This window comes from Urtica dioica, chromosome 2, assembly GCF_054948205.1.
Source record: "Urtica dioica subsp. dioica isolate 48M chromosome 2, U.dioica_male_clone48M_v1_H2, whole genome shotgun sequence".
In the NCBI taxonomy this organism is placed as follows: Eukaryota; Viridiplantae; Streptophyta; class Magnoliopsida; order Rosales; family Urticaceae; genus Urtica; species Urtica dioica.
The window spans coordinates 40,602,449-40,672,091 of NC_142757.1; the positions used below are offsets into that span (position 1 = coordinate 40,602,449).

General features: G+C 42.3%; 6 protein-coding genes and 1 long non-coding RNA gene across 9 annotated transcripts; 2 read left to right on the forward strand and 5 right to left on the reverse strand.

Annotated features, from left to right (window-relative positions):
* Positions 1 to 16,342: 16,342 nt before the first annotated feature.
* Positions 16,343 to 19,023, reverse strand: LOC149404739 (binding partner of ACD11 1-like). Its single transcript, XM_089605335.1, has 5 exons — positions 18,835 to 19,023; positions 17,825 to 17,934; positions 17,634 to 17,709; positions 17,173 to 17,253; positions 16,343 to 17,080 (listed from the first exon to the last, which is right to left on the reverse strand). The coding sequence occupies exons 1-5, from the start codon at positions 18,838 to 18,840 to the stop codon at positions 16,496 to 16,498; spliced, it is 858 nt and encodes a 285-aa protein (XP_089461461.1). The 5' UTR covers positions 18,841 to 19,023; the 3' UTR covers positions 16,343 to 16,495.
* A 3,589-nt stretch (positions 19,024 to 22,612) lies between these two features.
* Positions 22,613 to 23,441, forward strand: LOC149404740 (uncharacterized). Its single transcript, XR_016293844.1, has 3 exons — positions 22,613 to 22,753; positions 22,852 to 22,918; positions 23,165 to 23,441. It is a non-coding gene; the product is annotated as an uncharacterized LOC149404740 (long non-coding RNA).
* A 4,204-nt stretch (positions 23,442 to 27,645) lies between these two features.
* On the forward strand, positions 27,646 to 30,672 carry LOC149404741 (syntaxin-22-like). The gene is made up of 7 exons (XM_089605128.1): positions 27,646 to 28,072; positions 28,398 to 28,491; positions 28,913 to 29,052; positions 29,269 to 29,343; positions 29,659 to 29,816; positions 29,918 to 30,018; positions 30,141 to 30,672. Exons 1-7 carry the CDS (start codon positions 27,882 to 27,884, stop codon positions 30,204 to 30,206), a joined length of 825 nt encoding a protein of 274 aa, XP_089461254.1. The 5' UTR covers positions 27,646 to 27,881; the 3' UTR covers positions 30,207 to 30,672.
* A 662-nt stretch (positions 30,673 to 31,334) lies between these two features.
* Positions 31,335 to 34,383, reverse strand: LOC149404742 (phosphatidylinositol-glycan biosynthesis class X-like protein). 3 transcript variants are annotated; one of them, XM_089606813.1, is made up of 6 exons: positions 33,938 to 34,383; positions 33,692 to 33,796; positions 33,368 to 33,509; positions 32,500 to 32,893; positions 32,221 to 32,384; positions 31,335 to 31,824 (listed from the first exon to the last, which is right to left on the reverse strand). In XM_089606813.1, exons 3-6 carry the CDS (start codon positions 33,488 to 33,490, stop codon positions 31,555 to 31,557), a joined length of 951 nt encoding a protein of 316 aa, XP_089462939.1. In that variant the 5' UTR covers positions 33,491 to 33,509; positions 33,692 to 33,796; positions 33,938 to 34,383; the 3' UTR covers positions 31,335 to 31,554. The 3 variants fall into 3 exon arrangements, with proteins under 3 accessions (XP_089462939.1, XP_089462938.1, XP_089462937.1); XM_089606812.1 differs by having other exon boundaries at positions 33,616 to 33,796; XM_089606811.1 differs by having other exon boundaries at positions 33,368 to 33,512; positions 33,616 to 33,796.
* A 9,695-nt stretch (positions 34,384 to 44,078) lies between these two features.
* Positions 44,079 to 46,323, reverse strand: LOC149404743 (uncharacterized). Its single transcript, XM_089607657.1, has 3 exons — positions 45,535 to 46,323; positions 44,284 to 45,279; positions 44,079 to 44,171 (listed from the first exon to the last, which is right to left on the reverse strand). Exons 1-3 carry the CDS (start codon positions 46,321 to 46,323, stop codon positions 44,079 to 44,081), a joined length of 1,878 nt encoding a protein of 625 aa, XP_089463783.1.
* A 104-nt stretch (positions 46,324 to 46,427) lies between these two features.
* On the reverse strand, positions 46,428 to 52,914 carry LOC149404744 (uncharacterized). Its single transcript, XM_089607658.1, has 2 exons — positions 52,778 to 52,914; positions 46,428 to 47,424 (listed from the first exon to the last, which is right to left on the reverse strand). Exons 1-2 carry the CDS (start codon positions 52,912 to 52,914, stop codon positions 46,428 to 46,430), a joined length of 1,134 nt encoding a protein of 377 aa, XP_089463784.1.
* Positions 52,915 to 53,652: 738 nt separating this feature from the next.
* On the reverse strand, positions 53,653 to 54,036 carry LOC149404745 (uncharacterized). Its single transcript, XM_089607659.1, has one exon. The coding sequence runs from the start codon at positions 54,034 to 54,036 to the stop codon at positions 53,653 to 53,655; it is 384 nt and encodes a 127-aa protein (XP_089463785.1).
* Positions 54,037 to 69,643: the final 15,607 nt, after the last annotated feature.

Genomic DNA, 69,643 nt, shown 5'->3' on the forward strand with positions numbered 1-69,643 from the left:
CAGGCTAGGACTCCTGTTAGGGACCATATGATGCTGATCATTAGTTACCTAAATGAAATGGAAATCCTAGGATCTGAGATTGATGGGAAGAATATCATAGATATGATCTTAGAAACTCTCCCCGAGTCTCTTGATACCTTCATGCTGAACTACTCCATTACAAAGCTAAAGTACACTGTTACCAAGCTTATGAAGGAGCTTCACACTGCTGTAGGTCTCAATAAGAGAAAGAGGAATCAAGGAGAGGCACATGCTACTGAGCAAAAAGCCTCCGCCTCTGGAACTGTGAAGAGACCTCACAAGGCCGATAAAAAGAACTGTCCTGCCAATCTCAAAGCAAAGGAACATAGTATTGTACTAGTTACCAAAGCATGCTTAGTAGCTGATAATGTATCAACGTGGATTCTTGACTCCGCTGCTACTAACCACATTTGTTGTTCCTTGAATGGTTTCAAGAAAACCAAAAGCTTAGAGGAAGGCGAGTTCTGTTTCAAATGGGGTGATGGGAGCCTGGTGTCTGCAAAGGCTGTGGGATCCGTGACGCTATCTTTTGAAGACCGCACTTTAAACTTGAATAATGTTTATTTTGTTCCTACCTTTGGGAAGAACTTAATATCCGTTGCTCGTCTTTTTGAGCAAGATTATTGTTTAAAGTTCATTAAGAATGGAATTCGTATTTCGTTTCCTGATAATTCTTTTGTCACTGATGCATGTATGAAGAATGCTCTTTTCTACATCTATCCCACTAAACCTTCTCTTTTAGACACCGAAATAGATAACGATCTAATTAGGGAGCCAAAGAGGATCAAACTTTCTGAATCCTCCGATCTAACAAAATCAACATACCTATGGCACTTAAGACTTGGTCATATCAGTCTAGATAGGATTAAGAGACTTGTGAGGGACGGTCCACTCCAAGCCTCTGCAATAGGTTCACTACCTACTTGTGAATCCTGCATAGAAGAAAAAATGACTAAGCGACCTTTCTCTGATAAGGGTCGAAGAGCCACTGAGTTGCTGGAACTGATACATTCTGATGTATGTGGTCTGCTCAGCCAACAGGCACGTGGAGGATACGAATACTTCGTTACCTTCACTGATGAATACTCGCGATATGGGTTTGTCTATTTGCTTAAACACAAATCCGAGACCTTTAACGTATTTAAGGTCTTTAGGGCTTTAGTGGAAAAGCAAACTGGCAAAGTGATCAAAACCCTTCGATCTGATCGAGGTGGTGAGTATATGTCTGGAGAGTTCGATGACTTTCTTAAAGAAGAAGGTATCGCTTCTCAGCTTACCGCACCTGGCACACCTCAACAAAACGGAGTGTCAGAGAGAAGAAACCGAACTCTTATGGAGATGGTTAGATCAATGATGAGTTACTCATCACTCCCGCTTTCCTTTTGGGGATATGCCCTCGAAACAGCCGCTTACATTCTGAACCAAGTTCCGTCTAAAACGGTTCCTGGTACTGCTTATGAAAGATGGACTGGCCGTAAAGTGAATCTTGGCCGCATCCGAATTTGGGGTTGCCCTGCACACGTGCTGAGGCAAAAGACTAGCAAGTTGGCTAGTAGGTCAGAATTGTGCCTGTTTGTAGGATATCCGAAGGAAACCAAAGGTTTTACTTTCTATAGTCTCGAGGACGATAAGACTTTTGTTAGCACGAATGCTCGTTTCCTTGAGGAGGACTTTATGAAGGATGCGAAACCTAGAAGCAAAATTGTGCTTGAAGAAAAGTTGGGTGAGGAAGCTTCTACCTCATCTGTAAGAACTGTTCTTACCCCAACTGAAACACAACCTAACTCATCAGAATCTCGTCAAGTAGTACTTCGACGTAGTGGGAGGGCTGTTCAACAGCCTGACAGGTACATGTCTTATGGAGACTCTCTCGTAGCCGTCTCCGACATGGATGACCCTGTTTCCTATAGCCAAGCGATGGCTTGTTCTGAATCAAACCTTTGGCTTGACGCCATGAAAGTTGAAATGCACTCGATGTATGTCAACAAAGTCTGGAAACTTGTAGACCTTCCTGAAGGGATTAAACCCGTAGGGTGTAAGTGGATATACAAGAAGAAAAGGGGTCCTGATGGGAACGTCGAGACGTTCAAAGCACGACTTGTGGCGAAGGGTTATACCCAACAAGAAGGGATTGACTATGAAGAAACCTTCTCGCCAGTCGCGATGCTTAAATCCATCCGCATACTCCTATCCATAGCTGCAGCTCTCGACTATGAGATCTGGCAAATGGATGTCAAGACAGCCTTTCTGAATGGCAATCTTGACGAGCGCATTTACATGGCTCAACCAGACGGTTTCGTGGATAAAGGTCAAGAGACCAAGGTTTGCGAGTTGCTTAAATCCATTTATGGACTAAAGCAAGCATCTAGGTCATGGAATATTAGATTCGATGAAACTGTAAAGAGCTTTGGCTTTGAACAGTCAATAGATGAGCCTTGTGTTTACAAGTTAATACACGAAGGCAAGGTTGTGTTTCTGGTACTATATGTCGATGATATACTACTCATTGGTAATGACGTGGGTAAGTTATCTGAGGTTAAGGTCTGGCTGGCAAAGCAATTCGATATGAAGGATCTAGGAGAAGCCGCATACATTCTGGGAATCCAAATCTTTCGAGATAGGAAAAACCGGACCCTGTCGCTCTCTCAAGCATCTTATATTGATAAGGTGATGGATCGCTTCTCGATGCAAGACTGCAAGAGGGGTCAAACACCCTTTAGGCATGGAGTTTCACTCTCTAAGGACCAGTCTCCCAAGACTGCACAAGAGATTGAAGACATGAGGAAGATTCCTTACGCCTCTGCCGTAGGAAGCCTCATGTATGCTATGCTTTGCACTAGACCTGACATCTGTTTCGCCGTTGGCGTAGTTAGTCGTTTCCAATCCAACCCTGGACCCGAGCACTGGATTGCTGTTAAACATGTTCTTAAGTATCTTCGAAGAACTAGGAATTTGATGCTTACATACTCAGGTACTGACCTGACTATGACGGGATATACCGACTCCGATTTTCAAGCGGATAAGGATTCCAGGAAATCCACTTCGGGATCTATGTTCATCCTTAATGGTGGAGCTGTTGTGTGGAGAAGTATTAAGCAATCTTGCATTGCTGACTCCACAATGGAAGCAGAATATGTGGCTGCTTGTGAAGCATCCAAAGAGGCTGTATGGCTTAGAAAATTCCTTAAGTATTTGGAAGTTGTTCCGAACGTCGACGAGCCCATGACCCTTTATTGTGATAATAGTGGGGCTGTCGCTAACTCAAAGGAACCTCGAAGCCATAAGCGCTCTACACATATTGAGAGGAAATACCATTTGATTCGAGAGATCGCGCAACGCGGAGACGTGGAGGTGAAGTAGATCTCTGGCAGATCTATTCACCAAGGCCCTAGCGAACATGGTCTTCGACCAACTTCCAGAGGGATTAGGCATGTAGGACTACTCACATCTTCTTTGAGTCAAGTGGGAGTTTGTTGTCAATGGTGCCCACAAGAAGAGTAGTAGTTTCTATTTATGTACATTTGATGTCATATAGTCTTACGAAGACTCTTGCTTGTAATTGCTTATTCATTAATAATAAAGTTGAAACGTTCATTCATTCTTTCTTTGTTTGAAGCTTTATGATAAAACCCTAGTCTTTTAGTCCATAAACAAACTTAACAACTTACGAAGAGACAAATGTAGATTTGCATGAACAAACTCTTCGTAGTTTGCTTAAAACGATATATTCGCAATCTTAGGGTCAAAGGACTATTGACCTCAGTATGATTGTTAGAAGAATCTATGATGTCTGGTTATGAGGCATTGAGAGTTGGAGACTCTATAGTTCTTCTAGGTATCTTCCGAAGGTACTGAATTGACCAGTGCACTTCTAGAGACAAGATAAGAACAAACCATTTAACCTCTTATGTCTCGAAGTCACTATGTATGAATTGCATCATGCTTACCTTAATCCTGAAATGAGACATGCCATTTCACACCTTAGTATTCTCATTTGAGAAAGTCAAAGTTCGGACTCACTATGTGATTCCGAACAAGGCCTATTGGTGAAGTACTAAGTTGTGAGTCTGTCATGAGTAACTTTGTGAAGTTCTCATAGATATGGAATTCATGTACAAGATTGCTGAAATGCAATGTATGTCACCTCATGCTTTGTTCCTTGGAGTGTGAATAAATGAACTGGCCAGTGTCCAAATTGAGTCCTGACTCTTTTGGATGAAACAATGTGACTTGTTAGCTCCTCGTCAATACATTGTTTCTAACTTATTCACAAGCGACAAAGGAGTTGAGGAAATAACAGCTAGAAGGGTAAAATGGTAACTTAGTAAATCCCGACTAGCTGATGACATTCATGAAGGGTAAACATAGATAATATTCAGTGGATCCGCTCATCATAATTAGGTCGAATTCTTGAGTAGAAAATAAATTCATTTGAACCGAGAGATTTTCAGTGTCAGCTCTTTAGTGGAGTCAGTTGGCATTAAGCTAAACTTGGAAAAGGTTTGTGAACTTTTGAGTCCAAGTGTTTAGCTCAAGCTTTGTTCATTTGGGTCCATGAGGTCACTGTCACGAATCACATCGATAGGAATAGTTAAACTGGAAGCTAAGTCAAAACAAGAACGAAAATTATCAAAAGGGTATTTTTGTCTTTTGAGACATAGGATGAAATGAATGTCAATAAATTTTTTGACAAGTTCATTTGATGACTTAATGTCACTCGGCCATGACTTGATTATTGGGCCTTGTGACTTAATTTCATTTCATAAGAATTTTATTGAAAATTCTTAATGGGTTTTTCTCATGTTGTCATGAACAAATGAAGAAGCTTCTAGAAGCTCCTTCTAGATGAGAGATGGGCGCCCAAAATACCCAAGAGAAAGAGAATATTTTGTGCATAAATGTATCAAGATACTTGCCAAAAGAAAAAGAGGAAACAAATTTGCATATGGATGCACATGGGATTTCGGCCAAACAAGCCAAGAGAAAGTCAAAGGCATGGAATAAAAGAGGAAACTAATCCCTTGTGGATGTGCATGAGGTGGGCGCCTATGTTGATAGGAATGGGTAATAAAAGATTGCTCATAAAGGCTTGGAAAATAAGAGGAAACTACTTCTTTCCAAGGCCAACCCCTCTCCTATAAATAGGACCCTCATTCCTCTCATTCTAGACATTCATCCAAGTTTAAGAGATTTGAGAGACTCTCTCTCTAGAACTTGTGGCCGAAAATCCTCTCTCTCTCTCTCTAGTTTATTTTCGATTTTTTCTTGTCTTGGCACCTAGGTGCTCACTCGACCTAGTGTTTAGCTCTGCGACTTCAAGACTTGTTCTTAAGTCGTAGTGTTTAAAAGTGCCCACTCACTGATTCCTTTATTTCGAGTGATTTAGTGATAGAAACTTTCGTGGTTGCTCGAGGTGCCGAGGAAAGAAAGAGAGACGTGCTGCGAGGGGAGACGAGCGTTGCGAACTTTCCAAAAGCTTCTTCAAAGTTCAAGCTTCAAGAAAGGTTAGTAAACTCTTAGCTCATATTGATTTTTAATTACATGTACTTGCTTCTTTGTCTAGGTTAGTAAAAACTGTTTTTACTTGAAAAGAAATTTTTTAAAATTCCGCCGCTTCCCGAAGCGTTTAATCTTTTTCTTAAACCCTAGATCAATTCCAACACTCACCTCTCGCTCGTTTCTCTCAAGTCTCGGCCCCTAAATACTTAAACCCTCTATTCTCCAACTCAATCCCTCTAATGTTGAGCGCCGGAGAGGTAAACAGAGGCACCTCCTCTGTTTTCCCTTCTTAGCTCACGGTTCTCTCATCCTTTCCAGGTACCCCGGCGAGCTCAAACACCATCGACAGCCAAGGGAAGATCTGGGCAACCAGGTCCGACACGCTCGAGCCCAGGCGAGGCCACTCGGTCCGGCCTTGGGTCTAACCGCCCGTGGCTCCTAAATCGTTGTCCGAAAAACGGCGACAGCAGCATATTCAAACAAAGATTACCTGGTCAAACCCAAGAGTCTCTAGTCCGATATTATTCTGATTGTTGGAACTCTACTCAACAAAATTATTCTACTATAAAAAAAAGGAGCTACTAGCCATTGTGTTATGTATTAAAAAATTTGAAGATTATTTATACATGAAAAGATTTTTATTAAGAATTGATTGCAAAGCGGTCAAAGATTAATTAAAAAGAGGGTCCAGTGGCTTCGTAAATCTATTTACGCTATCAAAACGCAGAGTAAATTTATAGTCAATATGACTATCTACGAAACATTTACAAAAGTTTTTGGGTATTTACGAAAAATTTACAAAACATTGGCTAAAACGCAAACGCTTATGTTTATGTGGCTTATATTACTAATTAAAAAAAACAGATATTAAAAATTTAGTTTCTAAACAATATTTTGATAGATGGCAAGCTCCATTAAGCAATTTTGATGTTGATGTAGAACATATCAAAGGAAGTACTAATTATCTCCCTGATATTTTTCTCACGAGTATTTCTGCAGGGAAAATAATAGATTCAATGGCTGATTCAAGAAAGAAAGATTCAAAAAAGAAATTTATTAAAAAAGATGCACCGGTCAAAATGACGAAAGAATCTCATTCAAATGCACTTGCTACACAAAATAGCTTCAGTGTACTCAAAGATTTTCCTACTCCATCATTTTCTTCCTCAAGCCATCTTCCTCCAAATCTCCTTCTACTTTTATCAAAACAGATAAAATCCATCCTTCTATGTATTTCAACAAACCTATTAATCAAACCATTATTACTCTAGAACCTGAGTTTGGAGGTATACAAAATATAAATTTTCCAAATATTTTAAGAAAAGTTTTTCCTCCCCAATGTCTCTTTATATCAAGTTATCCCCTCAAAGATAGAAAATTGTATGAACAAATTCTCATAGATTCAAACTCGATAGAAATTAATCATTGTTTTGATCCTAATGATTCTAAAAAAGATAAATTATTCAAAATCCTCAAAGTCCTCACCCCTTCTTATTGGAATCAAAATATTTATACCCCAACATATTTCTCATGTCCTGCAATGAAATCTTACAACTATTTAGATTATCAAAGGGCTTGGTACAATGTTTTATTTATTCGAGCCTTTTCTCACTCTTGGTTTATTCAATTTTCAAGACAAGTCACCGAACCCTTTGCTTTGTGGTTTCAAGAATGGTGGTCATATTTTGGACTACTCTCAAGCATTCTTCATTCTCCCATTCAAGAAGGATCTGATCTTTACTCTAAAAAAAATCTTGTGCTAATAAATTATTATCTTTCTCTTCAAAATTTGGTGTTCCATGGATCCTTGCCTGGACATTTCAAATTATTAATCAAGAAACAAAAATTCCTTTATTAGTTAGACTATGCAGAATCAAATGGTGGGACACTTTCAATGTCTCCCAAGCCAACAAAGAAGCGATTCAAAATTTTCTTTCTTCAAAAGTTGGGTATCCTTCTACTCATTCACATCATCTAGAATTCTTTACTCAAAAGAGCAAGGTTCAAACCTTATTAGCAGCGGCCTCAACAAAACAAGATTTTCAAAACCTCCTAGAAGATGTTCAATCTCAACTATCCAGTGATGACAAAGACAGTCTGCCAGAGGTGGACGAAGAAGAAGAAGGTTTAGATCCAAGTGATTTTCTATTTGAGCAATATTTATTTACGTACTATTTATATCTTCATCAATGGTTTCAACAAAGTCATTTGAAGTAGAAGGATTGGTAGACTCGAAGATTTTGAGGATTCTATTCATATTGTTTATGGGTATTAGGTTTTATTAAGAGGGTTAAGGGAACACTTGTGTAACCATCTAAACGCCTATTTTGGTAAAACACGGTTGACCAACACAATTTTGGTTTACCAACACAACTTCTCAACATAAACTAAAACTTTAAATAATATAAGTAGAAAACTTGCAAAATTCTCCGAGAGAATCAATCTTAAACTTCAAAAACTATGATAAAATCAACGGTGAATAGTGATTTTTTTTTAAACGGTAACTTCATTATATATATTTGAAAAGGCGAAAGCCACTTTACACAAAAGGTGGGACGTTTATAGCTAGCTCCCCGAATCCAACGCCAGTCGAGCACGCGAACCCAGGCTGAGCCAACCATAAAAACGAGACCACTATCAAAAGCTGGCCCTATAGGCCTTTACACAGAGGAAAAGTGAATGAGGCAAAAGCCACTTTACAAAAAGATGAGACATTTCTTCCTGACCCCCGGGACCAAAAGAAAGACCCAAAAACGGAGCAGACGGAAACGAAAAAACATCGACCAAAACATACCACTTAGGTCATGTACAAGAGGGGAAATTATAAATAGATATTAATAGAAGCCCCGAGCCTCCCACAACTGACCAGGAGGTCGGACACAAAAAAGAGAAAACTGGGCTCCCCACACCCTGAAACAGACTATCCCTTAGCCAATCCCGTTGAAGGTCCGCCAAAGAGTAGAACTTGAACTCCTTACACGAACAGTGTAGCCACAAAGCCAAGTTGAAATTGAAGGCCTCTTGTAATTCATCGTGGCTCCAAGCAGCTCCCTCGAAAATACATTTGTTTCTTCGTATCCATAGTCCAGCCAGTACTCCCGTCTTGACAACCGCCTTCCATTTACAATTTTTCCCTGGGACATCGTGTTGGATAAAGAAATCAGCTAGGATCACAACCGAAGAGGCGTTAATCCCAACTTCCCCAAAAAACCATCTCCACAATCCGGATGCGGCCGAACAGTCAACGAAAATGTGGTGGATATCCTCGGCCGCGCTACGACAGAAAACACAGCAACTCGGTGACAGCGCCCAGTGAGGATTTTGTCTTTGTAGGACGTCTGTTGTGTTAATCCTTTTTAGAGCCACTCTCCAACCAAAAATTTGAACTTTTTTTGGAGCAGCGGACTTCCACATAGCCTCGAAAAAAGGTACCGAGGAGGCTGAACCTGCGTCTGCGAGAGAGGCGTTCATGGATTTAACCGTGAAGTCTTCTGAGTCGTCCAACCAAACTCTTCTATCCTCAACTCCTTCGTCGAGGGAAATCGGTTCTAGTGAAACCATCAGCCGTGTAAACTCCTCCGCTTCTTTATCTGTAAGGCTCCTTGGAAACTTAAAGGACCACTCAATATCGCTCGAATTTGGTGGCCTAAAAGCGAATCGAGCAATATGAACCTTTTTCAACGGACATAATCGGAAGAGCGAGGTAAATCGAGTTTCCAAGCACTCTTCCCCACATCAGACATCCTCCCAAAATCTTATTTTTGAGCCATCTCGAACCACCCACTTACACCGCTTAAAAAAGTCTTCCTCGACCGAGAAAATTGATTTCCAAGGACTACGGAGAGTGCGTCCTGACGCGTCCCCGGGGTCCCATCCGTTTCCTTGAAGCTCGTATATGGCTGCGACCACCTTGTGCCAGAGCTCGTTGGGCTCGAGCGGGAATCTCCATAGCCACTTTGCTAGCAGAGCTCGATTTTTCTCAATTAAACCCCCGATTCCCAAACCTTCTTTCTCTTTCGATCTATAGCAGACTTCCCATGCAACCGCCGCCTTACCTTTTTTCTCATCAAAACCTTCCCCAAAAAAATTTCTCATGATCCACTCCAAATCCACAGCCACACCAATAAGCATTTTGAAAACCGACATAAAATATGTCGAAAGAGCAGACAGCACAGATTGAATTAACGTCAACTTGCCTCCTTTTGAGAGGAAGCCACATTTCCATCCAGCCAAACGCTTGGCGACCTTAGATAGAACGGGGTCCCAAAAAGATTTACTTCTCGGGTTATCTCCAAGTGGCATGCCGATATAGGAGATTGGCCATTCGGCTTTCTGACACCCTAGAGAAACCGCAAGTCTCTCACAATCCTCAGAGTTACAATTGATTCCCACCAAACTATTTTTCTCAATATTAATTTTGAGGCCCGAGTCTCCGCAAAACTGCTTGATGATGTCCATGAGATTCGCCCAATTGTGACTCTCAAAAACCCCGAAAATAAGAGTATCGTCCGCAAACTGAAGATGAGAAATAGGCAGCGCCGGAGATCCCACCGAAAGTGCTCGAAAAGATTCTTCCTCCACGCCTCACTGAATACGTCGGGACATCGCATCCGCCACTAGTATAAAGAGAAAGGGCGATAAAGGGTCTCCTTGTCGGATTCCTCTCGAGCTCGAGAAGTGCTTCCGCTCTTTACCGTTAATTATGACTGAAAAAGACACTGATGAAAGACATCCCTTCACCCACTTTCTCCACCTAGTATCAAAACCTTTCTTTTCCATTACAAAGTCTAGAAAATTCCAGTCCAACATGTCGTAAGCCTTCTCGAAGTCGATTTTGAGCACCGTTCCTTTCCTTTTTTAGCGTTTAGTTTCTTCAACGACCTCGTTTACAATTAGTATCAAGTCCAAAATTTCTCTTCCTTTGACAAAAGCACCTTGGAAAATAGAGATTGTTTGATCCTTTCCGCTAAAACCTTAGCTAGTATCTTGTACGCCCCGTCACCAAACTGGTCGGTCTAAAATCCTTTGCTTTGCATGCGTTAATTTTCTTGGGAATAAGACAGATGAAAGTTTCGTTAACACTTTTATTAATGATGCCCGATTCCCAAAAATCCCGAAAAAATTGGAGAATATCAACTTTAATGGTATCCCAAAAATCTTCGAAGAACGCCAAGGAGAAACCGTCCGGACCAGGAGATTTGTTTCTATCACATCCGAAGACTGCCCCTTTAATCTCCTCTATTTCAAAAGGCCGCGACAAGTCTTCCGCATCACTTGTGTTGATGTTCTGCCAGTCAATGCCATTCCATTCTCCTCTAGGAGAAGGGTTGGCACGGTATAGCCTTTTGAAGAAGCGGTTTATCTCTTCAACGATTTCCTCTTCCTTAACCGTCACTGACTCATCTTCTTTTTCCAACTTCTAAATGGAGTTCTTTGCTTTCCTATCACTAAGCAAAGAATGGAAAAGACTAGTGTTACCGTCTCCGTGTTTGGCCCATCCAATTTTCGACTTCAACCTTGCTGCCCTCTCCTCGTCAGCAAGGATACCATCGAGTTGACCTTTCAAGAAAGCCCTCTCGAATCTCTTTTCATCCGACCAATTTGAGCCCTCCTCTAATCTGTCCAGTCTTGAGATCTATTTCTCAATTCGACATTTTTGGCCCAGTTTCCTTTCTCTTTCAACTGCTGACCAATCTTTAATTTTGCTTTTCAGGTTGTGAAGCTTTCTCATGAAAAGATGGCATGTCCAACCCACCGGAACCGGTTCGGACCAAGAAGAGACTACCAGAGCCTTGAAATCGGGATGCTCCAACCAATTGTTACCCAGTCTGAAAGGACTCTGACCCCATTTAACTGGCTCTGTGTTTATCGTGAAGGTAAAATGGTCTGAAAACCCCGTAATTGAACCTCTTGATGACAATATGAAAATAAACCCCTCCATCCGGTGGTGAAAAGAAACCTATCTAACCGTGAACAAGTAGGGCTTTCTCGAAAATTTGACCAGGTATATTTACCATTTGATAGAGGCGGATCAATTAAAGCTAACTCGGCAATCAATTCATTGAAGCTTCTCATGCTTCGTCTAGCCCGAACTGGCTTATTTTTCTCTTCAGCGAATCTGACTACGTTGAAATCACCTCTGATGCACCAAATAGACTCACAAATCTCTACGAGGCCAGCAATCTCATCCCAAAACCTTTCTCTCCCATGCGGTCGGCATGGCCCATAAGCCCCTGTGAACCACCACGAGGCGTCGCCATAGGCTATTTCGATTGAAACTGTGAAATCCCCTAACATACTATCCAAAACCGATACTCTCCTCACATCCCAAACAATGACAATTCCACCTGAAGCCCCATTAGCGGGCAAAGTAACCCATTCTTTGAATCGTGAACTCCAAATACTTCCGACGAACCTTCTATCGATTTTAAATCTTTTTGTTTCATGTAGCACTAAAATGTCCGGATTTGCCTTACAAACAAGTGACTTGATTCCCCTCCGTTTTTCGGGGTGTCCCGTACCCCTTACATTCCAGGATAATATCTTCATCTAATACCTCTCTTCCTCCCTTTGGATTCTGATTTTCCGAAGCTCATATCAAAATCCAGGTTCCGTAGTTCACGTGTCTTCTCTTTTGACCTCTTAGAGGGTTTGGAAGATCGAACCGGGCTACGTGTATGGATCAGTTTCTCTCTCTTCCTGCGGCGGGCAGAAGACCTTCCTAATCTAGGCGTAAAATTTGGAGACAATTTAGCCTGATAGTTTACCTCTTGTCCAGTTAGCTTCTTTACCCCTTCCTCACCAGAAGAGAGACTTGTCCCAATCATGGCGGCGATACCTTCCAAGCACTCCGAGGAGTCTTCCTCATTTTCCCCGGAAGAGTAGAAAGTCTCTTCAGAAGAGCCATCTGCCGGTTTAGAAGCATCTTGAGATCTAAGCAGGCCATCTTGAAAGGGTTCTAGCTTATCATCTTCGTCTAAACCTCCAGAGGGAGGACGGAACGCAGAATCCACCTCTTGATCACCAAGCCACCATCTCTGCAAGTACGTTTTGTTGAAAGCGTTCTTTTTCCGACCACCCAGCTCGGAGTCACTGGCATAATCTGCTACAACCTTCCTAATAACCGGAGAAAACTTTTGGTTGGCAACAAAATCATCGTTCAATAATGCCCTTCCAGAAAACACATCGTGATTTTGGGATTCGTAGCTTAGGAGGACGACCTTCACTGTTGAATGTTGTAGGTGCGTTTTCACGTTGTCTAGGCCCAAAAACAGAGTGGACTTTGCTCGGGGCCTCCGGAGAGACGACACAGATTTTAACTATGGTAGCACTCACCCTAGACTCACAATCGATCGAGTGTATATGGGCAATCTGATCAGCGAGCCTAGAAACCACAACCATATTCTCAAGGCCCTTTTTAGGGCCCATTAAATTAAACGAGTAGTCATCCATCAATTTAATAGGCGCTTGTGAGATTGTGCGACTCTCAGATACCGCCTTTTTCCCTGATATGGAGTCTTCTACCATCCTCGAGCCGTAAGGAGTGTCAGGGACACAAGAAATGTTTGAAAACTCTTCCTCACTGTCCCAACAAGGACTCCCCGTCTCCACCGTAGGTTCAACGATAGGAGTCCTTTTTGGACCGAGGTCTGCCCCACAATTCCGTATTCCTTCTTTTTCGGAGGAGCAGCCGACACTTCTCACGTCATCTTGAACTTGTTTTCCTTTACCTTTGGAACTTGTCGATTCCAAGTTAAAACCCGCTGGAGGTGAGGGCTTCTGAACAGAGGAAGTCACTTGAGGGTGGGAGTCAATTGTAGCGTCTTGGAAAAAAGGACCCTTGGGTGTTTCTTCGATATTGAAGAGACCAACCGAGATCGAACGGTCCCCATAAGGGAGTTCGAGCATTTGCGTCAAAAGGCCCCACTTTGGTCCCTTGACCTTAATTTTAGCATATCTTATGTCTGAGAGCTCCAAAGTTTCTTTTGACACCTGGATGATCCCTCCACACTTCATTCCTATCGTTCTCAGTGCGTGAACATTCCAAAGATCAAAAGGGAGCCCTTCAATACTAATCCACTCATTTTTAACTTTCAGCAAGTTTCCTTCCCATTGCTCGACAGCTTCCCAATCTTTCAACGTGGCCACGTTCTTCCTATTGATGAAAACCTAGCTGCTCTTCAGAATTAGTCCCTTCGATTTCTCATCCCTACACCACAAGATTTCTTTGTTTCCAGAAAAAGGAGACCATAAAACCTCCGAAGTTGCCATCCTCTGAATTTCACGAATAATTTCTTCCCAAGAGGACAGACCATTTAGTCTCTAGACCACAATCGCCAGATTCATCTTTTTCTCAAAAATCGGTTCTTGGATATGGGTCGTGTGTGAGGATTGTGAGACTTCCGCTACCTTTCCGCGCTTCTTAAATTCTGAACCACATCAGAGTATCAAACCTCATTGGATACCTTGGTCCCCCTTACCATCTGCGAGGGTTCTGTCCTTCTCGCGAAGCTTTTCTGATTGAGTAGCCATATCGGTTAAGAATCAGGCCTAGAATACTCGAAAAGCAATTCCATCCGATCCTTTTCGGTCCTTCGGGGACAAGGATCATTCTGCCATCTCCTTGAGCCACTTTCAGAATTCTTAGGCACGAGCCTCTCTTGTTTGACATCACATCCACAATAACCAAAAAGCCGTTCCCCACGTATCTCCTCCAAAATCTGTCGGAATCGAAAGACTCGGAGCATTCCTCCACGATGTCCACCAGCCATCCTGCCACCTCTCTGTTCAGAAAAAGAGTAAAGGAATTATTCCTGCAAATTTCCAGAACGCGAACAATGCCTCCGTCTCTTCCGAGGGACACCGAGAAACGCTTGTCTTCTACCACACAGTGATCTACAAAGACATTATCTCTTAAGACCACCATGGTCAGTAAGGATCATAGTAAAGTGAAGAGAAATGTTTTGCTTCTCAACCCCGAGCTGGTACAGAGACAACAAATATGCAAGCGAATGAAGAGAGGCCTCTATTCTGAAACGGAAGAGCATGACGAGGGCGCAGATCACTTGAAAGTGTCGGAAAATCATGGCCGAAAATCTTGGAGTCGGGAGAATCGGGAAAAAAACGCCGGAGGGACGCGCGTGAGACACACGCGCGGCGGAAGGTGTAGGCGCGTGGTGTGCGTGTAGAGGCGTGTGGGAAGCACTCCGTGGCCAGATTTGGGACAGTCCCAACCGGAAAAGTGTTTTCGGAGGATCTATGGGGGTGGTGAGATGTAAAAACCATCATCTCCAACCATTTTGTGAGATATTCGAAAAAATAGGAGAAAAACCAAAAAATAGAATTTTTTTTTTGTAGGAGAGAGAAAGGAGAGAAAGCTCAACGGCTCTTTTTTTTAGAAGCTAGGAGAATAGCAATCTTCGCAGCAATTATTTCCTGGGTGAATAGTGATTTTGAATAGTGACTTTTTGAATAGTGCTTTCTTTGGCGCTTTTTGAGTAATGGTTTGGCTTTGATACCATTTTTTTTTTACTGAATATTGATATTGAGGATAGCTTGCTTATGTAATAGAGAGATTTTTCTATAACCTGAGGATAAAGAGAAGATGAGGATTTGAGTACGTAGGCTCGGAGTGGTTATGCTCAGAATAAGTTTGTTGAGAGAAGGGATAGGTAAGAACTTCGGAGAGGATCTTGAATTAGGCTTTCTAGTCATTCAAGAGAGAGAGAGACGGAGAGAGATATATACTTCTTTTTCAAAACTTGATTCTAAACTGAAAACAAACCTTCTTAAATAAGAAAGCTTCCGGACTTGAAAGAGTTTCAAATCCGAGATAGATGAGTTTTATCATCGTCACACAACGGTACACCTTAGACTTGATACAAAACAAAAGAAAATTATCAATTATTACATTTTTCTAAAGAGAGTTGAGAAAAGAAATCATCTGGACCTAAACCTTCTTTATATATATATATATATATATATATATATATATATATCCTCTAATTCAAAATATACAACGTGCATCCCTTATGTAATGGTCGATACGTAGATGGACAAGCAATCAAACATTGATTTGTGTCACGTCCGTATACTTTTTTTTTGTTTAACTTTCCATGGCTACTTAATCTCCTTTAATAATATATAATTTGAAATTCCCAACCCCAAATGATTTGTGTCACGTCCGTATACTTTTTTTTTGTTTAACTTTCCATGGCTACTTAATCTCCTTTAATAATATATAATTTGAAATTCCCAACCCCAAATGATTTGTGTCACGTCCGTATACTTTTTTTTTTGTTTAACTTTCCATGGCTACTTAATCTCCTTTAATAATATATAATTTGAAATTCCCAACCCCAAATGATACCAGTCTACCAATGTTTTCTAAACAAGCTTTGAATTAAGATATAAAAAGTTACCACATATTTCTTGTAAAGTAATCAATCTATATATGTATGTATGTTGTTAAATAGTGGAAAACATGGATCACAGCCGTAGTTGAACCCCTAAGAAGCATATCCAAAAGATTCCTCATACGTATTTCTTGCCAAAAATAAACAAACAAATATATTCCTTACGCGCCTCTCTCAACCGGAGTAGTTATGTAAATGCAATACAATACGGATTTCATTGACTAACTAAGAAATATATTGAAAACGAAGATGTACGCAAAGAAAGAGCACCCACAACAGAAGCTTCAACAGACTTCTCAGCATTAAAATAAGTATTACCTCACAAAAATTTGTTGTTTCCATAGAGACCAAATGACATAGAGACCAAATTAGTAAACAACGACATGAGAGGGACAAAGCAAGCTTGGTAACCCCACAAAAGTTTTTCTTATTGAGATTTTATAGAATAAAAAACAAAGTCCAACTAGAAAAATGTAAACCTATCGAAACACCAACATTTAACAATCCAAATGCTCAAAAACGAATTTACAGAACAAAAAACAAAAATTGACCGACCGTTTTCAAAGTATCAGACCATGCGCGGGCTCGGGCTTCGATTTGGCCGGCTCGCTCGGCGGCGGCGCCGATGCTCTCGGAGGAGATTCCGAGAGATGAACTTGTGCATAGTCATCGACGACTTTCCTCTTCTGCTCATCTTCGACCATGCCAACTTTCTCCTTCGTCATCGTTCCGACTTCTCCGGCGGCTTTCGCGACCTTGCTGAAAGCTCCGGAGACCCACGCGGCGCTCGTGAACACGTAGCGGTTTTTCATTATGGCGGACCCCGCGTCGCTCACTTTCTGCTCGGCAACCGCGAGGGCCGACTTGGTCTTCTCCGAGACCTGAAACTTCTGGTCAACTTCCCGGACTTTGTCCCCCACCAGAGAAGTCCCCGCCGTGATCTTGTCGGTGAGACCGATCTTCTTGTCGAGAGAGATGACTTTTGCCGAGGCCGTCGATGTGATCTGAAGCTTCTCGTCAAAGCTCTTGGCCTTGTTCACAGCGTCTTTTCCCAATATGAATCCCTTTGCGAGCATGCCTGTCACCACGTCCTCTGCTTTGCGGAGCGCCGATTCGTCTCCCTCGCGAGCCTTATTTTCCGTCACCTAAAGAAACAAAACAAAGCCAGTCACTTAATGGGCCAAATTTAGAGACTCGTATTATTATTTTATTTTATTTTCGGTACATAAATACGTACAGGAGGCGCTAAAGCTTCTGGTGGCAGCTCGTAATCCGGAGAGAGAGTGATTGTCACGGACATGTCTACAATCGTTGCTCCCTGAAAATTAATACACACTTCAAAGGTGAGCGTGTTTCCAAAACTAGCCACGGAAATTTAGGGACAATCAATATAGTACGCGGTTTCTAAATATTACACTCTTTGCTATTGATTGGATGCTCATGTCCCCTTTCTAAAGAAGAAGTCGGTTTTCAAAACTCATGTCCACTACCTCCGTTATCATAGTTTTTCATGTTGGGTTGGGTTTTCTTTTCAAAAAAAAAAAAAAGACGGGTACAATCTATATTTCCCCCCGTAAAATTGTTGGCTATAATCATCAATACAGGGCTAAAGCTCCCATTAAAAGAAAAAAAGAAGAAGCAGTAACACAATGTGGTATCAGCTTCGGATTATTGTTATAATAAAGAAGGCCTGATTACCGAAAGAAGGACAGCAGTCTCGGCTCCTTGTGAATCCTTGAAGGTAACATATGCAACTTGGGACCGCTCTGTATCGCTGCAAAAGAAATAGTAGAGGTTTAGAGTCATGTAGGGAAATCAAACCATCAAAAAAATTGATATAAAAAACAAACCAAAAGAAAAAAAAAAAAAAAAAAAAAAAAAAAAAAAACCTCATCATTTCAACATATTCGATATCACCCGAGAAAGAGAAAAACTCCTGTAAGTCTCTCTCATTTGCTCCTAGGGAAACGTTGCTGACCTTGACAGATTTTACCTGAGCCTGAAGCACAATGTTTGTTCAAGTTAATTCTGCAGAAGGAAGCTAAAATTTGCAGAACTCTGACATTTCTAATGCACAGAAAAGAAAGGTTTTCACATACACATAAAATTGTTGCTCTATCAGTAACGAGTCTAAACGTCATTGGAAAATCATTACAAGATTGTGATTTTTCCGCGTGAAGGATTTAAAAAAATGAATTAGTGAAATATATAAAAATATAAACAATTACTAGATTTTTTTTTTACTTCACTTATGACGAATCCGTATTTAAAAACCCAAGATTTTCATAAATACACTTCCATTGCATTGAATCTTTGTCCATCTTTTGCAGTTTTAATCTCTTCTGTAATAATTTATTTTCACCTAATCATATAAGTAAATCCTGAAAATATATCGATTATTTTTTTCTTTTAAATAAAAATACATTAATGAAATTACCCAGCTGATCAAGATCCAGCATCTTAACTAATTAAAAAAGAAAGCACGACTATCGTCAACGAATGATGAAGTCGATGAATAAAAACTGCCTTTCCCTATAACGGTTGGCCAAGAAAAAGCCTTTACATCAAATTCTAGATCAGCCAAGATAATTCCTCACTAGATCTTAGAGAATACAATACAGCCTTTAATATTCAATAATTAGGCTTCATAAATTTCTGCGAGTTTACAAATTTTCTTTACCTTCAATATAAGTTTATTTCCCGAAAATTCAAAAACCGAGAAAACAAGTTAAATAACCTCATTGTCATGTCACAACAAACTTTCGAACATAAGCCCAAAAATAGATCTTGTGAAAGTTCGAATCGCAGAATCCATTTCAAAAACAGAAAACTAGAGAGCTAGAAAACCCTACCCAAAATTAAAAGAAAAATAACCAAAGCATAAAAAAGAAATACTAACCGACATAGTGAACCGATAGGATTAGGCGAAATATTATGAGAACTAATCGACGAGAACAACGAACAAGTCGCCTGGGAAATTCAAAGTCTTCTCAAGTTCCTTTTTTTTTTTCCTCAGGAAATGAGAAAAAATGTTTTGTTTGGCGTGAAGTTGAAAAAAGAGAAAAACAAAAATGGGAGATATATTTATGCGAACAAGAAAAGCTTGGGAAGCAGAGATCATGTGAGGTACGTGCGAGAGAAAGAAGTCACACGTGCGAAGATCCCTATCAAAACGCAGTGTTTTATTCGACTTACCGCTTTAAATATCACGCGCCTTTAGCACGAGTGTATTATATAAGGCGTTGATCGAGTGCGTTGTTTTCATCGAACGGTGCATATTTGGCCATATGAAAGATGAACGAGTGGAAGTGTGGTGGTAATAGTTTGGGCACGGAATTTAAAATGTTAAATTGTAAGAAAAATATAACCGGCGGGGTCCATCTCTTTCGTCAGGTTCTGACAAATCTACTAAAATATGTTGGGTTAATTATTCAGGGAAAAAATTAGGATTAATTTAATCTAATCTTTTGTGCTTACGTGTAAAGTAGCTATTTCATTTTCTTATTTTAAAAAATCTAAATTTTATGATTTCAGTTTTAATTCGACGGATAAAAGATTTATAAATCGGTACTAATGAAAATTTTGAATTATGCAAATTAACTCTCTTCATTTTGTTATCAATTTATATTGGAAATCAGCTGGGAAGATTATCAAAATCTTTTCATTAGCATTATGCTCAGATTTCAAATTGGGAGATTAATGCAAATTGGCTTGAAAACCGTTTACTTTTATTTTAATGATTACATTATTTTGTTTTGAAGGTTTTGAATGATGGTGATAAGTGAGAACTGTGTTTACATGAATGTATATGATTAAGGTTTGTAAACTTCGACTGAATTTTCGAGTTGTGAAGTCTTGTTTTTCGTGTTCATTATAATTTATCCAAAAATAAATATTGACAGCTTTTAATACTTTATCATTGTTATCGATTATAGATTTGCTCTTATTGTATAATTGCGAATGCTTCAATTCACTAATGATTTTTCTATGCGTGTAAATATTTTGCATTGTTGTGTGTTGATAATTTTAATTATTTAGTTACACTTTCCCAAATTTTTCGCTTAAATAATGATTATTGTTCATATTTGGTTGGGATGTCCATGATTAGGGATGACAATTTGATCCGTTACCCACATTTCGACCTGTTACTCGATATTATCGGGTCGGATATTACCCGTTCTTTTTGAGTAAACGGGTAATATCCATAAAGATTTTAACGGGTCGGATACGGTTAACGGAATAGTCATCCCGTACTCGGTTACCCGGGACCTAACCCGTTAACTTTTAAATATTTAAAAATATTATAAATCATTATATGTTTATCTAATTAGATGATCTAATTCGCAATGAAGATGACCCAATTTGCAATGAAGACTTTTTATGTTTTTTATTTATTTATTTTGAATTTTTAAGTTCTTTATATTGTAGTAGCACTTTGATATTTTTCACCTAAATTTTATTATTTTTAAACTTTATGTCGTTGATGGATTTTTATTTTGTAAACGGGTCTACCCGACCCGCTACACTTTTTAAAACCACGTAAATGGGTCTAATATTTCTAACCCGCTTACCCAACGGGTATCCCCGTTACCCGGCCCATCTCAAAACCCGGGTAAACGGGTTCGGGTAACGGGTAAAAAATTATAGCGGGTATGGATAACGGAATAGGTGTATCCGGCTTACCCGTACACGTTGCCAATCCAATCCACGGTCAAGTCCGGTTCAAAATCAGTCAAAAAATTAGGTCAAGTTCGGTTCAAAATCAGTCAAAAAATTAAGATTAGATAGATCTTAAATGTCAAAAAAATAATTAAATCGGACCAAATCAAACCGATGAAAACAGTCCGGCCCGATTTAGACAGATTCAAATTGTTTTAGACTTTTTAGACCAAAGGAAAACCGTACCATTTGAGAAGAGACCGATTTAATATTTTTTTTATTATATTTTCTTAAGTAATAACCGGTGTGGTTAGATTTTAGATCAGACCGTCTAAGACAAAACTGTTTTAGACTTATTTTTTCAAATACTAACCGACCCGCTCCGGTTTAGACGTGGTTTCAAAATTTTAGACGCGACCAACCATTTAACTAATCAAATCGGGCTAGTTAAAATTTTAAACTGTTTAAAATTGGACCGCTGGTTTATGCGGTACCCTAATAGATTTCCAACTAGTTTGGTATTGGTTCAATAAAATATGTTATTTCACTATCCTTAATGAATCTTTGGTGTTACCGGTCCGTCTCGGCCCGGTAGAGCGGCGACGGCCGCGATAGCGGCCATCCTAAGATTTCACCGGCACACGGCCGACTCAGAGCCGACGCTCGGCCACGGCCGACCCAGAGCCGGCCTTCGCCTGGCCACGGCCGACCCAGAGCCGGCCTTCGCCTGGCCACGGCCGACCCAGAGCCGGCCTTCGGCTCCACGGCCGACCCAGAGTCGGCCTTCGTCCGGCCATGGCCGACCCAGAGCCGGCCTTCGCCTCCACGGCCGACCCAGGGCCGGCCTTCAGCTCCATGGCCGACCCAGAGCCGGCCTTCGCCCGGCCATGGCCGACCCAGAGCCGGCCTTCGCCTCCACGGCCGACCCAGAGCCGACCTTCGCCTCCACGGCCGACCCAGGACCGGCCTTCGGCTCCATGGCCGACCCAGAGCCGGCCTTCGCCTCCACGGCCGACCCAGGGCCGGCCTTCGCCTCCACGGCCGACCCAGGGCCGGCCTTCGCCTCCATGGCCGGCTCAGAGCCGGCCTTCGGCCAAGGAGATGCCCAAAACGCCCCTTGGTCGCCTATAAATATAGGGGTCCTTCCCCTGATCCTGGTAATCCGAATTTGAGTACTGAAACGCTGTCGAACTCGTACCTCGCTCGTTTCTCTCAAGTCTCGGCCTCTAAACACCTTGACCCTCTATATCCACCTCAATCCTACTAATGTTGAGCGTCGGAGAGGTAAACAGAGACAACCCCTCTGTTTTCCCTTTGTAGTTCATTATTACATTCTCTTGCAGGACCAACGACGGACGAGGCAAACACCAATCACAGCTAAGGGAAGACTCGGGATACCGAGTCCGACACGCTCAAGCCCGAACGCGACCACTTGGTCCGGCCTTGGGTCGAACCGTTTGGGGCTTCTAAATAGTTGTCCGAAAAACAGCGACAACATTTGGAATTTGTTTTTTTTATTTATTTATTAAGAAATGGACAAAAATATGTCTCCTTAAATCACCTAAAAATTCTCCCTTACAAGTTCGAAACTTAGTGGCAGTGCATTTTGGCATTAGCAATGTAAAATATAAACTTTTATATCATTTAACCTGTCGTTTGAAGTTAATAAACGAGCTTCTGTTGTTGCAAATAAATTTCTTGAGTAAAGAATGGTCCAATGATTTTATTTAATTAATTTTAAATATGTTAATGTGATGAGAAATCTTGAAACGAGTAGATAAAATCTCGAGTTCGTCTTGAGTGAGAAATTATTTTCTGAGGCCTATTTCCAATTAATATGGATGTGACCTATTTCCAATACATTTTCAAGGACTCATTTGAAACGAATTCGAGTTTGGGGGTCAATTTGAGGCGGTGAGAAAAGCCGAATGACTTAAATGAGCAATTTCTCTATTCTTGCTCAAATAAAAACCATGATGCCTTAGCTCCTTCTTCATTGTATGCGTGACTCAGAGAATTCCAGAAGAGAGAAGAGAGAAAGAAGGCATGAAGGAGACAACCAGAAAAAGAGAGAAACTGTGGGAGAGTGAGAGACGCCAGAGAAGAGAAAGGCTCGGTCAGAGCTGTTCGTCGCGTGCATCGCCGAAGAGTCGTGTGAGGTAGTCTTCTTTTCCATCCCGTCTTCTTCTTCGTCCTTCTTGTTCTATTTCCAATATGAAATTCTAGGACCCTTCGTGTTTGTTTGTCTCTCCTCAAGGTTTGGATTTGATTTTGTGAACGGGAGGAAGGTTTGTGCTCGCAACATAGCTTGAGATCATCATTAGGTAGATAAATTTCGAATCCCTTTCTTCTCAGTCCAAAGTTAGGGTTTCAATCAGGACTTTTTTATTCCGAGCGTGAATCTTTACATTGATGATGGATTTGTGTTGGTATGACCTTGAAATTGTGTTTGGAATTGATTATTTCGAGTAACTCGAGCCTTGCCTTAGGGCTGAGTGGTCGGAGATTAGGATTCGAGTTTATTTATGTAAAGCTGAAATTTGGTATATGGGTTTTGTTTCATTTCGCAGCGGGTCTAGTGACAAGCCGAGAAATGACAAACAAAAATCAACGTGTGCAGACTCATAAAGGCCGGAGGTAGAAGAAACAGAAAAAATCAATGTTAAACCATGAGTTACACTCGCTCGTCAGCGTCGGGGTTTCTCTTGGTTGTTTTGGTATCGTTTCAAATTGTGAAACTTGATACATGGTTTTATTTACATTTTTGGAATTCTGGATTTCGTTAAAGGTTTTAATTAGAGGTCCTGGAGTGTAGGATTCCAAAGTTAATTTCATAAAGACTATAAAACGAAACAAAACCTCAAAGACTCTATGAATCGTTTAAATTATGATTTAAATGTTATTCTGGTTGAATGCGGAGTCTATTAGTACTGTGTTTTACGGTACAAGACCAATAGAGTCTTTGACTAAGGAACCGAATTCCAAAAAGTAAATAAGTATCGAGTTGAGGTCTTGAGGATAATCTGAAGTACAATGCTTATAGTAACGAGCCAAGGTCTATTCCAAGTTCTTGCAAGTCTGCTGATTAGCATAATCACGAAAAAGAATCCTAACTCGTTCGACATGCCACAGGTTCTTCGATCGATAATCTTGGATCGCGCAAGGTCAAGCGTTGAGATCAAGAAGCTGTAAGGCGTTAATTTTGGGTAGGGTGGAGGCTTAGGTGCTAGTAAACAAGATTATGTGGAAGCCTTAAAACGAACACAATAATAAGATTGAGGTTTCGGCCATCTTTCTCGAAAATGTAGATTTGGGTTTTGCCCGTTAGGTTCAAATGCTAACTTGAAGCAACAACGATGTTATTTGTTATAGTTAGACCCATCTGCTAACTGTAGTAAATAAGTTAAATTAGGGATAACGGAAGAGCATAATCGACTCTTGGATTCGAACCAAGAGTAGAAGCATTGGGAGTCACGTCCCAAGTCTTCTTCCTAAAATACTTAACGAGCACGAAAAAGAAACATTAATTCTTTTGGGGTTTATCCCGAGATGCTCTCATGTAGTAGTAAAGATGTGTACTCTGCGTGTTGTAGATCCCCAAACCCTAATTAAGAATCGTCGATGGTTCCACAGGTCAATGACTTGGAATCGGACGGGCTATAGAGGCCTGTGTGGCGCTAAGTACTCAACGAGATTTAGAAGAGAATCGAACCTGACCTCAACAGGCTATGGGGGCCTGGAGGTTAAACCTCGACGGGCTATGAGGGCATGGAGGTTAAACCTCGACGGGCTATGGGGACCTAGGGGTTGCGCCGAAGTCAATTGAAAAATGGTACCATTAATGGATCCCATGCGTTTTTTAAAACGACTTTTATAAATAACCTTCCGCTATACGTTTAATAAACGTTTGGTTGATATATATTTATGTTATCAGTCTTGTATGATTTTGAGTTGATCAATTGTGGCTCGTGGGCGAGCAAATGCGCGCGAGTTGTGACAAGCAAACTCTTGTATTCACTATAATAATCTTCTTTTATAATCATGTATACAAACTATTTTGAGAGTACAATTTCTTTCTTTTTCATTCAATATAAATATGATTAACGTGCTCTTCAATACAACTCTTGAGAGTCTTGATAAAACCGTTTTACTAATCTGCTTTGGGAGTACCCCATACACTTGATCTCATGACTTTGCGGATACTTGTATTTTTTTTTGTTAACAGTTGTTCGGGCTTGGTCTAATTTATAGACCAATTATTCTCACACGAGAATTACAATTCAACACTACAATTTATTGTCATGCTCTTATACACTTATATTCCTTATCCAAATTATCTTTAAGATCTTAAAATTATTTCAAGATGAGGCCTCAAAAATATATGATGGATGAGATCAAACTAATACGACGTTAAAACACTATGAAAAAATTCAACAAATGAAACAAAAATATAAAAAGATTCGCATATATGGAGATGCGGTGGAGCGTTGTGCGACGATGAAGCATGGGGCGACCCATATTCACGAGTCTTGACGTCAGGTTACGATAGAATTTGAAACACAAAGCATGCTTTTATGATTATTAGAGGCTCTATGATGAATATGCTCTACTCGAGCTCAAGATGGACTAGATGCTAAATAGTGAAGAAGTTTGACTTTACCATGCTAAGAAAAGTAATAACGAGCATCATTTGTCATTCGTTGACTATTTTGCTTTCACATAGGTGGGACTCGCCTAACATATGAGTTCAACCCTCCCTCTTTTATAAGTGGTTCATTGATCCCTGATGTCGAATATTTTTTGCACGTAATGTTAATCAATACAAATTACTTAAATCGGATTGTAAAAAAACACAGAATAAAGAAGAGCAAAAAAAACTTCCGGTGATACAACACTGAAAAGAATCTGTCGAGGGTATCAAATATTACTCATAGAGAATGAGTGTTGTGGGAGCATATTTCGACCCAAAAAGAGCACTAGGCCACGCGGCCCAACTCCCCCCCCCCCCCCCCCCCCCCAAAAAAAACAGAAAAAGAAGAAGTAAACAATTCAATTAAATAATTTGATTATTTAATCCTCACCAAAATAGCCGAATAACAAAATTATTTGAGCATTACGAGCTTGATTCACTTCTGCGGTGTACCTTGACGAAGTCGAAGTCAGAGAGATCTCGCCTAAAGATTCGGGAGGTTGACGAGTTCCCAAGACATTTCAAATAAGGAAGCGACGTGGCGATAGACGAGGGGAGGAAGAAGGAAGCTAATTGCACGTGTCTCCGAGGATCTCGTACTTCGCCCCAGTATAAATCTCTTCGACCTGAGGAGATTTCGACACCTTTTTTTCCTTTCCGAATCTCGAAATATATTGCTCTCTGTTCTCACGAGTTCATTGATTTACTTCGCTCTTTGTCGAACTCTTTCTGATTTGTATTTGTTTGCAATCAATAAATAACAGTTCCCTCTATTTGCTTGTTCTTTCAACGCATTTATTTAATTATTTGACTTGTTTTTAGTTGGCGTTTTTTTGGGATCCCTTTCAATAAATCGAAACAAATATTTATTTATTTTCTATTTTATTCGTGATTGTTGAGGCTCAAAAACGACATTAACAAATATCATGTTCATAAAGTTTCGAGAGAAATCGAGCCTTTAAAAAGAAGAACAACATGTGGAAAACTATTTTGTTTCATCAATTTTAGCTGATTGATTGATTCTCATCATATTTCATTTGTACTCTTATCTATGTACTTGGTGGTGAGTAGCTAACAATAATTAAAATATATTGTAACAAAATAGACTAAGGTATATATCTATATATATATAATATAATATCATCTTCCATTCCTTCGAATTCACGTGGTAATCCTAGTCAAATAAAGCCAAACTTCACAAACAACTACAGATATAATTAGATGGTCTCATGTTTAATGATGAATAGTACCTAACCCAACCAACACAAGAGTGTATTTAAGTGTAACATTATAATTTTACGAGTACAATCGATTCTCCTCAAATCGAAAGAAAACATATGTAGAAATAAATTCTTTAATTGTATCAAAAGCTCAATTCAAAGTCTTCTCACAAAAAGTGTTCAAAATATGTCGAGTCTTGATACGGAGAGTTCCATAAATGAAGAAATGAAAAAGGAGGGAAAAGCCCTATAAATATCTTATAAAATCAATCAAGTATATTACAAAATAATTGCCGTTTAAAAATGTAGGAAAATTCATTAAAAAAAAAGTGTTGTAAAATAAATAATATGTTTTTGAAAAAAAACTAGAGAAATTGCCCCATTTGCCACCAATTTCATAACATTTTCCCACTTTCCACCAAAACACTAATTTTTCCCAAAATACCACCATCTATGTCAACAATGTTGACATCTAATTTTTTCCCTTCACTATGAGATGTCAACATTGTTGACATAGATGTCAACAATGTTGACATCTCGGTGGCATTTTGGGAAAAATTAGTGTTTTGGTGGAAAATGGGAAAATGTTATGAAATTGGTGGCAAATTGAGCAATTTCTCAAAAAACTAATAGTTGGACCTTGGAACAACTTAGGCAACACCCCACACGGGCCACACCATAGCCACAAACAAAACACAGAAAGTAGACACGTCGGTATTCCAGCAAATGATAGTCCCACACGTGTCCAGGAAATGGTCGACACCAACGTGCCGGCAAGTGTGTTCGATCATCAATCAATTAAACAAAACCTTGAAGCAAAAAAAAAAAATCAATTAAACAAAACTTTTACCGTTTTTTGTTTTTTGTTTTTTGTTTTACGGAATTAAGCCAAAAAAATTAATAAAACTTACTCTCTTAAAAAAAAAGATAATAATAATAATAATCAGTCTTTTTTTTTTCGTCTAAATAATAATAATCAGTCTTTTTTTTTCGTCTAAATAATAATAATCAGTCTTGCTGCAACAACACACAGATAAAAAAAAATTCAAAATAAAGTAATAAAAAATGTAAAGAAAGAAACAAAACCGAAAAAACAAACTTTCCACAGAACTAGTAAATTTATTTTCTTTTAACTAAAGTTAATAATAAACGCTCAAATTCGTTTTCCTCTCTCTTCTCTCGCAAAAACTAGACTCGAAGGAATCAAAATCCTCTCTCTCCATCTCCGTTCTCGATCTTCGCAATCATTCTGTATTCGAAGCTCAGGCGATATTTTCCCGGCGCGGGGTCAAGCTAATTCTCGCAACGAATCACCGGCCTTCTTCTTCTTCTTCCTCGGAACCCTAGTTAGGTTTTCTAGGGCATCGAACGCAGAGGATGAGCTTTCTGGATCTGGAGGCGGGTCGTGGATTGGGCTCTTCGAGGCGAGATGTCTCAAATGGGAGACAAGACCCGACTCAGGCGGTGGCCTCGGGGATCTTTCAGATCAACACGGCTGTTTCGACTTTCCAGAGGCTCGTCAACACTCTCGGCACGCCCAAAGACACACCCGAGCTTCGCGACAAGCTGTGAGTCTTTCGCTGCGACGATGATCACTCTTTTTGCTCGTTACTCGATTGAGCTTTCGTTCGATTTTGTCTTTGGATTGGTGTTGCGTACACGAAATTGTGATTGTTTTGGTTTCGAGAGGATTTTGAATGGTTGAAAATTTTGAATTATGCGTAAAGATTTTTTAATTTGCGTAAAGAGTTTTTAAAGCTGGTTTATTTTTGCTGAATTGTGATTGTTTGGTTGAAATGGGAATTGGGCAGGGTTTTGATTTGGTACTAAGTTTCTATGGATTTTGTTTATGGCTGGCGTTTTTATTTTATTTTTGTTCAAATGAATTTTCAGGCACAAGACAAGGGTACATATTGGGCAACTGGTGAAGGACACTTCGGAGAAGCTCAAACAAGCTAGTGAGAGAGATCATAATGTTGAAGGGAATGTGAGTCATGCATAGAAACTTGTTCAATCACAGCATTGATGATATATACCCGATGATTAGAATGTAGTTTTTGCCATGGCTTAGCTGATGGGATTTTTTTTTTTTATATTAATGGTTTACAACTAAATGCCATTTCACTTTGTTTTTGGAGGCTGAACCAATTCGAAATTAGACCACAGCAATGAAAAACAACAAATCCATCGTCATCATTTCCAGGGAAAAATGAGCCCCTTTTTTTTTTTTCCTCCTGTCGGAGTTCGCAATGTTTCCACCTTTTATAGTATTTTTGCCCGCACTCTTTCAGAAATAAAAGCTCTTCTGCATCAATTTTAAATTTTAGTAGATTGGATTGGTTAATTTCACATTCCGATTTATTTGAGGTGACTAACGGCTTTTCATTTCTTTCTGAATATCGCTGCAGGCTAGCAAGAAAATTGCAGATGCTAAACTTGCAAAAGATTTTCAAGCTGTTCTCAGAGAATTCCAGAAGGCGCAGCGACTCGCTGCAGAGAGGGAAACAGCATACACTCCTTTCGTTCCTCACGCAGTTCTTCCTTCTAGGTAATCCTTTTCCAATGCTTTCTACATCATGATTCTTCTGTATTCCTGCGTTAATTTGTAGTTAATTTGGTGAGTCGTCTGTTTTTTAACAACAGACTTGGAAACTTCTCCAATATCTGCCAGATTCTACTTTACTAGTCACGCTTATTAGAATTTCATTACAATTCAGAAAGTAGTTTATGTCTTTTGATCTGGTGTTGGTTATTTTCCTCACAGCTACACGGCTGGCGAGATGGATTTAAGTTCAGATAAAAACGAGGAGCAACGTGCCGTCCTTGTGGAATCCAGGAGGTGAGTTCTATTTGTTATTTATTTATCGTAGCATTATAGTCACCAGTTGTTATTTATTTGTTTTGTTGATTGGCTGGTAATGGTTGGTTTCATCTATATCATTAACATTCTCATACTAGTTTTTTAGATTTGTTTATTTCTAATAGCACCAGTCAAGAAAGAGGAATATGCAAAGTTATAGTGAATATATAAATGCATGTGTAACATTAAAATGACTGTTTTGAGTGTTATAGCCCGAATAGATGGGATTTGATGTTTAAAGAAATTTGAATCCTGATTATTTGATGTCATATTTGGTCAATGGTTTCGATGCAGACAGGAGGTTATGCTCTTAGACAATGAGATAGTATTCAACGAGGCTATAATCGAGGAAAGAGAACAAGGAATACAAGAAATTCAGCAGCAAATTGGAGAAGTGAATGAAATCTTTAAAGATCTCGCCGTTCTAGTTCACGAGCAAGGAACAATGATCGGTAAACTTACTATCTATCATTATTGATGCCTCAATTGTGTCATTAATGTTTTTTGTTTGGTTTTTTTAGTAAAATTCATAGCAACATTATTTTTTTTGTAGATGATATCGGGTCCAATATCGAGGGTGCCCATGCTGCAACAGCACAAGGGAAATCTCAACTAGTAAAAGCTGCAAAGACCCAAAAATCAAATTCATCTCTGGTAATTATTTATTATATTACATAATTCTGGTTATTTGATATTAACTGCAAAACGCTACTTTATTATAGTTTAGTTTTAGTAAAATCTAAAAAAATATGTAACCACGATATGTTTGTACACAGGCGTGCTTGCTCTTGGTGATATTTGGAATCGTGCTTCTCATTGTAGTCATTGTACTTGCAGCATAAGATTGATCGGGTCGGTCTATAGAATAATTACGATCTTCCGAACGTGTTTTGTCTAAATGGACGTGCTTGAGAGAAGCCAGGATTAGTGTATAAATACGGTGCAGCGAACGAATCCTCTGCAAATGGCCGTTTTGCGGGGTTGTCCCTCTTTTTTTATTTTACTGTAAGTTGGGTGTTCTTTGGGTTTCGGGCTGTGTTCCTTTGGGGCTTTGTTTGTTATATGTAATTGCTGTTTTGCTTTGGTAAAAATAAACAATAAAATTCATTTTCACAATTCTTTGGGTGTGTTGTGTCATATAGAGAAGTTATTGTCTTTGAGTCGTGTTTATTTGTTCCTTTGTTCGTTGGGTGATATATAAAGCACCGGTGTGTGTAGATTTGTTCAAAGCTTGTTCTCAAGCGAAGATTATGGTATGAAAGTTCAACTGTGTTTATGCTACATTGTTTTACATTGATGATTTTTCTAGTTCATGGTTCCAAAAACATTCTTTTAATTATAAAATGTTGTTATTTAACATATTAACACAAATATTATAAATGGCGTACGGCAAAATAAAATGTGAAAAATGATATAAGATTGTCATTCATAAATAATAAAATAAATAAATAAATAAATAAGAGTAATAAGACCTCCATACCACCAAATCATGGGGCTGAAAAAACCCATACCACCAAATTATTGGGGGTCATATATCTCTGATATTTTAAAGTATTTTTAAATTTTCTTGTTTATGGTACTTACTAATATAAATTCTGCCACTTCGTTTTTTATATCAAAATAAAATATCATAGTTGAATTATTTGAAGAGTTGGTTATTTAAATGCCTCTGAAAATAATTTCTCAAACTTAAGACCACATATATTTTTTTACACGACCACGTGGGAACTGGTAGATCTTCAGCACAAAAGACTTACCCGGGTTGTAAATGTGTATAATACAATGCCAGCATAGTAATGGTTAAGAGCACAAAAAAAAAAAAAAAAAAAACAACATTAGTAATGGATAGCCACTTCAGAATATATACATTATTCCATGCTATCAGAATGTATACATTTTTCCATCCTCATTTGTGCACATTTTGTTTGTAGTCGAATTCGTACTGGCCAATATATGAGTTCAGCATGATCTGTAATGATTTGAATATGCATATGTAGAAATGTAATTCTGCATTAGTACAGAGGCTGATGAGAAAAAAAGACGTTTTCCAAACTGTCTATCATGTACAAGTTGATTCCGACCGAAGGAAAAAAAAATGTCGGAAGAAAATTAAAATAATAATCGATTCTGAATATAACTTCTACGGCTAGCAAACAGTCGGTATTATTAATCGATACACATTTTGTGGATTTAGGAACGTTTCGTGGATGACAAAATAACGAGAAGAGCAGCCAAAGAAGCCGAAAAGAAAGTGAATATGTAGACGATCCTTGAGTGCGAGTACATCCCGCACGGTATTTTCCACACAATCTCGGCCCCGTCCTCTGATTGGCCGGCATCGTTTGCTATCGTGTACAAGCAACTCCGGCCACACGACTCTCCTTTGACGACCACGTTGCAGCGCAGAAACAAATTGGGAGCGTCAAATCTGACTTGTGAATACCCCGTTTCGCTCAAAGGCTGCACCGGCGAAGTTTTTTATGATTACAAGTTTCGAGCTATACTTTACGAAATCTCATTCGGGTTGGGATATTTTGGCACAAGGATTTTATTCTGAATTTGTTTGGCAAGTTATTATGATTCTTTTTTTAATCATAAATTCCAAGGTAAATTTTATTTTAAAGTGACATATGATTCCCTTACAGAGTGTCACATACGCGAGGAATACGTCAAAAAAAAAAAAAATTGTTTAGAAATTAAATTTTGTGAGATATTGCCGAAAAAAGAAAACAAGTTCAGGTGGGTGGAGAAAATCGCCAAGAAAAAAAGGACAAGGGCCAAAGTGTCATCACCTAAAGTTCAGGGGTTATAGATGCCAAATAGCTTTGTAAACTAATGAGAAAGATCAATACTTACTGCGTATCTCGCGTGTAATGGCAGGTCTAACTGAATCTCAACCTCGTTATCGTTCCTCGAGATCTCGGGACCAATATTCATGTGAATCTCGACGACAGATCGGTTGGACAAGAACGACGGGGATTCCAAGTTCGTATCACCAAATACAGAAATATCGCCGTACTCTGCACCAAAACAAATCAAGGCAACAAGTTCTCAGCAGAAACAACGCTACACGATCACGAGCACAAAAAAAAAAAAAAAAAAAAAAAAAAGATGAAAAAAAAAGAGGATAAATACTGCCACGCTGAAGAAGATGCTGAAGCTCAAAGGGGTCCGCGAAAACTCCCAAAGGAAGCCTCTCGACAACAATAACAAAACCACAGTTGCGTTGAGAGATCTCGGGTTCAGATTTGGCTGCGACTCTGATTCTTAGGGACAATGAGATGCGGCGATGAGAGCCCTCACCGACCAGTTTGCGCTCCAAACCCAACAGCGTTGAAGCGGCGGTGCTATGATTTCCCAGCAAAGAATCGCACCGGGAAAAAGGAAGTTCTTGTGCTACAAAAGATTTGTAGTCTGAATCGTCAAAGCTTTCGTATTTTTCAAAGTAAGACTTCATGATGTACTTTGGAGTATAAACAGAGGTTCCATCCGAGCCGTCGAGATCAGGATTGTGATCGCTTGTTTCGACCTGAGAATGTTGACACATGTAAGATTTAAATACGAATGGATGAACAAACCCAAAAGATCAAACTGTCTCATATTTTGATCAAGTGAAAGAGTTGTAACTTTACATGTGTTCCAAACAGTTGAACTAATGTTCTTATTTACATGCGAGGATCCAAAAAAAAAAAAAATCCAGAAAATCAGAATTATGAGAGATTTCATTTGAAATACGTGCAAATGTGTGGAGTAATAAAAATGGCGTACTTCAAGCTGGAAAAATATAAAAATCAAAATTTAATCATACGATATGAGCACAAAGAATGGGAAACCAAGATCTGTTAAGGTTACATAAATAAACAGAATAAATTCATATTTTCACATTGTAATAGTAATGTAAACTTAGAGCCTAGAAAAATCAATCATTAGCTTACTTTCATTGCTTTATGCGTTCAGAAACAATGGAAAAGCTCAAAATCTGAAGTGAAAAGAAACGACCAACCGTGCTCGAGAACGAGGAAGAATCTGAGCAAAATCCAAATCCACCGAGGACCAAGAGAAAAACCCCAAGAAACAAGGGAAGTTGTCCCAGAATCTTGATAAGCCACGTCATTGATACAGCCATGGGTATGATCTTCAAAGCTCTGCTATTTATTTTGCATCGAAAACAAGAAAATGAAAATTAACCACCAAAACATAGAAATTGACAAAGAGGTCTGAGTCCTTAACCACCAAGAAAGGAAAACTAACAAGAAATGCAATTAAGTTCAAAACTTGTGGTCGGAAGTGTGAACAAAACAGAGTTTCGAATATTCCGTTTCTTCACCGTTTGGTAACCGGTTAGAGAAGCCTGTGCTCAAAGAGGATCATTAACAGCCGCTAGTTGTGAAGAGCTGAGAGATCGAGAAAGAACACGCATTTCAACGAGCACCTGGTGAGAGAGAATAAATTAAGTAGGGAAAAATAAAGATTTTGGATGAATCATGAAGATGTTAACAAATCGTCACACTTCAGGTGCGTAGTTTTTCAAAATATTGACTGGAGAAAACCTAGTTTGGAAGCCGCCGCGTACCGTGTTGTGTTTGGTGGTCCGGCGGTGTCTTAGCGTGACGAAGCTCGGATTCCGGTTGTAGAGCCTCTCCTTGGTCCTCGCCTGGTCATGGCGGTCGTAACTCTCTGAAGTCGGGACGAGCCTCAGATCTGAACTTCTCTGAAGTCCGAGCGCCGTGTAACTCTGTTCCGGGTGGACTTCAATGGTCGCGCGGGCGGTCGCGGTCTCAGGCGGTGGTCGGTCGGGTTCGCTCTCGGAGTAGTGGGACAGACTCGTGCTCCTCCGTCCGGGAATGCTTTTGGCTCTGAGTTTGGACGATAGATTTGGGGCTCTACGTCCGATGAGTTGTGGTGTGGTACGGGCTGAGTGTGGGTGAGATACCGCTGTTTAGTTTCGTTTTTTTTTTTTTTTTTTTAGAGCGTTAGTCTAGTTTTCTTTTAGTACCTGGTTGGTAGTTGGATCAGTTTATGGATTTCTATAGTTTGAATTGGGTTAGTGTTCAGTGCACAGTAGATGTGTTTTGTTTAGGTTTAATCTAGGGAAAAAAAAAAAAATTGTGGGTCTTGGTGGACGAGTTGGTCTTATCTTTCATTGGACAGATTCGGAGTGACTCGAGTGCTCGAGGATGCTGATGGTTTTGAACGCTTGCCTGTTCATTGGTTAGTGCTCTTGCCCGCTCAAAGAATTGCAAAAAATCTCTGTTGAAGCGGATTGAGAGAGTTCGTTTTCGAGATTGTAATTTTGTTCATAATAGACCCTTACATCCTTTGTTTACTTTGTCCGTCTTCTGTTTCTCATTTTCAGTGTAGAGCATTTTATTGGTTGAGAGTCCGGCCCGTATCCATGAACTTTGTATAGCCGAAGCCACTTCTATCCATTTATGAGAATTTACAAAAAATGAAGATGTTAACAAATCAAAGTGAAATGGAAACAAGGACTGAGGTATGCCCATATATAGTTTACAAAGTTACTTAAGTTGTATCTGGTTAATGGAAAAATTATAGCCATTTCAAACTAATTGATTATCAAAATGGTCAAAGTTTCATATTTTTAGCAGAATAACCAAAATTACGTTGTCAAATTTTTTTTTTTACACTAAGAATAATTTTTTTGATTTTAATTAATTTATCACTTAAAAAAGATTAATCCAAGAGTTAATTAAAAGTTTTTAAACTTGATTATTGCACATTTTAACTATTTAACTAATTTTAGACAACTAATATTTTGAATAGACTATTTAACTAAATCATCCCAAAAAAAAAAGAATTACTATCAACATAAATTAGAACAATGGATTGTATGCAAACACACTGATAATGTTTTTATAAGTACAAAAAGTGTCAGGAGAAAAGATTCAATACTTATTGATTGCGTTTCGGCCGAAATTGCTTATTGTAGGAGTCATATAAAAATAAAAAATTTACCATTCTAGCTTGTACTATTTTAATGACATTTCTGTTACCCTGTTTTCTTTTTAAAATGTTCTCTTCTACTTTACTATAGAAGAAAAACAAAAAGGTTCCATTCACATCTCCAACTGTTTCCTCCTCCCACGGCATCTCCACATCTCTGATCTTGGCGCGCATGAGGACCAAGAAGTAATACAGAAAGCGAGACCTAAATCGACCTCGTACATGTGGATCATGCCACGATCAGAGCGAGCGACGAGGAAAAGCCACCGTGAGAGGGAGGAGAACAAGAACGATTCCATTCCAGTGATGAGAAGGAAGGAAGGAGACGACGAGCGGATCATCGATATCTGCGACAGGCGGCGGCGCGTTTCTATTCCCCAACGAAGAGATTCACCATCACATGAACAATTCGGGGCGGTGCGATCGGGGATGGATGGCTATGGAGGACCGCCGCCGAGTCTTACCGGACCCAATCACAAGGCCGACATATGAGGAGGCTACAGTTAGCACCAGTTTGGCGGGTCTTCTCCGATGAACGATAACGTGCCTCAGGCTTATTACGTGGAAGAGCTCGTGTTTCGGATACTTTGCTCGGCCAAGAAGCTCGAGTGCGTCGTGAAAGAGTGTAAGGGATTGTCAGCATGCTTCAGAATGAAATCGGAGTGGACATTAGGGTTGTCGATCCGATGGGCGGTTCGAACGAGAGGATAATCGTCCTCTCGTCTGAGGAGGTTCCTAAGAAATATTATTGGTGTGATTGATTTTTGTTTTTTTGTTAGGTCCTGATGATGAGCTGTTCCCAGCTCAATAAGCCTTGTTACATATCCAAACCCAAATACTTGATTTCGTCCGGGAAAAAGACAACATCGTGACAACAAGATTGCTCATATCGGGTGTTTATAGGGCAGAAACAGATCGATGTCCAAGATTAGGAGATTGACCGGCACCACTATCCAGATTCTTCCGAGAGAAGAGCTTCCGATGGGTGGTTCAGGGAGCAATGAACTTTATTAAAAGGGAAAGCAATAATGGAAATTGATGATTTTATTCAATGACTTTGCCTTGTTTATATAGGCGTGTACATAACTGATATTGCTATACAATAGGAAATATAATAGGCAACGTATAACAACAGATTACAAGCAAATAGGAAACTAATTAGCAGAATAATAGCTAGTAATTGTTACAGAGATAAAACAGGAACTAAATAAACTAAATCCTTGCTGAAAGTCAGCGTGGATGGATATCGTTCAACACCCCCCCCCCCTCCCCCCCCCCCCCCCCCCCCCCTCAAGTTGGAGCCGGAGGAGATATATCGACGACGCCCAACTTGTGTAGTAATTGGTGGAGCGTCTGGGCACCAAGCGGCTTGGTGAAGATGTCAGCGAGTTGGTCAAATGAACGTAAATAAGACGGTGACATGAGTCCAGATAATATTTTCTCACGAACAAAATGACAGTCGATTTCGATGTGTTTTGTTCGTTCATGAAATACAGGGTTCTCATAAATGTGAATTGCAGCTTTGTTGTCGCAGTTAACAGTGATGGGGTGAGTTTGGGAAATCCAAGTTCTGACATTAGAGACTGAAGCCACTGAAGTTCAGATGTAAGAGCAGCGAGAGCGCGGTACTCGGCCTCAGCAGAAGAACGTGAAACCGTTGGTTGTTTCTTAGTCTTCCAAGAAACGGGACTTGAGCCGAGCATTGTGAGGTATCCTGTAGTGGAACGGCGAGTATTAGGGCATCCGGTACAATCAGAGTCTGAATACCCGACAAGAGAGAGGGTACCAGAGGCAGGGTGGAGAATTCCATGGCCTATTGTACCTTTCAAGTAGCGAAGAACGCGGTGTGCCGCGTCAAGGTGGACTGAGTGAGGTTGTTGCATAAATTGGCTGAGTGTATTGACAGCAAATTGAATGTCCGGGCTGTGATAGCCAAATATAAGCGACGACCGATGAGGCGGCGGAAGATGGATGCGTCCGAAAGATGAGTTCCGTCAGTGGGTCGAAGTTTGAGATTTTGTTCCATATATCGGGAATAAAGAGGGACGAGAACCAATCAGTTCGGAGTCGGTGAGAATATCAAGTGTATATTTTCGTTGACAGAGAAATATGCCCTTTTTGGAACGAGAAACTTTGATACCAAGGAAATACCGGAGACGACCAAGATCCTTGATTGAGAAGGAAGAAGCTAAGAGGGATTTTGTTTTGTTGATAAAACATCATTGTTTCCCGTGACAATTATTTCGTCAACATAGACGAGAACGAAGACAGAGATTGTGCCACAAATATAGGTAAAAAGAATGTAATCGGAATTTGATTGACAAAAACCTCGAGAAATGAGGGTAGATGAAAGTTTGGAGAACCATTGACGAGAGGCTTGTTTGAAACCATAAAGAGATTTATGCAATTTACACACTCGAGTGTCACCTGTGTGAGAAAGACCAGGTGGTAGTTTCATGAAAACTTCTTCATCTAAATCTCCTTGTAGGAAAGCATTGTTGACATCAAGTTGATGAAGATGCCAGTTTTGAATTGAGTCAATAGAGAGAAGAATGCGAACAGTGACTAATTTTGCGACAGGAGTAAAAGTATCATGATAGTTGATACCTTCGATTCGAGTATATCCTTTGGCACATAAACGAGCTTTGTGGTGTTCAATCGAACCATCGGGATTAAATTTGAGTTTAAAAACCCATTTACATCCAATTGCGGTCTTACCGGATGGTAAAGGACAAAGTGTCCACGTGTTGTTGGGGTGGAGAGCGCGAAGTTCAGCGGTCATGACATCACGCCACGCAGTAGATTTAACCGCTTGAGAGTAAGTTTGAGGTTCGGAATGGAGAAGAATGTTCGTGACGAAGGCACGATGAGAGGAACTCATGTGACTAAATGAAATGTAATCTGGACGAGGAAATGGAGTAGATGGTATAGAAGCAACATTACAGACATAGTCACGTAAGTGTGGTGGGGGTTGGCGAACACGAGAAGGATGGTTATACCGAGGTGGCGAGCACAAAGCTTGAGTCGATGGATTGGTGATTGAGGGATCAGCAATTTCATTGTTGGTCGGAGTGGAAGTTGATTCAGAAGAGCTCGGATCATATTGAGAAAGTGGTAAAGAATCATCGTTATCATCGATGTGAGTGATTTTGAGATCGGCGGGAAGATGGGCTTCCGAGGTGTCACGATAAGTAAATGTAGATTCATGAAAGGTAACATCTCTTGAGACATGGATGCGATGAGTGGATGGGTCGTAAATGCGATACCCTTTATGCCCGTATGGATAGCCAATGAAGACGTATGGCTTGGCTCGAACATCAAACTTATGTTGAATATGCGTGTTTTTGGCAAAACACAAGCAACCAAAAACACGGAGGGATGAGTAAGATGGGACTTTCCCAATGAGAACTTCATGTGGAGTTTTAAAATTAAGTAGTGGTGTAGGCATTTTATTTATGAGATAGGCAGCGGTGAGAACACACTCGCCCCAAAAGGATAAGGGAAAGTGTGCTTGGTAGCGTAATGCACGAGCTACTTCGAGAAGATGACGATGTTGGTGCTCTACCACCCCGTTTCGTTGAGGGGTGTAAATACAACTTCGTTGATGGACGATCCCTTGAGTATGAAACCAATTTTGAAATTTATTAGAGAGAAATTTAGTACCATTATCAGATCGAATGGTTTGAATTCGTGGAATGAAAATTCCTCCATTCCCAGTATTGATTTGGGAAACGGATGATTGAAATTGACGTTGTATTTGATTCGTAAAATGAATGAACATATAAAAAGTTTGTGACTTTTGTTTTATTAAGTACACTCAAGTACAACGTGAATTGTCATCGACGATAGTGAGAAAGAAACGTGACCCATTTTTAGAACAAACGGAAATAGGTCCCCAAATATCGACATGTAGTGATTCAAAACATTTTGAAGAACGAGCAACACTTAATGGAAATGAATTGCGCGATTGTTTTGCTTGAGGGCAAACATCGCAAATAAAATTCTTATTAGCAACAATATTGGGAAAATGCTTAACAAGGAAATGAAAACGAGAATTACAAGGATGTCCAAGGCGTGAGTGCCAAAGATCAAATTTATTCGTGTGCTGAAATGAAAAAAACATAATTTATTAAATGAGAGACATCCAAGTAGTAGAGCCCTTGTTGCACATTACCCCGACCAATCGTCGTGCTCTTCGCACGGTCCTGAAATAAACACGATGTGGAAGAAAATGTTACATAACAATTGAGTTGATGTGTTATTTGCGAGATTGACAACAAGCTGAATTTAAAGGATGGAATAAAGAACACATCCTTGAGAATAAGTGACGATGTACACTTGATGTCACAGATGAGTATGAACCGTCATGTAATTGTACACAAATATTTTTACTTATAGGAGCATAAGAGGAAAATAGTGATAAAGATATACAAATATGATTAGATGCACCAGTGTCAATAATCCAGCAAGGATATGTACACGAAAGCGATATACCTGCTAAATTTTCCGAATCGCCGTTGGACGACTCTTTGGCCAAAAGTGATAGCAAACGGTTGTGTTGGTCGGCTATGAAGGAGGTTGCAGGTTGTACCGAGCTTCCGGGCGGTCGTCCCGAGTGCTTTGCAGGTGGTCCCGAGCTGCTTCGCCGCTAATCTTTGTCGGGGAAGCCATGGAGCTGGTAGCATGTCGCTTGAGTGTGGCTATGTCGGTTGCCGTGATCACAAAATGGATGCTGGCGCTTTCCATATGGGCGGTTGTTTGGAGCGGATTGCTTGGCAGCATGGAGGGCAACAGAGTCGGCGGAGACGGTGGAGCGAAGGTTGATTTCCTACTCTTTCTCTTCTTGGCGCACAAGAATGTAGATGCGTTGGACAGACGGGAAAGGCTCCATCAAAAGGATTTGGCTCCGAACCGTGGAGTAGTTGTCAGTGAGACCCTGTAGGAACTCTGTTGAGCCAATTCTCGTCCCGACAATCTATACCAAGTTTATTTAAATTACTTCATATATTTATTCTTACGAGGGAATGGTCTCAGAATCCGATTATGAAGATTAAATCGAGATCCGAAAGAAATTTATAAATAATGTAAAATAAATATAAGAAACAAGCGAAAGAAAATTCCTTTATTGATGATCGAATATAAACCACATAAAATAATAGAGAGCGAATAGGGAATCTGAATATTAATGGTGAGTCAAGATACAATCGTATGTCACTTCTTTTTCAGAAATTCAGTAGTCGTAAAATGAAGATGGAGTGGGCTTTTATAGCTAGCTCGCTAATTCCCATTTTTCTTCATATCGATACACGTGTACGAGCAGAACCGGTCTTCAATCCTCCAATCTCGTGTCCATCCTCATCTTTAGGCGATTTGACCATTTCTTAGGAGATTAATCATTCAAATCACTTGGCGGGACCGTCTAGGAACGTCTATGGGCCCGGGTCGAATTAGGATTCGGTCTTCAGCAACGAATTCCTCTCTATTGACTTGGGCCGATCTCGCATACGTCTAGGATTATTAGGACGAACTGGGTTTTAGGCCGAACTAACGATCATCCTCAATCCTTTTGGGCCGAACTGGCTTTAGGCCCATTTGGTCCATCTTGCCTGGTGGATGGGGATGATACCCACTCCCACAATCAGTCCCCCAGTATCTTCTATATTATAAGATAATATAATATGGAATATACTTTTAGTCAAACCGAGATTTCTCAGAATCTGGTTGAAATTTGAAGAAATAGTCGGGTATTTCTACCTTTAGGTTACTTCTGAGCAAACGCTAAGGACACTTATCGCCACGCCCGCGTCTCGGTAACCCAAAGATTTCCCTAATCATAGCGATCTTTTTGGGATTCTCAACCGTCGATTTGATGCTTAAATAGAGCCCCCGACCTTTCGTTTTTTTTTTCATTAATACCAACCCATTCACTGCCCAGAGGTAAAAATCGCGACTTTCCTCTCTTCTTCTTCTTTCTCTCTCTTTTTTTCTTGAATTTTTGGTTTCCGCCATTTTTTTCCGTAAAAATTTCGAATTCTTTTTCTTTCCTCTGTTGTATTAGTGGGTTTTAGGTTTTCTAGGTTTGGTCGACTCTCATCCTGGATTCTTGTTTTCGCTCTTTTTCTTGAAACCATAATTTTATCGAAAAAATGTCAGCATCTGACAAGAGGAGCGATGATCCCAACAGCAAGTTGTCGTTGCCGTTGATATTGATGAAACGCGACCTCGCCGACATGGGGGAGCGAAGCGATACAATTTCCCTGATGGGTTGATGGTGAAAGTGGGAGGCCAGTCCGCCGATCGAGTCATCCCTAAGTATGTTTGGACATACCAGGTATTTTTCGAAGAGTGCGGACTGCGTTTCCCTATCCCCTGACTCCTCATCAAGTTTTGTGACCGTCTGGGCCTACAGTTCGCCCAAATGTGTCCGAACTTTGTGCGTCAAGTGATGGCGCTACTGCTGTTGTCTAGAGAGGTTGGAATCTCTCTAGACGTTAATGACCTCAGCCGCCTGCTGGTCGCGAAGCGCAACTCGAAGCATCATCCGATGTGCTTCTACTTGGTGAACCAACCTCGTCAAGGGATCGTTACCGACCTCCCTGACAAGGAAAAGAACTGGGACTCGAAATACTTCTATTTCGAGATCAGTGACAAAACAGTCGAGGTGGTGAAGAATTGTCTGTCTGTCCAGTGGAAGACGGACTGTGGTAATTAGGGGAGGGTTTTATTGGTGATCTGCGAACTGGTTAGTGTCTGCCTAATGCGAACTGATGCCCTGCCCTTTGTTTTGCAGAGAAGATCGTTCTTTACACGTCGGACTCGGTCCAGAAGCTTCGCGCCGGTGATGTCTCTTGGAAATCCTTCTCCGAGGCTCGATTCATAGCAGCCGGTCTTTGGCCCGTTGCGTCAGAAGGATCTTGAAGATCGCCTTCAAGATTCTGAGAGGACACGGGTGGAGCTGAAGAAGGAGCTCGACTTGGGTGAGGCCTGTCATCGTAACCTTGGATCCGAACTGTTGTGGGTGAAGGCCGAATTGGCGAAGGAGAAGACGGGAAATCGATCCTTGTACCGAGCTTATCGGTTTGCCAAGGACGACGGCATTCGTTCGGGCAGAAAGGCCGCTGGGGCGAAGTACAAGGGGGCTTTGATGGCTTACCGCCAGTTCGTCACAGCCGGGAGGAAGAAGACGACCATCATGCGTAACCTCGACTAGGCTAAGGCGGCATCGTCAATCTTCCAAGAGGTCGTCAACTAGGAGATCACCGACACCCCAGCTGAGGTGCAGGAAGCCAAGGATGAGCTGGTGAAGCTTCAGGCCGAGCTCGATGGTGTGCCTTTGCCCTCCATTGCCGGGGCCGAGGACCTCGAGTTCACTCCGTACAAGGACCGCTCACCTCCCGACGTGCCAGTGCTTGAGATTACCGAGGTCGCGGACCAGTTCGGCTCGATGCTTGATAGCTCGGATGCCGTGCTTGCGTCCATCGATGAGGCTGGGGAGAACTCGAAGGAAGCCGAGCCCGCCAAGGATAAGTCGGCCTAGATCCGCCTCGACCTCTCTTAAGTTTGCATTAGCTTGTTTTCGGACCCCTGCGTGGGCAAATTTCTTTTGGGCCGGTATTTGGCAAGTTTGTCGAACTTTTTATTTTATTTTATTGTCATTGTTAGATTTTTTCTCTCTTTTTTTATATTTGGTTCGAACATATTTCACGACTTTAATTTTTATTTATTTATTAAATGTCATGGATGTTTTAATTCATACTTGCTTGCGTTTTCATTCAGAAAACAACCTCGATAGATTGTACACAATTATTCTTGTCGATGCCTTGAAATTTGTGTGTTTGAACGAACGCACTTATTTACTGCGGCGTTTATTCGTAGACAGCTTATGTGTGATGTGTACCGGCCATCATAAGTCGAATCCCTAGTCGTATCGGGATTGTGTACACAGCATGTTCCTGGCCGGTGCCTTATACATGGTATGTTTGTCGAACCGAAACTTAAAGTCCTTCTTCGTTCGCGACTCGGACTTAGATTGGTTTATCGTACACAGCGGTAAGAAACTTTTAGGCGCGTGTAAGTCGAATCTGCATGCTCGGCAAATTGAGTGGGACTCGTTCGTCTCGAGTCTCTCTGGTTTATGCGAGACGGGGGGCTGAACCTTGTCTTAAGGTTGCCTACGTACCCATGTTTGAGATCAAGCCGTCACGTAGTTCGATTGTTATGATATACTCTTAACAGTAATATTTTTTTAGATTCATGATATTCCAATATCTCAGTACTGGGATACCATCGAGCGTTTCAAGCTTGTAAATGCATGTTCGTGGGATTTCTGCGACTCGGTATGGTCCTTCCCAGTTTGCTCTCAGTTTTCCGGCGTTTTCCTCGGCCCTGTTCTGATATACTTTTCTCAACACGAGATCTCCGATGTCAAATTCCCAGAAGTTGACTCCTTTGTTGTAGTATCGGGCGATGGATCGTTGGTATAAATTCATGCGTGTCAATGCTTGGTTTCTCCTATCGTCTATTAAGTCGAGGGAATCACGCAGCATTTCGTTGTTAGTTTCTTTGTGATCATTCGCGTGTATGGTGCGAATTGTTCTACTCTCGTGTTTGATGGGCAATATTGCTTCAACCCCGTAGACCAGAGAATATGGGGTTTCCCCGGTGGGCCTTCGTGGACTCGAGCGGTAGGCCCACAACACTCCAGGGAGTTCGTAGGCCCATCGTCCTTTTTTTGGCTAAAAGTTTCTTTTTCAGGTTACTAACAATTGTTTTGTTGGTAGCCTCAGCGTGCCCGTTCCCTTGTGGGTATCGGGATGTTGAGAATCGTAAGGTGATTCCTTCTGCTGCACAGAAGCGTCGGAACTCCTTTGATATGAATTGTGATCCGTTGTCTGTGATTATCTCTTGTGGCGTTCCATGTCGACAGATTATATTTTTCAAAATAAATTTTTTTACGTCCACATCCCTCACTGAGACGAATGCTTCGGCTTCAACCCACTTGGAAAAGTAATCTGTTGTGATAAGGAGGAATTTCAGTCCTCCCGGCGCATTGGCTAGGGGACCAACGATATCCATGGACCATTTCAAAAATGGATATGGAGTGGATATGGAGGATAGTTCCTCAGCTGGTTGCTTGATATTTGGGGCATGCTTTTGGCATTGGTCACATTTCCGTGAGTGTTGCTCACAGTCGGCGACCATGGTTGGCCAAAAGTACCCTTGATTTTTTATTTTAACAGCTAGGGCCCGTCCGGCCGTGTGGTTCCCATATTCTCCTTCGTGTATTACGGAGAGGATGCGTTTGGACTCCTCTTTTCCTATGCATCGTAAGTAAACTCCGGAGAAACTTTTTTTAAAGAGCACTCCGTCGATTATGGAGAATCTTGCGCTTTGGCTAATTAGCTTTCGACGCAATTGCTTATCTGTCGGGGTGTGGCCTTCGGAGATATATCTTATTATATCCCTTCTCCAGTCCCCCTCTTCTATTATTACCATTATGCTTGTGCTTTTGTTAGTGATAGAAGATTTTTTTATTGCCTTGACCGGTATGATTCGGCTTACTGTAGGGTCTGACGTTGAAGCTAAAGCGGCGATGGCGTCAGCTGTGGTGTTTTCCCCTCTAGGGATGCGAGATAATTTGAATTTTTCGAATTGGTCTGTCATCTCCTTTACTAATTTCACGTATGCCTCCATACGTTCGTCTCTTGTTTCGAATTCTCCGCTGATTTGATTCGCAACAAGCTGCGAGTCGCAGAAAGCGGATATGAATTTTGCTCCCACAACCTCTGCTAGGCGCAATCCTGCGATTAGTGCCTCATACTCGGCTTCGTTGTTTGAGGCGGTGTAATCCAGGCGGAAGGATTGTTCAATCACTTCTCCGTTCGGCAATACCAGGTGTATAACAATTTCAGCCCCTTGTTTTGTGGAGGGGCTCTCCCACTTCGGGCTTGGCTAAGATCGTGGGCTCAGCCAGATATTGTTTCAGTTGCTTAAATGCTTCTTCGCACTTTTCGGTCCATTCGAACTTCTTGTTTCCTCTCAAGAGCTTATAGAAAGGCAAACATTTTCAGTCGATCGAGAAATGAATCGGCTAAGGGCTACCACGCGTCCCGTTAGTCTCTGAATTTCTCTTTTGTTCCTAGGGGAGGGCAAACTTCAGAGTGCTTGTATTTTATCTGGGTTTGCCTCAATCCCTCTTTGAGTTACCACGTATCCGAGGAACTTCCCAGATGATACTCCGAAGGTACACTTGGATGAGTTTAACTTCATTTGGTATTTGTTCAGGACTTTGAAACATTCTTCCAAATGTAAGACATGGTCTATTTCTCGTAATGATTTTACTAACATGTCATCGATGTAAACTTCCATCGTCGTTCCTATTTTGTCGGTGAACATCTTGTTCACTAATCGTTGATATGTGGCTCCCGCGTTTTTGAGCCTAAAAGGCATCACCTTATAATAATAGATGCATTTGTCAATTGTAAAAGCAGTCTTCTCTTGATCACTTGGATGCATGAGGATTTGGTTATATCCTGAGAATGCGTCCATAAATGACAAGATTTTATGGCCAGCTGTGGCTTCCACCAAGCGTTCGATGTGTGGTAGCGGAAAGCTGTCTTTAGGACAAGATTTATTTAGATCGGTGTAGTCGACGCATACGCGCCATTTACCGTTCTTTTTCTTAACGACAACGGTATTGGCGAGCCAATTGGGGTATTTCACTTCACGTATTAAACCAGATTTTAAGAGTCGTTCCACCTCTTCGTTGACTACCTTAGCCCTCTCGGGGCTGAGTTTTCTACGCTTTTGTTTTACGGGCTTGTAATTAGGGTCGACGTTGAGTTGATGTGCGGCGATTTCGAGGTCTATACCTGGAATGTCCTCTGTCGTCCATGCAAACATCTTCTTGTTTTTCTTCAAGAATGCTATTAGTTCTTGGCGTATACTTCCTTTCAACTTGGCCCCGATGCCCACGCATCTCTCGGGGTCAGTCATGTCGATCTGAATTTGTACTATCGACTCTACACTAGGCTCGTCTTTCTCCTTTTAATTTCCATTGGAGGTGGATCGGTGATCTCATTTCCGATGGTCATTAATTGCTATTGGCCCTCGTTGGTTTCTTCGTCGGATGGACCTTCCGAATTGCTCTCTTTTGGATTGTGCTTCTCGGCGATCCTTTTGTGGTTATTCATATAGCAAATTCGGGATGCCTCTTGGCTCCCTCTGATTTCTTGTATCCCGTTGGGAGTCGGGAAACGTACGCATAGGTGGTAGGTTGATGGTACCGCCCTCATCCCGTGTATCCAGGGCCTCCCGAGGATAGCGTTGAACGAGGATGGGTAGTCGAGTACGGTAAATTCGACCATCCGGTTTACGTCTCCGACTCGCACGGGAAGTTCAATGATTCCTAGAGAAGGTGTTACCTCACCATTGAACCCGGATAGCTGGTTGGGTTTGTGTTCAATTTCATCCTCTTCGATGTTCATCCTATCCAAAGTGGTCTTGAATATAACATCTACAGAGCTTCCTCCATCAACCAAGATCCTGGCTACTACGCAGTTACCCACTTCGAGTTCGATGATCAAAGCGTCGTCGTGGGGCCCGCATAACCTTCTGATGTCATCCTCGTTGAATGAGATCGTGGTATCTTCTACCTTTTGGGGTCCAGGTGATCTTGGTGCCCCTTTAAGTCGGCGCTGGTGTGCCTTAATTGAATTCACGCTATCTCTGCAAAACTTCGAACCTCCCATGATATAGTAGTCCATTCGGGGTTTTGCTTGGGGCACGTTGCTATCCTCCTCCCTTGCCCTTCCCCTTTTTGGGGAGGGATTTCCTCGGTCTCTGGTGTTATTAAATTCCTTTTTCTGGGGCGGTGGTCCCAGATCGACATTTTTTAGTTCTCCATTTTTATTTTTTTTGATACCTACCTTCCGAGCCACAATGCAATATAGAGTGTCGTGTCCGTAGTTCTTATGGAAATCGCAGTATTTTTTCTTATCACGAGGCCACTTCGGGGTGCCTCCTTCGGAAGTTCCCTCGTCGTTTACGTTAAAGGCATGTTCTGGAGCGCTTGGAGGCTTCCTCCATTCATTGTTTCTGTAAGTGTTGTCAATGGTGCCCACAAGAAGAGTTGTAGTCTTTATTTTGTACATTTGATGTAATAAAGTCTCATGAAGACTCTTGCTTGTAATTGCCTATCTATTCATTAATAAAGTTGAAACGTTCATTCATTCTTTCTTTGTTTGAAGCTTTATGATAAAACCTTAGTCTTTTAGTCCATAAACAAACTTAACAACTTACGAAGAGACAAATGTAGATTTGCATGAACAAACTCTTCGTAGTTTGCTTAAAACGATATATTCGCAATCTTAGGGTCAAAGGACTATTGACCTCAGTATGATTGTTAGAAGAATCTATGATGTCTGGTTATGAGGCATTGAGAGTTGGGGACTCTATAGTTCTTCTAGGTATCTTCCGAAGGTACTGAATTGACCAGTGCACTTCTAGAGACAATATAAGAACAAACCATTTAACCTCTTATGTCTCGAAGTCACTATGTATGAATTGCATCATGCTTACCTTAATCCTGAAATGAGACATGCCATTTCACACCTTAGTATTCTCATTTGAGAAAGTCAAAGTTCGGACTCACTATGTGATTCCGAACAAGGCCTATTGGTGAAGTACTAAGTTGTGAGTCTGTCATGAGTAACTTTGTGAAGTTCTCATAGATATGGAATTCATGTACAAGATTGCTGAAATGCAATGTATGTCACCTCATGCTTTGTTCCTTGGAGTGTGAATAAATGAACTGGCCAGTGTCCAAATTGAGTCCTGACTCTTTTGGATGAAACAATGTGACTTGTTAGCTCCTCGTCAATACATTGTTTCTAACTTATTCACAAGCGACAAAGGAGTTGAGGAAATAACAGCTAGAAGGGTAAAATGGTAATTTAGTAAATCCCGACTAGCTGATGACATTCATGAAGGGTAAGCATAGATAATATTCAGTGGATCCGCTCATCATAATTAGGTCGAATTCTTGAGTAGAAAATAAATTCATTTGAACCGAGAGATTTTCAGTGTCAGCTCTTTAGTGGAGTCAGTTGGCATTAAGCTAAACTTGGAAAAGGTTTGTGAACTTTTGAGTCCAAGTGTTTAGCTCAAGCTTTGTTCATTTGGGTCCATGAGGTCACTGTCACGAATCACATCGATAGGAATAGTTAAACTGGAAGCTAAGTCAAAACAAGAACGAAAATAGTCAAAAGGGTATTTTTGTCTTTTGAGACATATGATGAAATGAATGTCAATAAATTTTTTGACATGTTCATTTGATGACTTAATGTCACTCGGCCATAACTTGATTATTGGGCCTTGTGAATTAATTTCATTTCATAAGAATTTTATTGAAAATTCTTAATGGGCTTTTCTCATGTTGTTATGAACAAATGAAGAAGCTTCTAGAAGCTCCTTCTAGAGACATGTTGGGCGCCCATAATACCCAAAGAAAGAGAGTTTATTTTGTGCATAAATGTATTTAGATACTTGCCAAAAGAAAAAGAGGAAACAAATTTGCATGTAGATGCACTAGGGTAATCGGCCAAGTAAGAGAAAGGCAAGGCAAGGAACAAAAAAGGAAACAAATCCAAGCCTTCTAGAAGGCTGCCTTGGCCGTGTGGAATAAGAGGGAAATGGGCAATATTTGCTCATGAATATGTGATATTCTATAGAAGAGGAAACTACCTTATTGAAGGTGAGACCTCTCCTATAAATAGGAGCCTCATTCCACACATTTCATTCATCCTAAGTTTAAGAGATTGAGAGACTCTCTCTCTAGAACTAGGCCGAAAATCCTCTCTCTCTCTCTAGTTTATTTTCGATTTTTCCTTGTCTTGGCACCTAGGTCCTCACTCGACCTAGTGTTTAGCTCTGCGACTTCGAGACTCGTTCTTAAGTCGTAGTGTTTAAAAGTGCCCACTCACTGATTCCTTCTTTTCGAGTGATTTAGTGATAGAAACTTTCGTGGTTGCTCGAGGTGCCGAGGAAAGAAAGAGAGACGTGCTGCGAGGGGAGACGAGCGTTGCAAACTTTCCACAAGCTTCTTCAAAGTTCAAGCTTCAAGAAAGGTTAGTAAACTTCTAGCTCATATTGGTTTTTAATTACATGTACTTGCACTTGTTTAGGTTAGTAAAAACCGTTTTTACTTGTAAAAGAAATTTTTTAAAATTCCGCCGCTTACCGAAGCGTTAATTATTTTCTTAAACCCTAGATCGATTCCAACAAATGGTATCAGAGCTATGGTCAAAGATTAGCATGTACATGTTTTTAAAATTATGAGCTTGAAAATCGTTTTCGAAAGTTTACTAATTTTGTGACAAGTTAGAATTGTTATCTTAGATTTTTTTTTTAATTTATTGCTCATGTCTTTAAATTAAAAAGCATGTTGATTTTCTATGAGTTTGGGATGTTTTTAAAACACATTAGAATCAGTTCTAAAAAGTTTTTAATTTTTTATATTGAAAAACGTGTTTTAAAGGTTTGAGAAATTTCGGTAAATTTTGTGACTAGTTACTTTGTCTTTCTAGTTTCTTTTATTTACCGTATTCGTTTTATGCTTGTTGTTATTTCTTTTATTCTATGTTATTACCCTGCTAATAAAACACAAATAAAAGCTTTAAACAACATCTTAAAACGTTCCGTTACACTTGATTCTTTTTCGCACCTAAAAAGGACCAAAGTTTTAATTTATTTGTTTTTCTTCGAGCTCGAGTAAACCCGCATTAAAAGTGGCATAACTCTCTGCTCAGAAATCTAAATTTAATGATTCTTGAATCAAATTAAAGCTCTGTCTGTCCTCTGTCCAATGCCACCGGTTTCGGCTGAAAAGGACATCGGAGCCGCCAGATATGGTGTTGTCAATGGTGCCCACAAGAAGAGTTGTAATCTTTATATCGTACATTTGATGTAATAAAGTCTCATGAAGACTCTTGCTTGTAATTGCTTATTCATTAATATAAAGTTGAAACGTTCATTCATTCTTCCGTGTCTGTTTAAAGCTTTATGATAAAACATTAGTCTTTAGTCCATAAACAAACTAAACAACTTACGAAGAGACAAATGTAGATTTGTATGAACAAACTCTTCGTAGTTTGCTTAAAATGATATATTCGCAATCTAAGGGTCAAAGGACTATTGACTCCAGTATGATTGTTAGAAGAATCTATGATGTCTGGTTATAAGGCATTGAGAGTTGGAGACTCTATAGTTCTTCTAGGTATCTTCCGTAGGTACTGAATTGACCAGTGCACTTCTAGAGACAAGATAAGAACAAACCATTTAACCTCTTATGTCTCGAAGTCACTACGTATGAATTGCATCGTGCTTACCTTAATCCTGAAATGAGACATGTCATTTCACACCTTAGTATTCTCATTTGAGAAAGTCAGAGTTCGGACTCACTATGTGATTCCGAACAAGGCCTATTGGTGAAGTACTAAGTTGTGAGAATGTCATGAGTAACTTTGTGAAGTTCTCATAGATATGGAATTCATGTACAAGATTGCTGAAATTCAATGTATATCACCTCATGCTTTGTTCTTTGGAGTGTGAATAAATGAACTGGCCAGTGTCCAAATTGAGTCTTGACTCTTTTGGATGAAACAATGTGACTTGTTAGCTCCTCGTCAATACATTGTTTCTAATTTATTCACAAGCGACAAAGGAGTTGAGGAAATAACAGCTAGAAGGGTAAAATGGTAATTTTGTAAATCCCGACTAGCTGATGATATTCGTGAAGGGTAAACACTGATAATATTATGTGGATCCACTCATTACAATTAGGTTGAATTCTTGAGTAGAAAATAAATTCATTTGAACCGAGAGATTTTCAGTGTCAACTCTTTAGTGGAGTCAGTTGACATTAAGCTAAACTTGGAAAAGGTTTGTGAACTTTTGAGTCCAAGTATTTTAGCTCAAGCTTTGTTCATTTGGATCCATGAGGTCACTGTCACGAATCACATCGATTAGGAATAGTTAAACTGGAAGCTAAGTCAAAACAAGAACGAAAATAGTCAAAAGGGTATTTTTGTCTTTTGAGACATATGATGAAATGAATGTCAATAAATTTTTTGACAAGGTCATTTGATGACTCAATAACGCTCGGCCCGACTTGATCATTGGGCCTTGTGGATTAATTTCATTTCATGAGAATTTTATTGAAAATTCTTAATGAGTCTTTTTCATGTTGTCATGAACAAATAGAAAAGCTTCTAGAAGGCCTTTCTAGAGACCATTTGGGCGCCTACCCTATAGAGAAATAGGAGAGATTATTTTGTGCATAAATGTATCAAGATACTTGCCAAAAGAAAAAGAGGAAACAAATTTGCATATGGATGCATAAGGGATTCGGGCAAGAGAGAGACAAGGCAAGGCAAGGATCAAAAAAGGAAACAAATCCAAGGCTTAATGAAGCCTATGTTGGCCGAGTATCTCAAGAGAAAAAAGGGGAAATTGGCTCATGAATATGTGATGTTCTATAGAAGAGGAAACTACCTTATTGAAGGTGAGACCTCTCCTATAAATATGAGCCTCATTCCACACATTTTATTCATCCAAGAGTGAAATGATTCTATTCTAATGACGGAGTATAGGGCTTGTATAGCTTTATAGTCTTATAGAACTTTGATATGTGAACCGGGTTATTTCTATAGAACTTCATGCTTTTAAGAGATTTGAGAGACTCTCTCTCTAGAACTTGGCCGCCCCTCTCCTCTCTCTCTCTCTAGTCAATTTCGTTTTATTGTTTTGGCACCTAGGTCCTCATTTGACCTAGAGTTTAGCTCTGCGACTTCAAGACTCGTTCTTAAGTCGTAGTGTTTAAAAGTGCCCACTCACTAATTCCTTTTATTTCGAGTGATTTAGTGATAGAAACTTTCGTGGTTGCTCGAGGTGCCGAAGAAAGAAAGAGAGCCGTGCTGCGAGGGAGAGGAGAGTTGCAACTTTCCAAAAGCTTCTCAAAGTTCAAGCTTCAAGAAAGGTTAGTAAACTTCTATGCTCATAATAGTTTTTATTTACATGTGCTTGCTCTTTGTCTAGGTTAGTAAAAACCGTTTTACTTGAAAAATAAATTTTTTAAAATTCCGCCGCTTAACGAAGCGTTAAACTTTTTCTTAAACCCTAGATCAATTCCAACAGAGGGCCTTCTGGAGGCGGGGGCGGCAGGTCGCCTTGGGTTGGTCAAGCTTGCCAAATGCTGGTCTCGGCCTGTCCATCGAACTGACCGATTCCAGCCGTATTGCTAGGACCGGCTGTGTTGGGCGACACCTGGATCCCAGAGAAGCTCAGACGCCTTCCGGGTGGGGTAAACCTTCGTCCGTTTGTGGCGGGCGGACCGGTCGAACTCAGCAAAATAGCTCGCTCAGCGTCGAGCTGCTCTTGAAGCGAGGATTACGCAGCTGTCAGGCTATCGAGCCGGGATCGGGTTGATCTTTGGAATTCGGCGGTGGTTTCGACGAGTTTCAGCAGAAGAGCCCGTGTCTCTGGATCGGCTCCAGAAACTGGGAATTCATGCTCACTGTTAGAAGGCATCCTTTCAGATCCGATATGTGTTCTTCTGCGTTAGGTTTCTGATAGTGTTTCCCACAGACGGCGCCAAATTGTTGAGCCGATTTCTCGTCCCGACAATCTATACCAAGTTTATTTAAATTACTTCGTATATTTATTCTTATGAGGGAAGGGTCTCAGAATCCGATTATGGAGATTAAACCGAGATCCGAAAGGAAATTCCTTTATTGATGATCGAATATAAACTACATAAAATAATAGAGAGCGAATAGGGAATCTGAATATTAATGGTAAGTCAAGATACAATTGTATGGCACTTCTTTTTCATAAATTCAGTAGTCGTAAAATGAAGATGGAGTGGGCTTTTATAGCTAGCTCGCTGATTCCCCTTTTTCTTCAGATCGATACACGTGTACGAGCAGAACCGGTCTTCAATCCTCCAATCTCGTGTCCATCCTCATCTTTAGGCGATTTGACCGTTTCTTAGGAGATTAATCATTCAAATCACTTGGCGGGGCCGTCTAGGAACGTCTATGGGCCCGGGTCGAATTAGGATTCGGTCTTCAGCAACGAATTCCTCTCTATTGACTTGGGCCGATCTCGCCTACGTCTAGGATTATTAGGACGAACTGGGTTTTGGGCCGAACTAACGATCATCCTCAATCCTTTTGGGCCGAACTGGCTTTGGGCCCATTTGATCCATCTTGCCTGGTGGATGGGGACGATATCCACTCCCACAGACTCCATGGCTCGGTCCTGGTTCTATTGATCGACGAGCCATTTTGCGTTGCCGCAAATGCACGGAGGCATCGAGACAATGCTGGACAATTCATCCCAGAGAGATTTCAGTTGAGTAAAATAGACAGAAACAGTCATACCATCTTGCTTGAGCACGAAAATGGAGTTCTTGAGCTCATAGATCTTAGGGGCATTTGATTGTCCAAATCTCTCCTTAAGATCGACCCAAATCTGACTAGCTGTCTCAGCGTATAGGATGCTAGGTCGTATCTCGGGAGAGACGGAGTTGAGGATCCAGCTGCTCATGAGGTCGTTGCAGTGTCCCCAATTGACAACAGCGTTCACATCGGTTGGCTTGGATGATGAGCCATCAACGAAGCTGAACTTGCTTTTGGCCCGCAACGCCATGGTGATAGCTCGGCTCCATGAACCCTAGTTGTCGCCGGTGAGGATGGGAGTGGCAAGGACAGTGGATGAGCTGTCAGAGTGATGAATTGCATACAGACCGGATCGATTCAGAGATGGCTTAGTGGCGGTGGTTTCGCTGGACATATTTGGTTCTGTGGCGTTGATTTCGCTAGACATGTTCGACTGAGAGAGTGAGAAAACACACAGATATTAGAAAGATTGTGAACAATGATCTGATGACAATATTTTTTTTATAAATATGAACAAATACTGGACGAGAAAAAAAAAATAGTAGCACTGATGCGAATTCTTATATCACAAATAGCACTGACAATAAATGCTAACGAAGGTATAAGAATGTATTATACTGGTATGGAATAATATGAAGATATTCAATGTAATGAATGCAATTAAGAATATCACTGGTTATAAAAGCAATGAGATATGCGTGAATGACCGTGAGAATTGATTTTGATAATCAAAGTAAAGATATGCAACTGGAAAAATCAACGATGAGTGTAATAGGAAGAGAAAGAGATATGATATTATGCTCTGATACCATATTAAAAGGGAAAGCAATAATGGAAATTGATGATTTTATTCAATGACTTTGCCTTGTTTATATAGGCGTGTACATAACTGATATTGCTATACAATAGGAAATATAATAGGCAACGTATAACAACAGATTACAAGCAAATAGGAAACTAATTAGCAGAATAATAGCTAGTAATTGTTACAGAGATAAAACATGAACTAAATCAACTAAATCCTTACTGAAAGTCAGCGTGGATGGATATCGTTCAACAAACTTATACATGATTGCCACCAGATAATAGGCAAGATAAAAGCAGCTAGAAACGCTCTTGCCGATATCACATCAGAGCGATAGTGCATGTTTGATACCAACTGTTTTTTCCAACAAAATCGTCTTAAGATATCTCACATCCAGCTAAGAAAAGCGAGTCTGCAATATCCTCCATTTTAGCAAAGTAATCGGAGATCGAGAGATCGCCTTTCTTCGTCGATTGGAGTTAAAGTTTGAGAGGCATGACGCTAGCTTCGGAGTGAATGGAAAATCAGCTCTCTAACACTCTCCAGATTCCTCGTGGGGTGGTGATTCGAGTCACAGATCTGATGATCGTCATCGAGAGAGAAGATAATAGCAAGCTGAGAAGCAGTTTTCTCATCCAAAGATTGAACTCAGGAGTGCGACGCATCTTCTTGACTCCATCTCTTATGATCGCCTCAAAGAACTATGGTGGACATGCCTTGACTCCATTAATGAAGCCTTAGAGATTGTGGCCATTGGTGGGCGGAAGAACTTGAAATCTCCAAACAAATTAGTTGTCTCTAGTGAATTTCACAGAGATCGCGGTGTTCACCATAGGCGTGAACTGAGATTTCAGGCTTGAGCTCGCTTACAGGTTATTAACTTGAGATGGCGAGGAAGACGAAGCTTCGAAAACCATTGGAATTGCACTGATATCAAGATAGAAGGTGGGAGATTTTATGTTACAGAGAGAAAACATTCTCTGTATGTGATTCTCATTAATTAATTAGTTCAATATAGTTATATATATGTGTATGTATATGTGTGTTTCCATTCACCAATCAACTATTTAACTAACGGCACCGCTTATAGGTCCACTTGACTCTATTGACTTAGCTGACTTGGCCTTTGACTATAATTGATCAATCATATTTTGAAGTTTAAAGAATGCCCTAGATGTCTCAAGATGGCCCTAAAACTTTGGTTAGAAAGACTTTATTTAGTCTTGCTCTGATGGGACTTTAAAAATTCTAACTGGACTTCGTCAAGTCTCATGTTGCACCTGAGGTCTCATGGTGCTTCAATTAACTTGAACTTGGCAGTCTCTCTTTGAATTATGGCTTGACAGTCTCGCCTCGAGCAATGCATACCAGTTCTTTATATTTGTTTTGATATTATATTAAAATTTTGATAAACAGATTGCATTGCACCGTTGTGTCAGTATATCTAGGAAATGATTTTGAGATTAGAGCATCTTTAATGGTTTATGGCTTAACAAATTTAGAGATTTGCTAGTAAATATTAAAAGGGCTTACCTAGTTGCTTAACCATTGTTTTACATATTGGTTATTGATTTAGCTAAGCAAATTAGCTCTATAGAGCTAGTTGCTTAACTATTTAGCTCTAGAAAAATCTATGTGGCAAATGGAGTTAATACATTTAGCTAAACCATTAAAGATGCTCTTAAGAGCACAATTTCTCTTAAATTTTTTTATCTAGACATGTAATAAATAAAGAAGTCAATATGATTGATTAGTGGAACAGAATTGCTCACACCTTTTACTTTCTAATAAAAGAAATTTGTTGCAACTAAGCAATCCAGACTTCTTTTAAGATTTTAGCATAAATTTCATTTTATTAAAAAAAAAATAGCCCATAAGCCTGTAGTAAATTAAGTTAACTAAATAGTTAATGTTGTCACTATTTTTCGGACAACGATTTAGGAGCCACATGCGGTTAGACCCGAGGCCGGACCAAGTGGCCTCGCCTGGGCTCGAGCGTGTCGGACTCGGTATCCCAAGTCTTCCCTTAGCTGTCAATGGTGTTTGAGCTCGCCGGCACACCTGGAAAAGATGAGAGAACCGTGAGCTAAGAAGGGAAAACAGAGGGGGTGCCTCTGTTTACCTCTCCGACGCTCAACATTAGTGGGATTGAGGTGGAGTATAGAGGATTTAGAGGGTGAGAGGCCAAAGATGAGTGAAACGAGTGAAGTATGAGTTCTACAGCGTTTCTGGACTCAAAAAATGGATTACCTTTGGAAGAGGGCAGACCTCTTGTATTTATAGGCGAACAAGGGGTCATTGGTGGGCCCCATGACCGAGGATAGCCAATGGCCGAGGATAGCCAATGGCCGAGGATAGCCAATGGCCGAGGTCGAGCTCGTGAGGCCGAGGTCAAGCTCATCAGGCCGAGGTCGAGCTCGTGAGGCCGAGGTCGAGCTCATGAGGCCGAGGTCGATCTGAGGCCGAGGTCGAGCTCATGAGGCCGAAGTCGAGCTCATGAGGCCGAGGTCGAGCTGAGGCCGAGGTCGAGCTCGTGAGGCCGAGGTCGAGCTCATGAGGCCGAGGTTGAGCTCGTAAGGCCGAGGTCGAGCTCATCAGGCCGAGGTCGAGCTCGTGAGGCCGAGGTCGAGCTCATGAAGCCGAGGCCGAGCTGAGGCCGAGGTCGAGCTCATGAGGCCGAGGTTGAGCTGAGGCCAAGGTCGAGCTCATGAGGCCGAGGCCGAGCTCATGAGGCCGATTTCGAGCTGAGGCCGAGGTCGAGCTCATCAGGCCGAGGTCGAGCTCATCAGGCCGAGCTCATGAGGCCGGTCTTTGGCCCCTCGGCCACGGGACCCCGCGGGCGCCGTTGACCTGGAATGGACCGACAACATTAGCCCCCAGAGTTTGCGGTCGAGCGTAGGTCGAGTGGAAACTCAATGCTTACGCCGCCGTGTGGGCGCGGGACGAACGCTCTCGGGTTTGCGAGCGCGCCGCAAAAGGGCTTTTAATGCATCGCGAGGGAAAGCCTCTGTGCGTCGCGAGGGACGGCTTTTGTGCATCACGAGGGACGGCCTTTGTGCGTCACGAGGGACGGCCTTATTGCGTCGCGAGGGACGGCTTTTGTTCCGGGTTGATCGTGCGTGGCTTATTTTCTCGACCTACCAGTGAAGGCGTGAGCGATTAGCACGACTTTATTGTGCGTGGCTTATTTTCTCGACCTACCAATGAAGGCGTGATCGATTTGCAAGGCTTTATCGTGCCTCGGGGGGCCCCGGTGTCACGTTCGTGTGACCGGGTTTCCCACGGATGCTGGCTAGACCAGATACGTCCGGCGGACGCAAGCCTTTGAAACCCATTTGTGACTCGCTGCCTTTCGGCTCACGAGCTGGGCGGTGAGTGCGGTGTCACATTCGTGTGGCCAGGTTTCCCGTGGACGCTGGCTAGACCAGATACATCCGGCGGACGCAAGCCTTTGAAACCCATTTGTAACTTGCTACCTTTCGGCTAACGAGCTGGGCGGCGAGCGCGGTGCCACATTTGTGTGGCCGGGTTTCCCGTGGACGCTGGCTAGACCAGATACGTCCGGCGGACGCAAGCCTTTGAAACCCATTTGTAACTCGCTGCCTTTCGGCTAACGAGCTGGGCGGCGAGCGCGGTGCCACATTTGTGTGGCCATACCACCTTATGAACATGGCACCATTGGGCGCGTGCGTCACGTGACAGGCAAGGTTAGGTGCAGATTTGATCCCCCGGCGAGTGTGGCACCTTAGTGCGCTGGTCGCATTTCCGGGTTGGGTCTCTTGGGTCGGTGCCTTTGTTAGTGCGGCGCCTTGGTGCGCGTTTAACGTTTGGGTACTCAGGTGGCCCATTCTTACTCAGTACTCGTCTCGAGGAGTGAACTCGACCCGAGGAGGTATGTAGAGTCGACACGAGGAGTGGCTAGTCGACTCGCGGATTCGGTACTTGACTCGAGGATTGGACTCAACTCGAGGTGACATGTAGAGTCGGCACGAGGAGCAGCTTGTCGACTCGTGGACTCGGTACTCGACTCGAGGAGTGAACTCAACTCGAGGAGAAACGTAGAGTCGGCACGAGGAATAGCTTGTCGACTCGTGGACTCGGTACTCGACTCGAGGAGTGGACTCAACTCGAGGAGAAACGTAGAGTCGGCACGAGGGGTAGCTTGTCGACTCGTGGACTCGGTACTCGACTCGAGGATTGGACTCAGCTCGTGGTGACATCTAGAGTCGGCACGATGAGTAGCTTGTCGACTCTTGGACTCGGTACTCGACTCGAGGAAGGAACTCAACTCGAGGAGAAACGTAGAGTCGGCACGAGGAGTAGCTTATCGACTCGTGGACTGGGTACTCGACTCGAGGAGTGAACTCAACTCGAGGAGAAACGTAGAGTCGGCACGAGGAGTAGCTTGTCGACTCGTGGACTCGGTACTCGACCCGAGGAGCGAACTCAACTCGAGGAGAAACGTAGAATCTATACGAGGAGTAGCTAGTCGACTCGTGGACTCGGACTCGACTCGAGGAGCGAACTCAACTCGAGGAGAAACGTAGAGTCAGCACGAGGAGTAGCTTGTCGACTCGTGGGCTCGTTACCCGACTCGAGGAGTGAACTCAACTCGAGGAGAACGTAGAGTCGGCACGAGGAGTAGCTTGTCGACTCGTGGGCTCGGTACTCGACTCGAGGAGTGAACCCAACTCGAGGAGAAACGTAGAGTCGGCACGAGGAGTACCTTGTCGACTCGTGGACTCGGTACTCGACTCGAGGAGTGAACTCAACTCGAGGAGAAACGTAGAGTCGGCACGAGGAGTAGCTTGTCGACTCGTGGGCTCGGTACTCGACTCGAGGAGCGAACTCAACTCGAGGAGAAACGTAGAGTCGGCACGAGGAGTAGCTTGTCGACTCGTGGGCTCGGTACTCGACTCGAGGAGCGAACTCAACTCGAGGAGAAACGTAGAGTCGGCATGAGGAGTAGCTTGTCGACTCGTGGGCTCGGTACTCGACTCGAGGAGTGAACTCAACTCGAGGAGAAACGTAGAGTCGGCATGAGGAGTAGCTTGTCGACTCGTGGGCTCGGTACTCGACTCGAGGAGCGAACTCAACTCGAGGAGAAACGTAGAGTCGGCACGAGGAGTAGCTTGTCGACTCGTGGGCTCGGTACTCGACTCGAGGAGCGAACTCAACTCGAGGAGAAACGTAGAGTCGGCACGAGGAGTAGCTTGTCGACTCATGGGCTCGGTACTCGACTCGAGGAGCGAACTCAACTCGAGGAGAAACGTAGAGTCGGCACGAGGAGTAGCTTGTCGACTCGTGGGCTCGGTACTCGACTCGAGGAGTGAACTCAACTCGAGGAGAAACGTAGAGTCGGCACGAGGAGTAGCTTGTCGACTCGTGTGCTCGGTACTCGACTCGAGGAGTGAACTCAACTCGAGGAGAAACGTAGAGTCGGCACGAGGAGTAGCTTGTCGACTCGTGGACTCGGTACTCGACCCGAGGAGCGAACTCAACTCGAGGAGAAACGTAGAATCTATACGAGGAGTAGCTAGTCGACTCGTGGACTCGGACTCGACTCGAGGAGCGAACTCAACTCGAGGAGAAACGTAGAGTCAGCACAAGGAGTAGCTTGTCGACTCGTGGGCTCGTTACCCGACTCGAGGAGTGAACTCAACTCGAGGAGAACGTAGAGTCGGCACGAGGAGTAGCTTGTCGACTCGTGGGCTCGGTACTCGACTCGAGGAGTGAACCCAACTCGAGGAGAAACGTAGAGTCGGCACGAGGAGTACCTTGTCGACTCGTGGACTCAGTACTCGACTCGAGGAGTGAACTCAACTCGAGGAGAAACGTAGAGTCGGCACGAGGAGTAGCTTGTCGACTCGTGGGCTCGGTACTCGACTCGAGGAGCGACCTCAACTCGAGGAGAAACGTAGAGTCGGCACGAGGAGTAGCTTGTCGACTCGTGGGCTCGGTACTCGACTCGAGGAGCGAACTCAACTCGAGGAGAAACGTAGAGTCGGCATGAGGAGTAGCTTGTCGACTCGTGGGCTCGGTACTCGACTCGAGGAGTGAACTCAACTCGAGGAGAAACGTAGAGTCGGCATGAGGAGTAGCTTGTCGACTCGTGGGCTCGGTACTCGACTCGAGGAGCGAACTCAACTCGAGGAGAAACGTAGAGTCGGCACGAGGAGTAGCTTGTCGACTCGTGGGCTCGGTACTCGACTCGAGGAGCGAACTCAACTCGAGGAGAAACGTAGAGTCGGCACGAGGAGTAGCTTGTCGACTCGTGGGCTCGGTACTCGACTCGAGGAGCGAACTCAACTCGAGGAGAAACGTAGAGTCGGCATGAGGAGTAGCTTGTCGACTCGTGGGCTCGGTACTCGACTCGAGGAGTGAACTCAACTCGAGGAGAAACGTAGAGTCGGCACGAGGAGTAGCTTGTCGACTCGTGTGCTCGGTACTCGACTCGAGGAGTGAACTCAACTCGAGGAGAAACGTAGAGTCGGCACGAGGAGTAGCTTGTTGACTCGTGGGCTCGGTACTCGACTCGAGGAGTGAACTCAACTCGAGGAGAAACGTAGAGTCAGCACGAGGAGTAGCTTGTTGACTCGTGGACTCGGTACTCGACTCGAGGAGTGAACTCAACTCGAGGAGAAACGTAGAGTCGGCACGAGGAGTAGCTTGTCGACTCGTGGACTCGGTACTCGACTCGAGGAGTGGACTCAACTCGAGGAGAAACGTAGAGTCGGCACGAGGGGTAGCTTGTCGACTCGTGGACTCGGTACTCGACTCGAGGATTGGACTCAACTCGTGGTGACATGTAGAGTAGGCACGATGAGTAGCTTGTCGACTCGTGGACTCGGTACTCGACTCGAGGAAGGAACTCAACTCGAGGAGAAACGTAGAGTCGGCACGAGGAGTAGCTTATCGACTCGTGGACTGGGTACTCGACTCGAGGAGTGAACTCAACTCGAGGAGAAACGTAGAGTCGTCACAAGGAGTAGCTTGTTGACTCGTGGACTCGGTACTCGACTCGAGGAGCGAACTCAACTCGAGGAGAAACGTAGAATCGGTACGAGGAGTAGCTAGTCGACTCGTGGACTCGGACTCGACTCGAGGAGCGAACTCAACTCGAGGAGAAACGTAGAGTCAGCACGAGGAGTAGCTTGTCGACTCGTGGGCTCGGTACCCGACTCGAGGAGTGAACTCAACTCGAGGAGAATGTAGAGTCGGCACGAGGAGTAGCTTGTCGACTCGTGGGCTCGGTACTCGACTCGAGGAGTGAACCCAACTCGAGGAGAAACGTAGAGTCGGCACGAGGAGTACCTTGTCGACTCGTGGACTCGGTACTCGACTCGAGGAGTGAACTCAACTCGAGGAGAAACGTAGAGTCGGCACGAGGAGTAGCTTGTCGACTTGTGGGCTCGGTACTCGACTCGAGGAGCGAACTCAACTCGAGGAGAAACGTAGAGTCGGCACGAGGAGTAGCTTGTCGACTCGTGGGCTCGGTACTCGACTCGAGGAGCGAACTCAACTCGAGGAGAAACGTAGAGTCGGCATGAGGAGTAGCTTGTCGACTCATGGGCTCGGTACTCGACTCGAGGAACGAACTCAACTCGAGGAGAAACGTAGAGTCAGCACGAGGAGTAGCTTGTCGACTCGTGGGCTCGGTACTCGACTCGAGGAGTGAACTCAACTCAAGGAGAAACGTAGAGTCGGCATGAGGAGTAGCTTGTCGACTCGTGGGCTCGGTACTCGACTCGAGGAGCGAACTCAACTCGAGGAGAAACATAGAGTCGGCACGAGGAGTAGCTTGTCGACTCGTGGGCTCGGTACTCGACTCGAGGAGCGAACTCAACTCGAGGAGAAACGTAGAGTCGGCACGAGGAGTAGCTTGTCGACTCGTGGGCTTGGTACTCGACTCGAGGAGCGAATTCAACTCAAGGAGAAACGTAGAGTCGGCACGAGGAGTAGCTTGTCGACTCGTGGGCTCGGTACTCGACTCGAGGAGCGAACTCAACTCGAGGAGAAACGTAGAGTCGGCATGAGGAGTAGCTTGTCGACTCGTGTGCTCGGTACTCGACTCGAGGAACGAACTCAACTCGAGGAGAAACGTAGAGTCGGCACGATGAGTAGCTTGTCGACTCGTGGGCTCGGTACTCGACTCGAGGAGTGAACTCAACTCGAGGAGAAACGTAGAGTCGGCACGAGGAGTAGCTTGTCGACTCGTGGGCTCGGTACTCGACTCGAGAAGTGAACTCAACTCGAGGAGAAACGTAGAGTCAGCACGAGGAGTAGCTTGTCGACTCGTGGGCTCGGTACTCGACTCGAGGAGTGAACTCAACTCGAGGAGAAACGTAGAGTCAGCACGAGGAGTAGCTTGTTGACTCGCGGACTCGGTACTCGACTCGAGGGTGAACGTAGAGTCGGCACGAGGAGTAGCTTGTCGACTCGTGGACTCGGTACTCGACTCGAGGAGTGAACTCAACTCGAGGATAAACGTAGAGTCGGCACGAGGAGTAGCTTGTCGACTCGTGGACTCGGTACTCGACTCGAGGAGTGAACTCGAATTTAGGAGAAGTGTGTAGACCGTCTCTCTCTGGGACCTCCGGCCTAACCATCGGCCCCTTGCGGCTTTGTTATACTTTTTTTTTTGAGTTGTTCGAGTATTGCTCCGTATTAGCCCCCGGAGTTTCTTGCATTTGTGAGACAAAGGCCAAGAAATTCTCGTGTTGGAGGTCGAGCGTCCCCGAGTATTACTCGACACTTGACGCCTTGGCGTGGTCGCCCGAGGGTGTCCCCTCGAGGGCGCGTGTGTGTGCCCATTAGAAAGTTGACGTCTAGACGCGGTCGCCCGAGGGTGTCCCCTTGGAAGCGTGCGCGTGCATCCCCTTTCGTGAAAAGCGTGGTGGAGGTCGGCGATGAGCGTGCCGGTGACGCCGGGGCGGTCTAGGAGCTCGGCGAGTTTCCGAGCCGTGTCCTCTCGGACTGCGGCCTCGGGGTCATTCGTCGGGTCTCGGGGCTGGCTCTCATTATCATGAGGTTGCCCTTCGAGACTGTGCGTGGGGCTTTGGAGGTCGTGCCTCGAGCTAGTCGCTCGGGCGCCCACGGAGGTTGCGGGGACACGACTCATCTGTCGAGAGTCGTAGAAGCAGCGAAAATGTGGAATGGAAGGGAGAACGTGCTGGGGCCGAACAGATCTGCAGCGCCGGTTGGGATGGAAGCTTCGGCGAGCACCGGAGTCGTCTTGCGCGCGCTGGGGCCGAACATATCTGCAGCGCCGATGGGAGTCGAGGCTTCGGCGGGCGTCGGAGCTGGTTTGCGAGCGCCGGGGTCGGCTGGATCTGCAGCGCCGGCTGGGATGGAGGCTTCAGCGGGCGTCGGAGCTGGTTCGCGGGCGCCGGGGTCGGCTGGATCTGCATCGTCGGCTGGGATGGAGGCTTCAGCGGGCGTCGGAGCTGGTTCGCGAGCGCCGAGGTCGGCTGGATCTGCAGCGTCGGCTGGGATGGAGGCTTCAGCGGGCGTCAGAGCTGGTTCACGAGCGCCGGGGTCGTCTGGATCTGCAGCGTCGGCTGGGATGGAAGCTTCGGCGAGCACTGGAGTCGGCTCGCGCGTGCTGGGGCCGAACAGATCTGCAGCGCTGGCGGGAGTCGAGGCTTCGGCGGGTGTCGGAGCTGGTTCGCGAGCGCCGGGGTCGTGAGAGTCACGATCGTCGCCGAGGGCGCCGATGCGGCCACCGTCTCTTTCTCCTTCCTTTCTTCTCTTTCCTCTCCTTTTTTTCTTTTCTCTGACTTTTCTTCTCGCTGGAGAGTCTGAGATGAAGACCAGAGAGGAATCTCTTTTTTTTTTCTTTTGTTTTGTGGCTGAAGAATAAAATGGGAGAGAGAATCTGTTTGGAGAGGAAATTGTTGGCTTTGATTTTTTGTGGTCTTCCGTGGAGGAAGTGAGTTTGCCGGTGGAGAGCTCGTGGTTGTTCTCGAGATCCCCTCATTCTAGCGCCAAAATGTTGTCGCTATTTTTCGGACAACGATTTAGGAGCCACAGGCGGTTAGACCCGAGGCTGGACCAAGTGGCGTCGCCTGGGCTCGAGCGTGTCGAACTCGGTATCCCAAGTCTTCCCTTAGCTGTCAATGGTGTTTGAGCTCGCCGGCACACCTGGAAAAGATGAGAGAACCGTGAGCTAAGAAGGGAAAACAGAGGGGGTGCCTCTGTTTACCTCTCCGACGCTCAACATTAGTGGGATTGAGGTGGAGTATAGAGGATTTAGAGGGTGAGAGGCCAAAGATGAGTGAAACGAGTGAAGTATGAGTTCTACATCGTTTCTGGACTCAAAAAATGGATTACCTTTGGAAGAGGGCAGGCCTCTTGTATTTATAGGCGAACAAGGGGTTATTGGTGGGCCCCATGGCCGAGGATAGCCAATGGCCGAGGATAGCCAATGGCCGAGGATAGCCAGGGGCCGAGGTCGAGCTCGTGAGGCCGAGGTCGAGCTCATCAGGCCGAGGTCGAGCTCGTGAGGCCGAGGTCGAGCTCATGAGGCCGAGGTCGATCTGAGGCCGAGGTCGAGCTCATGAGGCCGAAGTCGAGCTCATGAGGCCGAGGTCGAGCTGAGGCCGAGGTCGAGCTGAGGCGGAGGTCGTGAGGCCGAGGTCAAGCTCGTGAGGCCGAGGTCGAGCTCATCAGGCCGAGGTCGAGCTCGTGAGGCCGAGGTCGAGCTCATGAAGCCGAGGCCGAGCTGAGGCCGAGGTCGAGCTCATGAGACCGAGGTCGAGCTGAGGCCGAGGTCAAGCTCATGAGGCCGAGGTCGAGCTGAGGCCGAGGCCGAGCTCATGAGGCCGATTTCGAGCTGAGGCCGAGGTCGAGCTCATCAGGCCGAGGCCGAGCTCATGAGGCCGGTCTTTGGCCCCTCGGCCACGGGACCTCGCGGGCGCCCGCGGGCGCCGTCGACCCGGAATGGACCGACAACAGTTAATTCAATTAACTTTTTAGTTAACTTAATTTACTGCGGACTGGTTGACTATTTTTTTTAATAAAATGAAATTTCTCTACTTTTTAAAAGGGGATTAACTATTGGATTATTGTCCTAATTGTCACTTCTAATAATATACTGACGTTTTACCTAATAAATAGATTTGTTTCTTAATCGAAGTACTTTGTGAGATTAATATGATCAAATATACCTAAAATTAAAAAAAAAATCTTACCTTAATTATTCAGGTTGTTAACCTAATAAATTGACTATTTCTCATCATCACCACTCCTATTAAAATGAAAGTCGAGAGAGGGTATTTATCTTTCAACAACTGAATTGATTTTATGTCGTCTTTCTTTTCTCAAAACAGTTCTATGCTTGTTCTGTGTCGGTTTTTTTTTCTTCTATTTATCGTTTTTTTCGTTGGATCTGCTAAAAGGTGTATTTTTGTCGTTTTCTACTGGTTGGACCGGATTTTGTCGCATATGGAAGAGAAAAATTGAGAAAATGGTATTTATTGCCCCTATTTTAAATTTTTAGGCTTTTATGCCCCTTTCTTGTTTTCAAGAGAAATAGATACACAACTTTGATGGCTACTTACTTCCCTCTCACTCTACCATGAAACCTTGTTCATAATTTTCAAGCTTCTTGTCTACAAGTGGTTTATTCATTATTTTTTCAAAACAAGGGCCGAATTAATTATAAGATTTAAGTTTTATGTGACGTTTGATAAAAAATTTGGGAGGTATTTCAGATAAGCATCTAAGCTGAAAACCGAGTTGGCTAGAAATTAAAGAAATCTAAATAAACAGATATCACATAAGTATACCATAGCCAAGCTTATCCAGCAAAGGATACCACGTATTGTTTGCAAACAATGATGTATCGTAACACAAGGCTTGGTTGTAACCAATTCAGTCTAGAAATTAGGGTAAGGTTATTTGAGAAAGATAACCAGAATTAGATCCCGGAAGCTATGAATTTACGAATCAACCACATGCCAAACAAACCGTAGAACAAAATCCGGGTCTGATTTTACTATATAGTAAGGAAAAATACCCAACTTCAAAATCCATAATTCCTAATTATTTCATTTTTGTAACAGAAGTGTACAAAATTATCTATTTTTTGTAGTTACAAATTCTTTATTGAAAAAGTATATATATATATATATATATATATATATATTCTAAAAGCTTATTTTAAATTAAGTTGATGGGTTAGGTAAGTTTAAAAATATTAAATGGATATTGTAATTCTAGTAAGTTAGAATCATTCACATGGATGACGTCGACGTTAACACCGATGACACCGGATTTGGTAAGGCGAGAGTGCATGAATTCATAGAAATTCGAAGTTTGATTCGTGCCGACAAGTCTGATCCCAGCTTCGACGATCTTGACCACAGCAAGGTCGTTTATCGTCCCATCGACACTCTTAGACTGTTTGCACAAAATGATCTTAGAATCCAAATGAGTATAGTCGGGCCTCACACCACCCACGCAAAACGCATGGCACACGTAGATATCGTCCAAACACTTAACGTTGGCTCTCAAGTCTCGTAAAAGCCTTCATTCCCACTCCTTGCCAAGGTCAACCTTTGAGCCATTGATGGTCGACGGTAGATGATCATTGGAAACAACTCTATCAAGCTCCTCTTTCACCTTCTCAATCTTATCATCAAGCTCTCTGGGCCTCCCCTATTTTGGGCCGCCTTCTCGACGTGCTCTATTTCAATGGCCTTCGAGATCAGAGCTTTTGGTATGCTAGGCTCAAATCCTAGAACAGACCCGCTCTTTTAGTCCGTGAACTTTTTGTTGTTGGCTTATTTTTTTACTGCAAGTTTGTTCGGTAAAATGTCTTGCAACATGCTGCAAGATATGTTGAGACATCTTGGCTGATGTGCGCAAAACTGTAATTTTGGTAAGTTTCTGGTTTCGCGAAAATTGTCAAAGGAAGACTTTCATCATATATTTTTTCGCGTGAATGAGTAAGGAAACTCTATTTCGACTTCCAGAGGTGTATGGCCACTATAAAAGAAAGCCTCTTGCCATAGTGATCTTTGAGGCATTCATTCACACAATTAGAGTTCTTAGACGTACAAGACCGGCAACTGGGAAACTAATTGTGTGGTGGTTGTGGAGTAATACTTCGTATGTTATTCATCATCTTATTAAGCGTTAGAGTTTCTTTTGGGTTTTGTGATTTCGTGATTGAAGTTTTCACGAGTGTTGACATCGAAGAATTCCAAACACTGGGAAAGTGTTTGAGAATGGAACTGGGGGGATCTCAAATTCAGGGGGAGCCTAATTAAAATACCAAACACTTGGAGAGTGTTTGAGAGTGGAACTGTGGGGATCTCAGATTCAGGGGAGCCTGATTTGGAATTTACGGGTAGTAATAAGAAAATGGCCTTGAAGCGGGGATCGTTCATATAAATCCATTGTTGTATTATTGACTACTTTTCATGTAGTGAATTTATTTTCCACCGGGCACACTACCATCCAGAGTAGATGACGTTGCATCGAACCGGGTTACCATTCTTAGTGTCATTTACTTTTATGCACTGCTTTTTATTTATCTGTCTATTGCATTGGAACAGATTATCGCATACATTGACTCTACATTATGTGCGACATCTTGTCTCTGACTAAACAGAATTTCAATTGGTATCAAAGCGGACACCCAAATTTTAGGGTGATCTGTTGTTGTTGACCGTTTGTGTTTGTGATGGATAATACAAGGGAGGACAGATCTGTTAATCATCAACCGGTGCATGATGGGATGAATTATGCCTAATGGAAAGCTCAAATGTGTGATTTTGAAAGATGTTATCAATGAGTGGTATGTGTTTGTAATTATTGCACCTTAAATAACCAATTAAATGCGGAAAATAATAATTACGCTTACAAGAGCTAATTATTAACATGGTTATTAAACAAGATCTAGATTACTTATTTAATTAATCATAAGAAACTTCATCAAGCAACCATATAAGATAAAAGACGATTTTAAGAAAACTTACAGTTTTGACTCACGAACCGAAAGCTTTCACAATCCGTCTTCTTCTTGAACGTACAAGCCTCCACACGATCAGATCTGGAACTCCTCCTTCAAGGACTCGATGTAATGACACCGAAGTCTTCCGAAACGTAATCTTCGAGGAAGATAAGACAAAAGAGTGGGCTTCGTTATAGCTCACTAGATCTGGAAATTGGGTGTTTCCGATCTTTCTCTCTTATTTCTAAGAATGAAATTGAAACAATTCCTATGGGAGGAAGCAAAGAAGAGGCACGGCCACAATAGGAGAGAGGCTGCCGATTTCTACAGTTTAGAATATGTTTTTTTTTGCTTCACATCAGCCATCTATTTATAGCAGTTTAAAATGTATCTTTATGGAATATTCCAGAATATTCTAAAAGATATTATTTCATTTTATTATGTTCACACTAGTGGATTAAATCTCAGCCCTTGGATCTCAACAAGTGAATCCTACTTTTTCTCTCATCCGTCAGATCAGTATCTAGGATTTTATTTTATACAACAGTATAAAATATTTGCTGTTGAGAAAATCTATGAAATTATATTCTACTAGATATTCTCCTAAATATCCTCCTAATATTTAGCCTAAATATTAGGAGAGAATATAGGAAAATATATCTCCTATTTATTCTCCTATATTTTAGGATAAAAACAGAAAAAATACTGGTTACCACACTAGTGCAAAAAACGTCCAACACCGTAGGGGTAGGCGATTTTTTGCTTTTTCAAGGCCCAATAGATTTAAGCCCATTAAACACTTATTTACTTGTCGAACAATAAATAATAAGTTTATTTACTTGATCTAGCAATAAATAAACAGCTTTACTATAAATATTTATTTAATTCCCAGAATACCATTTTCGGAATTAATGTTGTCAATCACTATTACAACAAGTGAGATTATAATAATAATACATACTATTATATTAACGTTCTTATCCGCCTTTATCGAAGCCGAATCGGGGACGATGAACCTAGTAGTAGAAGCTTAACAATCTCGATAAAAGACAAAATATTCCTTTTTTTTTCTTTTCTAATCGAATTGTCTAG

What these genes read in the sequence shown, in the direction of transcription:
- LOC149404743 (XM_089607657.1), bottom strand. Translation starts at nt 46,323, where the DNA reads ATGACTGACCCCGAGAGATGCGTGGGCATCGGGGCCAAGTTGAAAGGA. An exon ending in GGAAGTTCCTCGGATACGTG is followed by an intron (nt 45,280 to 45,534) that starts GTAACTCAAAGA and finishes CCACGATCTTAG; the next exon opens with CCAAGCCCGAAGTGGGAGAG. An exon ending in TCTCAGTGAGGGATGTGGAC is followed by an intron (nt 44,172 to 44,283) that starts GTAAAAAAATTT and finishes GCTTCTGTGCAG; the next exon opens with CAGAAGGAATCACCTTACGA.
- LOC149404742 (XM_089606813.1), bottom strand. Translation starts at nt 33,490, where the DNA reads ATGGCTGTATCAATGACGTGGCTTATCAAGATTCTGGGACAACTTCCC. An exon ending in CTTCCTCGTTCTCGAGCACG is followed by an intron (nt 32,894 to 33,367) that starts GTTGGTCGTTTC and finishes CAACATTCTCAG; the next exon opens with GTCGAAACAAGCGATCACAA. An exon ending in GCATCTTCTTCAGCGTGGCA is followed by an intron (nt 32,385 to 32,499) that starts GTATTTATCCTC and finishes GTTTTGGTGCAG; the next exon opens with AGTACGGCGATATTTCTGTA.
- LOC149404745 (XM_089607659.1), bottom strand. Translation starts at nt 54,036, where the DNA reads ATGGCGTTGCGGGCCAAAAGCAAGTTCAGCTTCGTTGATGGCTCATCA.
- LOC149404744 (XM_089607658.1), bottom strand. Translation starts at nt 52,914, where the DNA reads ATGCCTTCTAACAGTGAGCATGAATTCCCAGTTTCTGGAGCCGATCCA. An exon ending in CTCGATAGCCTGACAGCTGC is followed by an intron (nt 47,425 to 52,777) that starts GTAATCCTCGCT and finishes CAACACTTACAG; the next exon opens with AAACAATGAATGGAGGAAGC.
- LOC149404741 (XM_089605128.1), top strand. Translation starts at nt 27,882, where the DNA reads ATGAGCTTTCTGGATCTGGAGGCGGGTCGTGGATTGGGCTCTTCGAGG. An exon ending in CGAGCAAGGAACAATGATCG is followed by an intron (nt 29,817 to 29,917) that starts GTAAACTTACTA and finishes TTTTTTTTGTAG; the next exon opens with ATGATATCGGGTCCAATATC. An exon ending in AAAAATCAAATTCATCTCTG is followed by an intron (nt 30,019 to 30,140) that starts GTAATTATTTAT and finishes GTTTGTACACAG; the next exon opens with GCGTGCTTGCTCTTGGTGAT.
- LOC149404739 (XM_089605335.1), bottom strand. An exon ending in GAATATGTTGAAATGATGAG is followed by an intron (nt 17,710 to 17,824) that starts GTTTTTTTTTTT and finishes TTTCTTTTGCAG; the next exon opens with CGATACAGAGCGGTCCCAAG. An exon ending in AGACTGCTGTCCTTCTTTCG is followed by an intron (nt 17,254 to 17,633) that starts GTAATCAGGCCT and finishes ATTAATTTTCAG; the next exon opens with GGAGCAACGATTGTAGACAT.